The sequence below is a fragment of the Plectropomus leopardus genome, chromosome 17 (assembly GCF_008729295.1).
Source record: "Plectropomus leopardus isolate mb chromosome 17, YSFRI_Pleo_2.0, whole genome shotgun sequence".
NCBI lineage: Eukaryota > Metazoa > Chordata > Actinopteri > Perciformes > Serranidae > Plectropomus > Plectropomus leopardus.
Genome location: NC_056479.1, coordinates 29,745,081 through 29,816,404, shown reverse-complemented (window position 1 = coordinate 29,816,404; position 71,324 = coordinate 29,745,081). Strand labels below are relative to the sequence as shown.

At 39.6% G+C, this 71,324-nt stretch overlaps 4 protein-coding genes across 7 annotated transcripts; all 4 read left to right on the top strand.

Moving 5' to 3' along the window:
• Window positions 1–22,847: 22,847 nt before the first annotated feature.
• Window positions 22,848–25,728, top strand: LOC121956912 (zinc finger protein 526-like). The gene is made up of 3 exons (XM_042505350.1): window positions 22,848–22,923; window positions 24,243–24,484; window positions 25,392–25,728. The coding sequence occupies exons 2-3, from the start codon at window positions 24,272–24,274 to the stop codon at window positions 25,635–25,637; spliced, it is 459 nt and encodes a 152-aa protein (XP_042361284.1). The 5' UTR covers window positions 22,848–22,923; window positions 24,243–24,271; the 3' UTR covers window positions 25,638–25,728.
• Window positions 25,729–36,206: 10,478 nt separating this feature from the next.
• Window positions 36,207–44,602, top strand: si:dkeyp-113d7.1 (uncharacterized protein LOC407709 homolog). The gene is made up of 3 exons (XM_042505313.1): window positions 36,207–36,345; window positions 38,571–39,247; window positions 40,613–44,602. Exons 2-3 carry the CDS (start codon window positions 38,816–38,818, stop codon window positions 41,735–41,737), a joined length of 1,557 nt encoding a protein of 518 aa, XP_042361247.1. The 5' UTR covers window positions 36,207–36,345; window positions 38,571–38,815; the 3' UTR covers window positions 41,738–44,602.
• Window positions 44,603–47,221: 2,619 nt separating this feature from the next.
• Window positions 47,222–65,405, top strand: LOC121956875 (NLR family CARD domain-containing protein 3-like). Of its 4 annotated transcripts, XR_006106720.1 has the most exons (13): window positions 47,222–47,268; window positions 48,926–49,007; window positions 49,252–49,386; window positions 49,870–49,998; window positions 50,947–51,025; window positions 51,208–51,436; window positions 51,626–53,423; window positions 53,513–53,686; window positions 53,784–53,957; window positions 57,237–57,410; window positions 57,712–57,758; window positions 59,414–60,862; window positions 65,319–65,405. XR_006106720.1 is itself a non-coding variant. In XM_042505297.1 (12 exons), the coding sequence occupies exons 2-12, from the start codon at window positions 48,940–48,942 to the stop codon at window positions 59,977–59,979; spliced, it is 3,573 nt and encodes a 1,190-aa protein (XP_042361231.1). In that variant the 5' UTR covers window positions 47,222–47,268; window positions 48,926–48,939; the 3' UTR covers window positions 59,980–60,935. The 4 variants fall into 4 exon arrangements, 1 of the variants encoding a protein (XP_042361231.1); XM_042505297.1 differs by lacking the exon at window positions 65,319–65,405 and having other exon boundaries at window positions 59,414–60,935; XR_006106721.1 differs by lacking the exon at window positions 47,222–47,268 and having other exon boundaries at window positions 48,923–49,007.
• Window positions 61,714–69,962, top strand: LOC121956825 (ornithine decarboxylase-like). Its single transcript, XM_042505222.1, has 10 exons — window positions 61,714–61,944; window positions 62,261–62,460; window positions 65,290–65,437; window positions 65,596–65,769; window positions 65,859–66,031; window positions 66,120–66,336; window positions 66,683–66,766; window positions 67,106–67,268; window positions 68,243–68,364; window positions 68,940–69,962. Exons 1-10 carry the CDS (start codon window positions 61,714–61,716, stop codon window positions 69,189–69,191), a joined length of 1,764 nt encoding a protein of 587 aa, XP_042361156.1. The 3' UTR covers window positions 69,192–69,962.
• The last annotated feature ends 1,362 nt before the right edge of the window (window positions 69,963–71,324 follow it).

Below are 71,324 nucleotides of genomic sequence, written 5' to 3'. Positions count from 1 at the left end.
AAGACACGTCCCCACTGTCCCCCACTCTGTGTCGGGGGTCGGTGAGGAGCGATCGCCTTTTACAGGTTGCCTCAGCGGGTCAGCGGTTTGTGCTGTTACTTTGAAGTGTCTTTGTCTTTAGTAGAGGACATCAGAAGTCTCTGTGTAGTTTGTGTCTTCTCTGTGTCTCCTCTCTGTCTGTCCTCTGTTCTGTCAGTTGCTCTGTTGTCCTCCCTGTGCTCCTCGCGGCTCGTCTGTCTGCGTCAGGTCCGGTTCTGGACAGTTTTGAGGGGGGTCAGCGAGACGCGTTGGTGGGTGACATGAGTTCATCTTTAACCCTTTATGCTCTGACGAAGGCGTTTCATGTTTTTGATTTCAAACCAATGGGTTTTGTTTTTAAGGGTTTGAGGATATTTAAGGCTTCCACCTAACTTTTTTCTGATTAACAAACCCCATTTTGGTGCTTTTTTATGCACCCCGGCACCTTATATATATATATTGAAAGTACACATCATAATTTTAGGAAAGTTGAAATTTGCTCCTGAAAAACTGTTAAAACTGGGGGCACTTCAAACCTGCTTTCACTAAACATGTATTAACTAGAGTTGTATTCATGTTAAGTGTTGAAATGTAACTAAGTAATCTACTCAAGTACTCTGTACCTGAGTACAATTAGTAACATCAAAGGTTCACACATTTAAGTATTTACATTTTATGCTAGTTTGTGGGTACTTGTACTCCTCTACATTCCAGAGGTAAATCCTGTACTTTTTACTTCACTGTATGTTACTGCTTAAGTTACTTTACAGATTCAAGTAATTAATACAAAATATAACTCAACTCATAATTTATGATGTATTATTATAGATTAATCGACCCAGTGTAGGCCCATATTTAAAGTGAGCTCCACCTTTAGCTGCTCTGAACACATTAATGCAACAATTATTATTATACGCCTAATGTATTTAGTATCTGAAATGGGAGTTCTGCATAATTAACACTTTTACGTCTAGTGGGCTATTTCAGGTATACTTTAATTCTAATACTTTTGTGCTTTTAATTGAATGAAATTTCAATGCAGAACTGAGAACAGAGTATTTCGGCACTGCTGCTTCTTTTACTTAACTTCTCCGCTGACGTATTTTTGTAGTTTTTGTACTCTGTAAAGCTGTACAGGCGGACATGTGGATTTAATGAGTTTCTGTGTCCGCTGTGATGACGTCTAACGTCCCCAACAAACACTGTCGTCCCATTTAGCCATTTGTTAGCAACCACCTTTTTTAAGAGGAGTAAAACCTAAAAGTTCAAAAAATGTTTAAGCGGACGTATTTTATGTTGCAGAACAACACGTCTAAATATATTTAACCTGTGTTAACTGGTACATGTTATACTATTACTTTTTTCTGCATTAAAAACATGCGATAGCCAACTATGACTTTTTGGGCATCAAAACAGTGACTTCTGTTTTTTTTTTTTTAACATGCTATACTTTGACGGTTTTTGACATAAAAATGGTGACTATTTTGACTGGGTTTTTTTTTTGGGTTTTTTTTTGTTTTTTATATGCAATAGGCTACTATTACTTTTTTTAACATCAAAACTTAGGACAACTTTTCGACATGCTACAGCTACTATGAATATTTTCGATATTAAAAACTGCGACTATTTCAGCCGCTCTTTTTTCCTCTGACATGCTGTACTATGACTTTTTTTGAACATTTGAAACAGCGACTTTCAGCCGTTTTTCAACATGATAAAGTCTTTTTTTAAATGAAGTAGGCTACTGTGAACTTGTCCCAAAGTCATTTCCTGGCAATAAATCTGTACTTTACCTCCAGTGTGGCTCTCAGGTGCTTCACTGGTTCCCAGTTACCTGCAGTGGTTGTTTGGTTTCCTGACTCATCGCCCTTTAATTCAGCATTACATCACTGAAAACATCACAGCGTGTCAGCAGCAGCAGCAGCGGGGGGAGGGGCAGCTCTCCGCTTTGTGTCCGCAGAGGCGGCCTCCCTCCCCGGCTCTCTCTCTCGGAGCATGCCGCAGCACAGCGACACTCCCCCTAAAAACTCCTGCGCCTTTACTGCGGGCATTACGGTAACGGTGACGAGCGCGAGCCTTTCCGTGAAGGGGGGCGGGGTCCGCGTCATGGTCGATCCGCTTCGCTTTTTTATTGTGAGGCTCTTGGAGCCGCACCTGGCCCAGGTTACACGCCCCTTCCCCCCGGCTTCTGCTGCCTCCGTGGCCGCCTGTGTGGAGCCGTGAGGCGGCTGCAGCTCCGGCTGCGGCCCGCTGACTGGCTGCACGGAGCCCGCTGCCTGTCCCTCTTTTTTTTAGTTTCCGCTCGCAGGCCTGTGGTGTGAATATAACATGTGAATGCAAAGCTGTTATGTCATCGGTGTGTTTTGGGTACATGCTCATGCAGACAGACGCAGAGCAGAGGGGAAGTGGTTTAGATCATTTCCTTCTTATTTCTTTTGGTTTGCACGAATCAAAGAAACCTTCAGATGTCTGAATCATCACTTTAATGCACACAGTCTTTAACATGAGCTGATGCTGCAGCACAGAGTGGAGCCTGAGCATGTTCCTTATGAGCTGTGAGAGCGCCTTTATTTATTAATTATTACCACAACAGCAGACTGAAGGGCAGAGGACACATTATCACAGATTTCTCAGTGTTGGGGAGGTACAGAAGTGCAGAACTGCCGGGCAGAAAAAACTCAAACTGATCAGTAGCTTATCAGGGAAAGAACATGAAAAGTTTCTAGTTATAAGAAGATATTTTTTTCTGTTTTTACAAAATACTTAAGCAAGAAAAAATTCTTATAAAAACACAAAAAAAGCCAAATAAACTTCTTTAGCATGTGTTATTAGCCTACATGTATTGATAAATATCTTAAAATCATGAAAAATATTTTGTTACTTTATTGCTCTAACATGAACATATTTTTTATAACATCACAGCATCAAAAACATTAAAAAACAATAACAAAAACATCTTGTAAAAACATGAAAAATATCAAATTATAACATTAGAATATCTTGTAGAAACATTGAAAAATTATTTCTTGTTCTAACATGAAAATACTTTTTATAACATGTAAATATCTTTTTATCATGAAAACATAAAAAATGTGAAAAATATATTGTTATTGTGTAAAAATATCTTGTAAAATGTGAAAACTACTCTGTTATAACTTTAAAACATCTTGTTATAATATGAAAACCAAATAAAAATGTGAAAAATCTCATGTTAACAAGAAACTCCTTGTTAAAACCACAAAAACCTTTTGTTGTTGAAACATGAAAACATCATGTAAAAGTGTATAAAATATGTTATAACATGACAATATTTATTCTAAAATGTAAATCTGTGAAAAATATTATATAGGATGAAAATATCTTGTAAGAGCATGCAATATATCTTGTTAAGGAACTTTTCTTGTTTTAAGTAATTAAATGTGACTTTGTGAAGTAAACATTTTCAATTTCTTGAGTCAAAATTATAACTTTTTTACAGTTGAAATCATAACATGATAACTCAAAATTATGATCTCAAGCCTAATAAGATTTTTAAATAACGATTTGAGAGAAATCGCAATTATGGAATAATATGTTTAAATTACATGTCTGAATTTTAACTCAAAAAGTCACAAATTGACCATCATAAAACATAGAAATTACACTTTTGACTTATATCTCATCAGTTTTACTGTTATCATTATTTTTTATTCATGTATAAAAGCACATTGGCAGTGAGGGGCTTCCATAGGTAAAGGCAGTTCTTTGTTGTTCAACATTTTCTGTCTTTATGTCTCTGATGCTCCCGCCATGTTTCTTCCATAAAAAAAAAAAATCATCCATATGTCCTGTTTCCTCCACGTGTCTCCTCGGGGAGCGCTGGGGTTTCCTTGCAGACACTAAACGGTGGATCAGATCTGGGGAGGCGACCCTGAGCTTTTCAGACTGGAGGTTTTTGGCTGACGTGGAGTAGAGAGGCCCAGCCGGTTTTATGAGCCGTGTGCCTGTATAGGCCTGTATATATGTGGCTAATCCTATAGGCTGCTCCTACAGAGATTTTATTGTCTCCGCCTTGGAGACCAGCCCTTCCTTAGGAACACTTGTTTTTAGGAGGCTGGGCTCCTGCAGGGGGAGTTATGAAGCTGTGGGATGAGTTCAGAGAGCTGCCTGAAGGTTTCATTCATTAATCTGATGAAGTCATTAATCCTGGAGGCTCAGGTTACCAATCGCCTTACTGTCAACAACCTGCACACTAATCCGTGTAAACTACATTTACTCAAGTGACAATGCTGACAATCCTGAGGCGTGCGATTCACCGAAAAAAGCTTTATTTTAGCTGTAAACTCGATTACACACGGTTCCCATTTCAATCTCAGTAATAGAGTACACGGTCTTCTGTTTGTTGTTCTGCTGTTTTCATGTAAAATGTAGAAAAACAATGTGTTGACTCAAAAAAGGAACCAAAACATCCTCAGCATGCTGCAGCAAAATGTGCCTTTAACACATCACATTACAGGAACGTTTTATAAAAAATAAAGTTCTGTAATCTCAGCCTGAACATCCTGAAAACATGCTCTGAGTGTTCTAAAAATGTTCTTCCTTTGTTCTCATGTAACATTGTGAGAATGTTTTGTAAAGAACATTCTCTGATGCGTTACCTTGACAACGTCACCAAAACATCCTCAGAATGTTGCAGTTAATAGTTCCTTTGTTAACATATCACATTACAGGAACGTTTCATAGAAAGAATTTCTTAAATCTCAGATCTCAATAACATCCTGAAAACATCTTCTGAATGTTGTTTTGAAAATGTTCTTCCTTTGTCTCATGTAACATTGTGGTAATGTTTTATAAAAGAAAATGCCATGATGTGTCACCTCTCATCACTAAAACATCCTCAGAGTGTTGCAGGTAATAGTTCCTTTGTTAACATATCACATCACGAGAACGTTCACTTTTTTTTAAGTTCTGTAATCTCAGTCTTAACATCCTGAAAACATTTTCCAAATGACGCTTTGAACATGTTATTCCTTAGTTCTCATGTGACATACTGGGAACATTTTATAAAAAACAACATTCTATGATGTGTTACCTTAACAACGTCACCACAACATCCTCAGAATGATTAATGAAATGTTCACATTACATGAACTTTTATTTTAAAAAAGTTCTGTAATGTCAGTCTTGACATCCTGGGAATGTGTGCTCCTCATTCGACTCTAAAAGATGTAGCAGGATCAAGGACAATTTTTAATTTAATTTTTTAAACTACATTTAAAAAATGACTAGTAGGTCTACCCTGTACCTTGTTGTCTAATTAATTCTAAATTAAAGCGTCACAGTTAAGCAGATATAAGAGTCACATGACTCAATATGTCACAATTTTTACTATTGTAATTTAAACTATTTCAGCAAGACATTAGCATTAAAGGGCTTCCATACTGAGGCCTATTTGTTGTTAAAACAGAGAAAATCCGATTTTAGGTGTTGATGTGATGTAGTTAATAAATCACACGGTTTCACAAAAGTGCTTCATGTAAAAACATAAAGGGGCAGAAAGACAAAATAAAAAAGCTAAGCTAACACTTTTAGCATCAGTATTCTGATATTTTGACTGATGATGATGTTATTTTTGATGTAATATAAACTGCAGTGATGGGTGTGAGTTCAGGTTTAGTAGCAGTACTATTATCGCAGTACTGTGCAGCTGCAGTGTGTTATTTTATCACAATTGTGAGATAAATTGACAAGTATGTAATATATTATTAATTATGTGTCCATATTTTCACTTAAAAACTAACAAATTGGCTAACATAAAACTGAAAAGTCATAGTACCTCAGACTCACTTTTTTTTTTTTTTTTTTAATCATTTCAACTCCTTATGAGGATTTTTATTTTATTTGATTATTTCTAGCTAACAGGACATTGGCAGTAAAGGGCTTCCATACAGAGGCCTATTACAATAACTTGTTGTTAACAGAGAAAATCTGATTGTGGTGCTGATGTGATGTAGCCTAGTTAATGAATCAAAATGCTTCATGTACTTCTTAAAAACACAAAGGGACAGAAAAACAAAATAAAAACACTGCTAAGCTAACACGTTTAGCACCAGTAGCCTAATATTGTGGTATTTTTCTAATGACTGATGTTATTTTCGGTGTAATATAAGGTGCAGTGGTCGGTGTGAGTTCAGCAGGTTTAGCAGCAGTACTATTATCGCAGTACTGTGAGGCCACAGTGTGTAATTTTGGGTATTTTGGAGTAATCACACGGTGCGGCGGCTCGCTGACATTTGGGATGACTGATGTTATTTTCTGAAAGCCAAAATGGCGTGGCTGCCTGCAAGGGCGCGAGCGTGCACGGAGCGCGCGGGCCAACACATGTGGGCGGGAAAATGCTGCTGCGCCTCTACTCGGGTCTTTCCGGCAGCTTTCCGAAGGGGCCGAACACACGCGGCGGCGACGGAGCGAGCCGAGCAGCCGGAGGAGCGGAGCCGAGCAACCGGAGGAAGCAGCGAGAGTCCCGGGGACGTTTTACCCAGTTTACCGCCGGGGAGACCGGGCAGGGGGGAGGGCTGGGGCCGGGCGCAGGAGAATGAGAGAGCCCTCTGAGCGGAGGGGGCGTAAACATGAACGGGGCCGTGTACATTTCGTTTTTCCAGGGCCAGCTGGAGTCGGTGCTGGAGCAGGTCGTTCAGCTCGCCGTCCAGGAAATCAGTAAGACAGTGGGCTCGAGCCTCAACACGCTGCTGCTGGAGACCGCCGTCAAGGAGCAGGAGAACCACCGGCTCCGGCTGCAGCTGCAGGCGCGGGAGAGCCGGGGCCGAGAGGAGGGCGGCGGGTCCCCGGCGGCCTCTAGGAGCAAGGCGGCGGGCGAGGAGCGGGCGGACAGCGGCAGGACAAAGCCCGAGCAGCCGCAGCAGCAGCTCCACGCCCCCGGAGGGCAGGGCACCGAGCCCGGCGTGCCCACCGACACACGCCGCCTGGAGCAGCGAGGACGAGTCGTGGGTAGGCACCCGTTACACAACACACAGAAACACACACACACACACACATACACAGAAACATACACACACACACACACACACACAGAGACACGCAAACAAACAGCGTGCGGGGCTGTCCTCCCTCTGTCTCCCGTTGCGTAACTCTGCAGGCCGATTTAAGGGTTTCTGAGTAAACTGAGCTGCAGAGAAAGTGAGGCCTGCAGGTGATGAAACTGGGACTCCTGCTGACATGTGGAGCGGGACAAAGAGGCCTCAGTGTGGACACACAGCTGGGGACACCGGGCACAGGAAATGGGTCAGGACAACTTTTTTAATTGGGGTTTAATTGGAGCAGAATGGAGGTGAAACTGAGAGTGAGGCCTCCTCCTCCTAAAATAACACGTGTGGGTGTCCTGTCTTATTTACCTCCAGGTCTCTGCCTCCACAGGATCATGAGCGAGAGACGCAGCCTGTGAGACAAAGACAAAGTTATAAATAAAAGGAAAGGAGGCTTCCCCCCACAGAAGCCTTTAGAGATCATAAAATCAGATTTACAGTCTTCCTTGACATGTCCCCTTCAGGAATGGAGGGGCGGCGTTGGTGGTGGGTTGTGGGGGGGCCGGGACAAAGAAGCAACAGACTGCAGGAGACGGCCTTGACAGGACTGTCCTCCCACGTTGAGCTTTAATCGGCGTTTCATTGGGGAAGAAAAGAGCCGAGGCGCGAAAAACAGGGCGAACAAAGATGTGGTGGTGGGCGGGTAAACCGCCACAGATTCAGAAAGGTGTCTGGCGGCGTCTTTACGGGTGTCAGGTCAGATTTATCATCGGGAGAAGCACTGGAATCTGTTGACGACCCAACTACCAGAGGCAGGAACGTGTCTCCGGGACGGTTTTACGGGAAGTCAGCTCAGTTTGAAGTGAATCGACAGGGTTCAAAGGTCAAGGTCGGCCTGAGTCTTATTCGACTCGAGTACCGACATCGAGACCAATAAACACAAGCAGCCGTACGAGAAGTTTGTTCAGGATTATTTCAGCCTAAAACTGGAAAAACTAAATGAAATCAGGAACAAACGCGTGAAATCTGATTAGACACCAAACATTTTTCAATATTTGGCATTTTGGATGTGTTTCAGTCATTACCCGAAAAATATTTACCCTTTGAACCCAAAGCAAAGCGGCTTTTTTTCTTTCAATAATGTGGGAAGAAAGAAATGGGCAACAAAAGGAGAAATGATCAAAAAATCAATAAGTAAAAAGTAAAAGAAAATTACATGTAAGTTAGTTTGAAAAAAAAAAAAAAAAATGACAGAAAAAACCTACAACATAGAAATGACCTGATAAAAGCATTTAAAATATAATAATTTTGTGACGTAAGTTTAAATATGTAATTATGGTCATAATCAGAACGATGTTCACATGACATTTTTCTTAATCTTATTAAACCTACTTTTCTAAATCTTTTAATTTCTTTCAATTTGCCGGACATTTCTTACCAAGTTGCTTGTTGCCTTTTTGTAAAGAAATCTCACCAATTTGCTTCTTCTGTACAAAGAAATATGAAACAATTTTTCTGCACAACGTTGTCTTTGGTTTGCATTAATTTGAAAACATAAAGACTTAAATTAGGGACACAGTCAGCGTTCAGTCATGTGAAGACTTATTAATACTTTTTGATATTTGATTTTAGGGACTAACGCCAACTAACGACTATGTTTGTTAACATTTAATTGGTGAAAATATCATTTTTGGGGCATTTTTGCTTGAAAAATGAGTTAAACCATTACTTGATTGTAAAAAATGGTTGCAGATTAATTTTCTGTCAATTGAATAATCGTTTCGTTGACCTACTGTCGACACATTTTAGTTGACCAGGATTGAAATCGAATAAATGATTTAATCTGTAGATTTATCTTTTGAATAACTGATTATTGAATTGTTTGTTCTGAAAAACATTAAAAAACTCCACCCAACATTTCCAAATCCCAGAATATGAGGTTTACTGTCATTCTAGACCAAGGAAACAAATTTTTACATTTGAGAACTATTAAAAGTTTTCTTAACATTTTTGCTTAAAAAGCATTAATTGATTATCAGCGTAGCTGCTGGTTGATTTTCTGTCAGTAGAATAATCAGTTAATTGACTAATTGTTTCATCTCTAGTTTGGACACATTTTAGCTTTTACACGAGAAGTACTGAGATTTTATCCTCAGCTTTAATGATACCTACTTTTTAAAATCACCATCTTTACGACACAGAAATACAAATTCTGATTCGGAATATAAGTGTCTTAGTCTTACTTTGTCCAACCAACATTTCCAAACCCTAAAATATTTAATTCACCGTGTTAGACCAAAGAAAGCAAATCCACACATTTGAGATCCTGGAACTATATTAACCCTTTTTGCTTGAAAATGATTGATTATTATTATGGTTGCCAGTTTTTTTAAAAGTAACTTTTAGAGTAAAAATAAATTAATAATACAGTAAGTATTCCGTTCGGTTTTTTTTGTACTTTAAAGCTTGTTATAGTCTTTGCAAAAGTGTCCGCACCAAATGGCAAAATGAAAGATTTTCTATGAAATCCTGTTTTTGAATGTAAAAGTTAAATGTAGTGACAACAAAATAAACTTTAAGTTAAAAACTGTTTTTAAAAATGATTTATATCAGAAACTGTCGGATCAAAGAAATATGTCAACAAAGTTGTGAATTAACTGTAATGAAAAACCTGTTTATGTTCAAGTACTAATATTAGAACCAGCTACAAACAGGACAACAAAATTAAAAATTTAATTACTCCATATGGATATAAATATATGTAATAATATATAAATAGTTGTAAGACAAGATCTTTATGACCCTAAAAAAAACAGAATCTGTCTCTGTCCTCTTTTAAAACAAAAATCTGACTTTTGATAAAATAGTTTTTGTTAAAGAAACAAACAAACTTTTAGTTCATAAATGTTTCCGTAATGTTGCTTAAATGTGAGCAGGGTGACGCGTGTGCTCGTCAGTTATTTTTCTGTCCTACAGGAGGGAAATGTTGGTGTTAAAAGTCAAAATAAGGACTTCAGACGGAGGGTGAAATGTGCTGAGCGGGGAATAATCAGCTCCTCCGTCCTCCGCTCGTATATTAGTCAGCCCCGAGAGAGTCTGATTCAATATGGCTTCCTCTTCCATTCAGGATACCAGCTGAGCTGTAAACACACACACGGCTCCAACATGGCCGACAGCCTCACAAAAAACCCAAAAAAGCGTTTATTGAGTGAATCCGCAGAGTTTCTCACAGTGAGCGGATCATGTGACTCAGATTTTTATTATTAATTATTTAGTGTAATTCATTTATTGTTGTATTTATACAGAATCATAAAAAATCGACTTCAACTACTGACTATAAACATTTTATTACGTTTTTTAATATAATGTAAATTTCTTTGTTATTCTGAAATAAAAATGGGAATAAATAAAGAACCACTTTTTGCGCCGTGGTTGATTTTTTTTCCGTAAATCGATGCTTCGTTTTTTTTCCTGAGAGATGGTACCTGGAGGCAGGTGGAGTGAAAGCTTGGCTACTAGCAACCAATTTAATTTTTTTTACAGTGTGCAATCAAACTTTAATTCAGAAAGTTAAACAACAAATTATCTCTGGAGGCTTTAAAATATCAGCAGAGGGTGAAACGTGCCCTAAAGTCCTCAGGGAGAGCAAACGGCCACAATAAAAACACCAGAGAATAAGACACAGAAACACGCAGAAATACTTCAAAAACACCTACGCACAGTCACAAGTGCCGACCGCTTCATTCACCCGCGGACTTCTTTAAAATCGGGCAGAGACGCTTCCTGGAGGCTGCTGTGAAGGAGCAGAGCGGCTCGTTCAGTTGTGAAAGCTGAGTCTGGATAAAATTAAACACATCCTGCAATTTGGCCTCAGCCTCCGCGATGGCTGAAGCGGCACAGTTGTTTGGGCGTGTTTCTGCTGCACGCCTGCAGCAACACACACACACACACACACACACACACACACACACACACACACACAAACAACAGAAGAAGCCATTTATTCTTCTGTGTTGCTATTTGCTTTGATTTGAATGTTAAAGGTGTTGAATGTTAAAATGAAGGTTCACCGTTAATGTGTTTTTCGAGCCTCTAAGTAAAATAAATGATGATAATATATCGCTGAATCATTGGCATACGTTGACACCATCCACATTTTATCTGATCAGCAGTCCAAAACTCAGAGATTTAGTCACTGAAGAGACAGAATCTGCATTTACTTTTATCAGTTAATTATGAAAATATTAACCAATTCAGCTCTGCGTAATATAACGATTGAGTTAAGACGCCACAAAATGAGACTTATCATTAATGTTAACACATTTTTTAAAATATATTTCTAATTTTATTTACCCTTTATTAATACAGGTAATCTAATTGAGACGTGGGGTCTCACTCTCGAGAGACCAACATACAATAAAAAAACTAATAGTTACATTAAGATTTGTCATTCAGAGCAGACAACAGTCAAAGTGTCAAGCGGAAGCAGATTAAAAACGCTAAAAACTGGAACAGGTTTCCAAAGATACTTTCGGAGCAGCAGATAATAAGTTTCATAATAAATCATCAGCACTTGAGTCGTTCTTTTTTATTTGGTGAAAGCAGCGTGCCTCATAAATCGAGCCCCAACAATATATCTGTCAGCAGATTTTATTGGCTGATATCGGCCTCTCACACGTTTATTGGCATCAGTGTGCATGTTGTCCGATTTACACCAACATGATTATTTTTTTCTTTTTTCACAGAATCTACTCCAAAAAAGGAAATGCTTTGAGTACTTTATAGTGATTAAATTCCCAATTAAGTTTACAGTTTCATTGCACTGACATCATTTTTGACAATAAAGTTTACTGTCAGACTGTAAAACATCCTGCTGTTATGACATATCTTTGTCATTGAGGGTTAATTGGCCCTAAAAACTCAGTATCTGTTGGGCTCTACTCATAAATCTGATTTATATTTTTGAATTATTTCATGCAACACTGATTTTTTGGCATTTTCTTTGTTTGTTGACATAATAGTGTTTGTGAATTGATGAATTGACTCGAGAGTTAATGGACTGGATTTAGCTGCAGAAACAACTGCAGGAGGGTGAAAGAGGGAATGAGAGACAAAACAAAGCTGATCAGGGAGAAACTAACTGCTCTGAACAGGACTGACCTCCATCACAAATGATGTCAATCTTGTGTGTGTGTTTGTGTGTGTTTGTTTGGGTGTATTTCAGCTGCACGCCTGCAGCAACTCACACACACAAACATTTCCACATGCTGAGACACGTGAGAAAAAAAACCTGATAGGAGGACGCCGCCGCACTCTCACGCATGCATGAACACATCTGCGCACTCGAACGCAAACACACGGCTGACACGCAAAGCCTTCCCCTCCCCTCCCCCACACTGTTAAACCAGGCCACGGAGATGACACGCCACGACCGCGACCACGACCAGAGCGGATCTCAGCTCAAATAGTGACATGATGGCAGGGACGAATCACACTCTGACATCAGCTGGATTTTGTTTTTACAAACAGACAGAATCAGATTGTAATAATTAAATAACAAGAAGGTGTTCATTGAGCACAAACTGCATCAAAGAAAGACACGAGACAAAACCGCCCCCCAAAAAGCCCGGACATTAACTGAACTGTATTTGTGTCATCATGTCACTTCCTGGTATTTTAAAAAGCAGCTTGAGTCACGGCGCTAAATCCAACTCAAACTGCATTATTGAACAATATGACAGTGTGATTAATATAATATGTTAGCAAAGTTACTAATGGAGCCATTAGTGTCACACAGATTGTGTTTTAATTCACGGCTAAGCCAAAGCGACAAGAAAAGAGATCAAAAGCGAGCAGAGGAGGAGAGCAGCACATGTCGAGTTTCTTTTTTCTTTGGGCTGATGTGATGAGACATGACAGAGTTACTTAATTAAAAAGACTAAAACTGCACCAATGTGACAACATTTTAGATTTGAAGCCAGCTAAAGAGCAGTCTTTACGGGCTGCAGGTGTCTGAGCTCAACTTTTGTGGAACGCTGTGATTTTATTCATATCTGTTGCTCGCTTTGAAAGCGCCACAGTGGCTGAGGACCAGGTGACTCATGAAGCTGAAATGTGGATTTATTGGTTAAAAAAAAATTTGCTTGTTTCACCAAAAAATACCTAAACACAGTGTCACTCAGCTAGAGGGAGATTGCTGAAAAGCTGAAACTTTGTGTTGAAGTAAATGACCATCACTAAAAACGAGCTAAGCTAATGTTACTTGCTGTTGGCTATGTTTTATGTAATTTCCACTAAATATATAATAATATATTTAAAACGTGTTTTCTGATTTTAAAAGTAACAGTACAGGCATAGGAAGATGGCAAGTCGGCTATTCACCATCTTTAAGTGTTTCTGGTCTGATCTCTCTGATAGCTTTGTTATTTGTTGCATATATATTTGTTGCTGTCATCATCTGAAACTCAGGATTGACAGCTGGATCATGTGGGTCACCTGGTAAAATTCAGGAAACCAGTTTGGTGCAGTGTTTGCCTAAATATTAATCTGGTTTAAAAATTGTCACCCCAGACGAACTCTACAGGCTACCGACCGACAACAAAAACAACAGCTTGAAACTAAAAATAGGAAGATAAGTTCCACAAGTTCACTTATTTGCCATATTTCCCTCTGGACATTTTGGCCACTGATATTTTCTTTTGAGGAGGTAATACATATGATACCAACAAACTTAAACACTGCATCACATCATGTGTGTAATTTATGACACAAACTGGCTAAACAATGATTTGTCTCTCTCTGAGATGGCGATCACTTGAGAAAAGTTTTACCTCTTTTTTAAAATCTACTTATTAATGCAGTTTTACACAATAAAATCTCTCTGTCTGTAGTATGTGAAAGACATTTAAACACAGTAATAGGTGCCATTAATTTGCCATATAAGTGTTTTACCCTCAGAGGCATTTACATTGAAGTTTTAAGAAAATGAATATATAGTGATTTATAAACAGAACCTTTAAAAGTCTTAAAAGGCATTAAACCAATTCATCTAAAAATAAAGGCCATAATTGGCATTAAAATGTCTTAAATCAACCTGTGACATGTCTTACAAATGCTCAGACACAGGCATTTTTCTGATGTTGCATAGTGAAATCTCAAAATAACTTGTAATATCTATTTTTTAGAATAATTTACTGAATGGCTCTCGCATTAACGTCATGCAGATCAGGTATGAGAAGTGGAAAGTTTTTATTCTTTTTCTTTACATTTGAAGTAGTCTGACTTTTTAACTTGACATGGTAAGAGAAATATTAGGGTAAAATTCTGAGCGATGAGTATTTGATATACATATATATACTGTATATGGTTCAGTTTTGGTTATTGTAAAATTGGCCTTATATTATCTTATGAATGTCATTGAAAATATCTTTAAAAGTCTTGAATCCACCCTGCCTTAAGCTGTAGGAACCTTGTTAAATCATTACTATTTGTGCTTCAGATTATACTTTGATAAAGACTTTAGGCCGTCCCGCCCAAAAGAAGCCTGCAGTCCAGCAAACATTAATATTCTGCAGTGAACGGTCTGAGGAGATCCAGAGTCCAAACAGTAGCATCTCTCCGGCTCTCAGTTGTCCTCCCATTAACCAGGGAGGTGATTTATTCTGACGATAAGAGAGATTCATGACAGGACACACAGAGCTTCCTGTTTCTTGGCGCTAGTTTTTCAGTTTTGATGCTCGCTGTCTGCAGCTGGATGCTGCTGGCTGCAGCGCGGCGGGCTGAAGAAGTAATGGACGTGTTGATACGAACGTCTAAAGCCTACTTTGTCTTGCACACATTAAAGTGTCTGAGCTGCACTCCTTAAGATAAATAATGTGAGCGGAGGCCTGAAGTGGTTGAGCTTCCTGGAGATAAACACACAGCAGAGGCGTGAAGTGACGGAGCTGCTGTCTGTCAGATAAACACAGCAGAGACAGCAGCAGAGTGTCAGATTAACACAGACAGGGAGATAATGGGGCCGCAGCCCCGACACGCTGAGGTCACAGGTCGTTCCGCTTTGTGATGGTGGGGGGTGACACCCCCAAAACTAGGCTATGCTTTCACTCTGATATCTGCTCACTGAGGAGGAGGAGGAGGAGGAGGAGGAGGTGAAGAAAAGCTCCAGTGGTTTTGTTAGTGAAAGTGATTAAATGATCTCCTGCAGAGATTTGCAGCTGTGACGAGATTCCTCAGAAACTCCTGAAATGTTTTTTTGTGAGGCTGCAGCAGAAGATTACTCTCAGTCTGATTCATCTCATTTCCTCTGAATCTTTTCATCAATTTAACCCCTTGGTGATTGTTTGGTGTATTTCAGGCACTTTTCGTTTTTCATGTTTTGATAATTTGTATTCGTGCATATGTCCTAACTGTAGTCCAGGTTGTGTATTTGAGTGTAATCAGTGAATTTGCAGCTCAGCTCCTACAATAAGTCTAAAATACACTGTGGAAACTAAATAGTTACATTCAGACTGTTCAGGTCCAAAAATGCTCCATTGAAACCCATTCAAACTGACATTTTTGATCCCACAGCCATCAGAGCAGAAAAACAGGACTTGTATTATTTCTGGGTGTCATTCTGGGCTTTTGACTCTGAATTTGTGGCTATTTCCACTGTCAGCAGCTGCAGTCAAATACTGAGCATAAAGGAGACTGAAAATATTTTTTTTTTTCATCAAAAGACATTGTGGCATCATGACAAAAAACTGGCATTAAAAGGGTTAAAATTCTGAAAATGAATGAATATTTGATATTTATGATTAGAACTGATGTTGATTAAAAAGATATGTATAATTTTATTAAATCTTGATTTTGAGATTTGATATTAAAGCGGAGAACTGAGGGTTAAATTTTTCTGATAAACAGACTGGACACAATAACAGAGACATCAGGTTGTGAACGCTGGTGATGAACAGAAAACATCTGAGACTGTTTTACTGTTGAATGTACGCTAATCGATCAGCTCATTGATCACTCAGTCACATGGGTTGTTATATTTCTGCTCCTCTGCCGACAGATTTTAGGTTTTTTGGTGGAATCTAATTATTTTAGATATAAATGTTATTACTGTGACAACACATACGATAATCTGCACATTATTTTCTCAGTTCAGTAATTTTTAAAATTAGTCTTTGTTTGTCAGAGACCAACAGTCTGAAAGCTACAAACATGCTTCATGCACCTTTTTACCTGGACTCTTCCAGGACTCTTCCAGGACTTTTCCAGGATTTTGAGGCAAATTTTAAAGACCAAACATTCTCTGAAATGACCATCGATACTCATCATCAGTTCTTTTTAGTGACTATAAAAGAGCGTTTTCAAATATATGTTATTTAAAAAATAATAAATTAAGAGCAGGATTAGAATTGAATATTTAAACATAATTTAGGGACTGTTAATTTTTTGGGGGGTGGGGGGGGGGGGGGGGGGGGGGGGGGTGCAAAATATTTTTTTAAGCACTGGGAAGGACTTCTGTTTTTTATTTTGGCTTTAGGGGACATAAGACTATAAATGGCTGGATTTTGTTTTATTCTACAGCCGATTTTAAAAAAAAAAGAAAAGAAAAAAGAAAAAAAACATGCCCTCTAAACCTGCAGGCGCTCAGTTTAAACAAAATGCATAACGAGTATTTTATTGTCTAAATTTCAGTTTGTTTTTCAGACTGAACGTAGAGATCAAGCAGAGCTGAGAATCACGTGTCAGCGCTGTTTTAGTGCAGACTGAAACGTGTCTGAAGCTCATATTTTAGAGTGGACTAATAACTAAATGAAAAAAGAGAAAGAAGAAATGATGAAAAACAAAAGGAGTCGGCCTGAGAGCTTGTGGTTGGTTTGGGGGGCTGACCCGACCCGTGACCCCGTGTGATGATTCAGTGTCACGCTATTGGTCCATATGTTCGCATGTATGACCATATGGAGCGTTTGAGGCTGAACCACAGAGGGAAAATATCCAACTTCTGTTTAGGCCAAAATGTGTTATTAAAAGAGCAACTTAACATCCGGTCAGATGTTTCCAGATATTTTTTACATCATTTTTTAACGTCCACGGCGTCCGGTAACACCTCGTGGTTCACTCCCAACACCCGAAACGTTAGGTATTGCTGTAAAAGAGCGGTTAGCGTTAAAATTCACGCTGCAGAAACCCGAAACAACGTGGAAATCATTTGCTTCTGCAGCTCAGTGTCCTTCAGTGTTTTGTATTTAAGTCTCTTCTCTCCGAAACAAACGGACCTGATGATTTAAGCCAGAAAAAGCACCGAATTCAGACATGACATGTAAGTCGTGTTTCCGCTGCGGGAAATCGAGGTGAAACCTCGGAGGCGGGAACATTTACAGGATCGGCCACGTAGTCGTTCTGTTGCACTGTGGTCTGTTATTTACATTACTTACATACATTTGAATTTTTAAATATAAAATATTTAAAAATTCAAATGTATTATATATTTTTATATATTTAATTGCATGGACAGCAGTTAACATTAATACCACATTAACTTTACATGTGATCAAAAAAATAGATATTTAATATGTGAATTAATAAAAAAAGTCTCTTTTCATTGACAAAATGTTGACTTTTTGCCGCCATGTTTATGGGTTTGCGACGTCAAGTCGGCGACTCGTGTTATTAAGTCATCCCGGGTTGTTTCTCCGACATGAGAGGCCGTTCATGTGAATATTTTGATTTGATTTAATTCATTTGGCTCATATTAAAAACAACAGTATTATGCATTTCTAGAAAAGGAGCCATGCAGGAAAACCCAAAAAAACCCTCAAGAGGCTTAAAAAGTGAGGTCGAAACTATCAGCTGGTGCACGCGGTCCCATATCGGAAAACTCGCCATTCTGATTATTCACACATCACCTGAACGCAGCATTAAAAAAGCCGCTTGTTTTGTTGACGTCCCAGCCAGCTGTTTTTTTAGTACCAGCCCCGAGGCAGGGACTTGTTTCGCCCTGTTTAAGTTCTCGAAAATTGTCCTGCAGGGGCAGTCCCTGTGATGGACACACACCAACGGGCGAGACCCCGTAAAACCACCCCGAGTTCCTGCAGTGGAGACGGTCGGTGTATTACTTTACAAATTGGGACAGTTGGAGATTGAAAAAAAAATGCAAATATGAATCTGCACAGACGTTCCTGTTCAGGGTCAAAACACTTAATTTACACGAAACTCTCATTTAAACTAAAAGCAGAGTCACAATAATGTTGCGTTCACGTGGAATCTGTCAGACGCCAGTTAGAGTCCGACTGAGGCGTTTACACGACCGAAGAAATCCACTTCCTGTCCAAATATCTGGGTGTGTTAGTGCGACTTCCAGAAATTCACTTTATTCTGATTTCAGTGGGATGAACATGTTTACAGTCTTAAAAGTCCAGTTTTAGTCGCACTGTCGCAACAGTTCACCTTTTCTGTCTGTCACCATGGAAACGGGCTGAGGGATAAACGAGCGTCAGGATTTTAAACTGAATCCTGTACTGACACACTGCAGATCACAGGCCCGCCTCACAGACCTGTGGTCATCGTGACGCCGCGCTCTGATTGGTCAGGGACTAAAGTGTCGTCTGTCGTGTCTCAACAAGACAGTTTGACTCTGTAACCTGACAGAGCGACCGTCCCTCCTCAGCGCCAACGTGACGGTTTTAACATGTTAAGCAGGAGAACAGTTGATCTGCTGCAGCATGTGAGTCTGAGGATCAGCAAGCTGATCAATAAACACACACACACACACACACACACACACACAGGATCGCAGATACTGCAGGTTCAATACTAACCAGGACGAAGTGTGTGTGAGTGTTTTTTTATGTCTATCGCTCTGGGGACCAGGGTTTTTTTTGTGGAATGCGAGGACGCGATGTGATACAGGCGGCATTTCGATTTTGGACTTTTTGTGCATTGAACGTTTTTTGGTAAAAAGAACAACTTGACAACAAATGCTAAAATTCTTTGGAAAATTGAAAAAAGAAAACAAGGACGTTGTGAAAAGTGACAACACATTTGGGAAAGTGTGGCACTGTTCTGAATTTAGGACATTTTATTAAAATCTTAAGAAAATGAAGACATTCTTAGAAAGCTGTCCATTTTTTTGCTAATAAAGGATATTTGGGGAATGTGAGGACATTTTGAAACATGAGGCCATTTTAGGGAAAGTGAGGGTGTTTATGGATGGCGAGGACAATCTTCTCATAAGGACATTTTTGTTATTAAATTAATTTTGGGAACGTGAGGACATTGCTAAAATGCAGAGACAAATAGTGTGTTTTCTGTGTGTGTGTGTGTGTGTGTGTGTGTGTGTGTGTGTGTGTGTGTGAACGGATTAGTGTCCTCATTATTTATTTATTTCTTTTTGAAGCAGAATGTGGGTCACTGTGTGGCAGCAGGTCACATGTTTTTGGACAGATGGACCTGTGGAGAGTTACTATTATTATTATTTATTATTATTATTATTTAATGTGAACAGATGCTGAGGTGAAGTTTTTACGGTTGTTGGGATGATTTGGGGGATTTATGTCTGTTAGAGGATGTATGGAAATCACAGCTGTACATTAATGGGCCTGGGCTGTGTGTGTGTGTGTGTGTGTGTGTGTGTGTGTGTGTGTGTGTGTGTGTGTGTGTGTGTGTGTGTGTGTGTGTGTGTGTGTAGTAGTTATATTTAAAGGGTCAGTTCACCCCGACGCCAGCACACATATTTTCCCACAGACCTGAGTGGGTTCTGGTCTGACTGTGAATGTTGCCTTTAAACTGTGAGTTTAATTATTTTTGTTTAGGCCTTATTTTTTATGTATTATTCTTCTAATTGTCCTTCAAATTAAGCTGCATGAGTGAAGTTACATCCTTAACCCCTCAGGGACTGTTTAGTGTGTTTTATGTGCTTTTCTTTGTTTTTTTTTTTTGTAATTTTGGCTGTTGTATTTTGGGCGATATTTTTTTTCATATCAGTTGATATCGATATATATCACGATATACGTCAAATCACTATTTCTGTCAAGCTTAAAGGTTCCCTTTGACTCCTAAGTGAGATATGAAGATATCATAAGGTTAATTTTGGTTTAAATATTTGTTTTCTATCAGACATTGAACATGACAAGTATACTGTGAAACAGGAACAGGCATCATTGTGCTGATAATAGGCCAACCTCTCCTGACTGCAGGACTCTGACTTCAGCTTCTGTCAAACTTCTGTGCTATTAATCATTTTACTCAGGAGTTAAAAACTTTTGAGTCGGTCTACTTCTCCTATAGCTGCCGACAGCCTGCCGACATTCACAGTTAGAGAAAGGCTGAAATAAGCTCATGTGCTTGTGGCCCCGGGCCCCCAAAACATTACATCTGCCCCTGGTAATAATAATGAGAGCTCAGCGCGAGCGGCCGGATGAGACACGGAGCGATGTGTCCTGGTGTTTCTAAATAATTCATCCAAAGTCTGATTAAAGCTGAAACTAACACAAAGTCGTCTGTAGAGTCTAAAGAAGTCACTTTCACCTCTGCAGATGTGTCTGTTTCAGCGCTGTGGCTGTCAAACACTCAGCTGTTTATATCGTTATTGTTTTATCGCCCAAGGTGATGATGATGGTGATAATGAAGGTTATGATGATGATGAAGGTGGTGATGATGATGGTGATAATGAAGGTGATGATGATGATGAAGGTGGTGATGATGATGGTGATAATGAAGGGTGATGATGATGATGAAGGTGGTGATGATGATGGTGATAATGAAGGTGATGATGATGATGAAGGTGGTGATGATGATGGTGATAATGAAGGTGATGATGATGATGCTGATCGTTTCTCTCTGTGTCTACAGACCAGCTGAAGGCGGTTATGGAGCAGGTTTTGGACTTTGCGGTCCACGAGCTGACGAAGATCGATCGTGGAGGCTTCGTTTGACGACCTGCTGCTGGGAAATCACAAAGATGGAGCGCGAGCAGAAGGTTCTGGAGGAGCGGCTGGACCGGAGCGCCGACCGGGGGGGAGGAGGGGGGGAGAAGGGGAGAGGAGGAGCCGGGGGGAGGAGGAGGGGCTCCGAGAACGACTCGGTGTCCCCCAGCGGCTCTGAGGACGCCCGGGAGGAGGTCGCTGAGGTCACCATGTCCAAAGAGACGGCCGAGACGGACGGTGAGTCCAGAGTCTGCTGTTGTCCTTTAACCCTCACAGACTGATTGTTATTAACCCCTTGGGGACTGTTTGGAGCATTTTAGGCTCTTTTTCCTCGTCATGTTTTGATAATTTCGGCTGTGTTCATGCATTTGCCAGAAAGTTTGTCCAGATTGTTTTTTTTAGTTTAATCAGTGAATTTCCATCTCAGCTTTACAATAAGTCTGAAATACACTAAAAAAATGTGAAAAATAAATTTGTAATTTTACTATTTTCCACCTGATGAGGTCATTTTGACCATGTGAGAATCAGAATCAGAATCCGGTTTTATTGCCGAGTTCATTTACATGTACGAGACATGTGACTCGATGTTTTGGTGCAAAACAGTTAACATAAAGGACAGAATAAAAGTAGTGAATTTAAATAGAATAGGGCATAAGATAAAAAATGTAGAAGCAATTTAAATGTATAAATTGACAAAACAGAATATAAAGGACACAAAATGTATCAGTGTTTCCTCTAGGATTTTTTTTCAGCAGCGGGGGCAGGCTCTCCGGGGAGCCATGGCGGCGTAAACAAATGACACTTGACTGCAGATTTTAGTTTTTATGCCCAGCATAATGCCCCTTTTTATTGAATGGTTGGCATGAAAATCGCTTTTTAAAGGCTGAATGTAAAAATACATCATGGCGTGTATATCGCTTAATGCTATCAATTAGTTTACTCACGTTAGCGACACTGAGTTGAGTTGGCACCGGGCCCAAATAACTTAAGCTACGTAACCTTAGCTGGCCATCAATATTTTGCGAATGTTTATTTAACTAATAAAATCTATTATACGTTTTCTTAAGCTAATAAGTCTACCTTTTCTCCGGTAAGTTGCACGCTATTTTCCAGCCGACACTCCTCTGACTCTCCGACCTGATGCCTGGATGCGAGCAGCTCATTAACGTCGGCACCAGTTAGTTGTGTTGGGGGGGGGGGGGGGGGGCGGTGCTATCTACCCCAAAGAGTAGATACGGAGCAAGATAGTTATCTGCCTCAGCACTCGCGACACCCAACGCAGTGCAGGACTGTGCTGTGATGCGGCGGTGGTGTATTTGCAATTTAAAAAAAAAAACAACAACCAAAAAAAAAACGACATTTGAAGGAGCGGCGGGGTAGGATTTAGGAGTGGCGGGCCGCCACTCCTAAATGAGTGTAGAGGAAACACTGTGTATGTACAAAAGGTGCAGTGGAGAGATTGTACAGTTTGATATTTTTGAAAAGTGCAACATTTCCAAAGTCTCAGATACAATTAAATGATAATATAAATAATAAGCTATATAAATCTCTCCTGCTCTGTCTCTCTGTCTGTCTCTCTCTCTGTTTCCATGCCTCCTCTCTCTCCTCCGTCCTCCCCCCTTCCCCTCCTCAGACCCAGAGCGTCCCCCCGTCCTCTCGGTCTCTCAGGACTGGGTCCCCATCCTGGACAAGGTCTTCGGTCAAAAGTGGTGCAGTGACGTCTGGCAGATCAAGGAGCTTGGGGGAGGAGGTGTTGGGGGGCGGAGTCTGGGGGAGGGAGGGGGCCGAGCAGGGGTGGCGACGCTCTCCACTCCTCCGTGACCCTGGAGCCGTCCCCCTCCTCCCCCCAGCAGGACCCCCGCTGGACTCCTCTGGAGGACATGGAGGTGTTTTCTCCCGATGGAGACGCTGCAGACAGTCAGGGGGGGACACCGCTGGGCCCCCACCTGGACCCCCCCTCAGCCCCACAGGTGACCCAGAAATCCAGAAAACCTTCAGTCTGTTTACAGTGAGCGACTCCTTTGCCAAAAAATTAAAAGAGATCGAAAATAAAAACACAGCTGAAAATACAAATACAAGTAAATGATTGAAATTAAAAATCTCTATTTTAATAATAAAGTTAAGGGAAATAGTGAAACAGCTGAAAACATTAAAAAAAAAAAAAAATTTTTAACAAAAACGCATTGGTCGAAATATATAAAATTGTGCTGTGGAAATACTGATTTATCAAGCTGAAAATATAAAAATTTTATTTTTTTTTTTACTTAAAAATTACAGAAAATATATACATGACAAAAATAAAAAATGAAAATATTGAAAAAGTGCATAGAAAACATGAATTTGAGAACATCCAAAAGAGTGAAACCAAAAAAAATCAAATAATGCAATATATAATATTAGCTAGAGACAAAGATATAAAAAATTAAATATATAAAAAATAATACAGTTGACAAAAATATTTTAAAAGTTGCAAGAAAAAAACATTAGTAAAAACAAATATAATCCTAAAATTCTGATATAAATGATAGATATAAGAAATAATATTTTAAAAACTTAAAATATATTTAGTATATATGCAGGACAAAAATATAAGAGCTAAACAAATAGAAAAATAACATTTAATTAAAAAAAAAAAAACAGGTTACAGTAAAGATGCAGATAATAGTGCTCAGAAACAGTAAAAAAAAAGTAAAAATATAACAACAAAAAATTTAAATATGTATTAAAGATATTTAGAAATAAAACAACTTAGAAATGATAATACAAAAGTTTTTACAGCCGAGTGTTGTTGTCTTTACTGCCCTCCACTGGACAGTTTTATCACTAAATCACCCAACAGGACAGGAAGGAGTTAAAATGAGCATGTTAACCCTTTAAAACCTGAGAAAATCTTCCTTATTTCTTTAAAAACTAGCGAAGAAGGGAAAAAGAGGGAAAAAAGAAATGACCTAAAAATTAAAAAGTAATTAGTGAAAAGTTCAAGAAAATAACCTGAAAACTAGAAAAGAACAATAAAAAAGAAATAAACAAATAAAGATAAATCAAAAGAAAGAAAGAAACAGGCAAAAGGATTTAAAAAGAGTGTTTTAAAAAATTCTAACAATTATGTAAAATAATTTTTAATGTGTTATTGTGATAAATATAAATACTGTTTTTCATCCGCTTTTTTTCTCCTTTTTTCCCCCCAGAGACAATTTTCCTTTTTTTTTTTAAAAATAAAAATCTAAATCTGCTAATTCCTGTTGCGCCGACTGCAGATCAGTTTCTCACGAGTCTCTCTGGTCTTCAGGTTCTTCGGGTCGTCGCTCGTCCGCCTCGATGCTTCATCGTCTGCTGACTCTGCCGTCGCAGCTGCTGGAGGCCGACGACGAGGACGCCGCCGCCAAGGAAACGCTGGCCGCTCTGGCCCTCGAATGCGACCGCAGAGACGGCATCGAACCTGGCCGGACCTGCCCGTCGCCCCCGGCAACCAAGGAGGAGGAGGGAGACGAGGAGGAGGAAGAGGAGGAGGAGGAGGACAAAGGGAGGAAGGTGAGGAAGAAGAAATGAGTCTAGTTTTATTTCATCATTTTATCATTTTTATTTTTCAATATGAAATCAAAATAAAAGGTCAAAATAAATGTGCTGTGAAAGTACTGATTGTATAAAGAAACATACATAACCAAAATATAAAAAAAGTTGAAAGTAGTTTATATAATATATATATATATATATATATATATATATATATATATAAACTAAAACCTAAATATTTAAACATGTACTAAAAAACATATAAGTAATAATGTATAAAAACTGAGCTGTGAAAATAATAATATAATATATATAAAAATTAAATATATAAGTGGAAATGTACTGCACTACATTTATTTGACAACTTTCATTACTTAACAGTATATAACATTGTTTTAAAAAAACAAACAAACATAAAATAAAACCAAAGAATTAAAGATGCAATGAATAAAAAAACACATTGGTAAAAAATCTAGTTACTGAATGTAAAAATACTTAAAATACATTAAAAATCTACACATAAAAAATAAAGAAACAAAACTGAAAATTAAACTGTAAAAAATAGTTTAAAACTTTTTTTAACATAACATAAAATTAAAGATATAATGAACAACATTGAACAAAATAATGAATTCTATTTTATTATTTATTATTATATAACTTGACATTACATGTATATTTTATTATGTTATGTTATGTTATATGATATGATATTATATTATATTATATTACATTACATTACATGTATATTATATTATGTTATATGATATGATATTATATTATATTATATTACATTACATTACATGTATATTATATATGTTATATGATATGATATGATATATATATATGATATTATATTATATTACATTATATTACATGTATATTATGTCATATGATATTATATGATATTATCCTGTGTGTGCAGAAGAAGAGGCGGAGGGTCTGGTCAGAGTGCGAGGAGTGTGGTCGGAGGTTCAGTCGGATGTCTCTCCTGAAGGCTCACCGTCAGTCTCACGTTGCCGAAAACGCTGCCGCCGAAACCTCGTCCCCCTCGTCGCCGCCCGGCAGCACCGCCTCGGCTTTACGCTGCTCGGACTGCGGGAAGAGGTTCTCCTCGGCGACCCGCCTTCACAGCCACACCCGGACCCAGCACCCTGGGAACCGGTCCTGAGCTGGCCCCGAACCGGTCCTGAGCCGGTCCCGAAATGGTCCACCTGGGTTGAACTGGAAATAAAAAACGGGAACAACGGAGCTTCAGAGCAGAGTCCAACAGAATCTGAACAAAGACGCAGATCAGAACCAGAGACCAGAAACCAGAAACCATCCAACCCATCAAACGCACAGACCCGACCATCAGGGATAGACCGGTTTTAGACTCAAAGATACTTTTACTCTGAAATTGAACAGGAAGTTGACTCCAGACGTTGGCACTTTATTATCAGGGCTGAAACTAAATTATTGATTCAAACACTGATTCATCTGTCAATAACTTTAACAGCTCATTGATCGGTGATTGAAATGACAGAGATCAATGAGAAATGTCCAGAGAATAATTGAAGGTTGAAACTATTAATCAGTTTTCAATTATTTTTTTAGTCATAACTCAGTCAAGACACTATGAACTGAAAAACGTATTTAATCCAAATAATTTTGGAGTAGCAGCACTTAAAAAACAATGAATTTATTGTTTTATTTTTTGAAAAAATTTAAGAAGACATATCATTTTAAAAAATTATTTAAAAAGTACTTTTTTTAAATTACGGAAGCTGAGGAAAATAAACTAAATATGAAGTCGAGCAGAAAAAATGGAACAAAAATGAAAAACGATCGATAAAATGTTTGATAACAGAAACCTAAAAACAATAATGATAAAAGAAAGAAGGAAATTTAAAGTTATGAATATAAAACATAATAAGAAGTTAAATGAACTAAAAAAGCCTTAAAGTCTAAAATCTGTCTATCCATCGCCATCGGCACCTGACAACCAATCAGAGCATCTCTGGAGGAAGGTCACATGATCGACTGTCATCAGGGACCAGCGGAGAGTCCTGATCTGGATCGATGACACGGATTCCTAAAGTTTGAACGCTGATGAATCTCTTATTGAATCTTTTCTGTTTTTCATATCAAAACATTCAGTTTTTTTAATGTTGATATTTTTTAAAAAAAGAAAAAAAACTTCTCAGATGACAAAAATACAAAAAAGATCCCTGAAAACACAAACAAATGTGAGTTACAGCAGATTTGCTTATTTCACCTGAATTAAAACGTGAAGACAGATCAAAGATCAGCCACACAGGGAAACCTTTAAAACAAATCATTTTTAATTAATAATGTTAAGAATTATAAATATTTTTATTTCTGTGGTTTGTAACTTTTCCTCAATTTTTCTGAAAAAAAGGCGTGGGATCTCATAATGATGTGATGGGGATTTGATTAGATTTGATTTTACAAAAAAAAAATTTAATTTGGAATTTCGGCACCTTTGAATTATGAGGAACTGCTGCGTTCGGAGCGGATTTGAGATACTGTACTTCAGTTTTTCAAGTTTTTGCTTTCAAAATGGCAAAAACGACACAAATCTTTTTGTTTCATAAATAAAAAAATAGAACTTGAGGGTTGTAATAACATTACAAAAATGAATCTTATAATTCTGAAAAACACAAAAATAAACAAAACACTGCAAATCAAATCAGGGCTTTAAAACGATTTGAACTTTAATTAATCACAAATGTTGGAACAGATTTAATAAGAGATTCTCAGAGATTTGAATTTGACTTTTAAATCGCGACCAGATGAATCTGATCGAACTGACGAGGACGGAAGCTCCTCCTGTACGTCCGCTTCTTCTTCTTCTACTCCTGTAAAATATCCTGGCGGACAGGAAACGAGCTCCAGCTGCTGCAGGTGAGTTCGGCTCGGGCAGGTGACTTTTTTTAATTTGCAATAAGGTCGTGGCCTCAGCAGCCGGACGGTCGGAGTGTCGTTTCCTGCTTCCTGTTCCCTCTCCGGTGGTGATTTTCGTTTCTCGTGTTGGATCTGTACGACGTGGACTCGCAGGATTTTTCTACCTGTTTGTTTTTAAAGTGCCCTTTTATCGTTTCAACAAACACACGGACGTTTTCTCTTTTTATTGGAAACTATTCTTGGATTATTATGGAAGCAGAGAAACGCTGTTCTTGTAATTATTTTTTTGCGGCGTCATCTCGACATCGGGAGTTCATCCTTTCGTTATCTGGAGGTCTCGAAGAAAAACGGGTGAATTTATGTTGATTCAAGAAAATTTAAATTAAAATTATTATTTTTTTTTTTTTTTTTACCGCAGTCAACTGAGCTGCGTATATTATTTCTTGATATATTTAGTTTGTTAATTATTTTACTATGGAGATAACAAATCTAATTAAATAGTTAATTCTTGAGAAAACAAAAGGCTGATTAATTGTGATAACGAGACGATTTATCACAATAACACGACACATTTTCTCAAGATCGCAGATAATTAAACTGCAGTCAGCTGAGCAGAGTTTATTATTTTGTTATCTCGAGATAATGAAGCTCATTGTCTTATGATAATGGGTTAATTTAAAATTTTAAATTCTTGGCAAAACAAAAGGCAGATTTGTTGAGATAACAAGATAATTTATCACAAGAAAACGACTTTCTTTTTTAAAAATAACTGATCATTTTAACACGGTAAGCCGAGTGAAACGTATTGTTTCTTGAAATAACGAGTATTATTTTATTATCTTGAAATAATGAGTTAATTGTTGTCCCTTTTTGTTGGTATTTTATTGGAGAGCTGTGATCACCGTTAAAGAAAACAAAAGACAGATTTGCAATGAATGAAATTATTTATCATGAGAAAAACAATACTTTTTCCTAAGATCAAGGATAATTATTCAGCTGAGCTGAGTTAATTATCTAGTTATTTAAAAAATAATTTGTCAAGTTTAAGGAGATGATTTATCAAAATGCTGTTTTCTCGTTAACAAAAACCTTGTCATCTCAAGAAGAAAAGTTTCTTTCGTCATCTTGAGAAATTTTCATTTTATTTTCAAAAGAATCAAAATAAATTTACCCGTTTAAAAAAAAACAAAAAACTGCAAGCACGGCCGTCCTTGGCTTCCATACTTTCTTGTCAGGTGCTTTTTTGTCGTCATATTTTACATTTTTTTGGACGATCTTTGAGGATTTCCTCTGGCGTCACTACTCTGTAAAAACACAAAGGAAGTTCATCAGTGGCATCTTTTTTTTTTTTGGACTTGTTGAATGTGAATCTCAGCAGTTTTTATCCTTTCTGTACAGTTTTTACTTTTTGGACAGAACTGATGATGAAACGAGAGAAAAGAGGAAGGTTTTTTAAATCTGTGACCGTTTACTCTTCTGCTCCCTTCCCTCCTCCCTTCCCTCCTTCCCTCCTTCCTTCCTTCCTTCCTTCCTTCCTTCCTTCCTTCATGCCTCGTGTTTCGGTCCAGTTCAGTTCAGTAACCTCATGTCGACACACAGATACCTCCTGAAATCAAACACAACCACACACACATTTACTGCTGGATTTTATTTTCTCTGGCGTCAACTAATTATTATTTTATTTTCTCTACATTAATATATCCGATATGTATGGAAGCCTGTTACTGCCAGACAAATAAAACAATATACAGCAACGTTAAGGACAGAATAAGTAGAAACACTCCGCGACAAAATCTGATTTATACACATTTATTTAAGAAAACGATCTGGAGGAGATTTTGTTTAATTATGAGATGAAGAGCTTGAGAGTTTTCTCAAAATCTTTTAATTTTTTATTTTTTTTAGAACTTAAAAAAAGAGAATTGTGAGATATTAAATCTAAATTTTGACTCGTTTAATCATTTTGATTCAAGGAAGTATTTTCGTTTTATGGCTGTCAAATGATTATTAATTTTTCTAAAATTGCAATTTGTTGCTGAATTTCAGTAGTTGATCACAATTAATTGCATTTTTTAAATAAATTTTATATAGAGTGCGTCAGATGGACAAAATAGCAGCATGCAATTAACATGATTGGAAAAAAAAAGTGTGATGTTCGGACCTTAATTGCATCGCGATTTCTGTGTAAACGCTGAACGCACTTATTTTTATGATACCTAAGTTTTTATCAGCTTCCATCAATGAATCAGACATAAATCTGAAACAAATATCTGTATTTTAGTCTCAAAACTCGAATTCTTTGTTCATTCCGTCAACAAACAGACAAGAAATTCAGTTTATAAAAACACCACCACGCGTTTTCTGCTGGAAAACACATTTGTTGTTTTTTTCTACAACTGACTTTGAATAAAAATATTCATATCCTCACTTAAATTATATCTGATCTGTATGGAAGCCCATTTCTGCCAATAAAAAAATGAAAAGATAAAACGTTACGACAAAAATGCAAACATCCATTGTTAAAAGTAATTATGCAATACTTTATCAAGCTTATGATTCGTTCTGAATATTTTTTCGATGTTTTCTTTTTTAAAAAAATACTGTTATTTAAAAAGATATTTAAAAACTTCTTAGTTTATTAATAATTATTATTATGTAGTACGGATAGAGTTTTAATGACAAAGAGCTTGAGGAAAATTTAAAAACAAGATTTAATAATGAGAAGTAAACAAAAAACAAAGCGAGAAAGAACAGATGAAATGTAAGAAAGTTATTACTATGAGATATAGATGTATGTAATTTTAAACATTTTGCAATATGCTGATTATTGCAAGAACTAATTATTATTAATTAATTATCTTGAGTTTCGCCTGCAGATTTTGTCCTCAAAGGAAAACTTTTCAGCGTCTGTTTTATCAAACAAGATTACGTCTTCAGTTTAGAACAAGCTTTTTTTTGTTGTTTTACTTAGTGACCAGAAATTTAATTTGTATTTGCAATATTAATAATTCAAGTGATACAAATAATAGATAATTGGCAGGTGACTGTGTATCGATAAAATATTCACGTAATGCAGTACGATGCCAATCCCTCCACCCCCAATTATTTAATTGTATTTTTAAAAAAAAATCATTTCTAACTTTTTATGTGGAGGAAATGAGCTTCCATAAAAATGAGACGATTAAATTTACACCAAAAAAAGACAAATATCTATAAATATATTTTGTTCAAACTGATGGCTTTAAAGACATTCTGGACAAAAACGACAAATTATACAAAACCGAGAAAAACAGAAACAACAAAACAAAAATGTCCCGACATCCAGTGGACTCCGTACCTGTTCTGTATACATTTTATTTGAATCATTCCTACGTTTCTGTCTCTGCGCAGCAACAAACTCCAACTTTTGTAGCATTCGTTCGACGGGAGGCGGCGGAGGGACGGACGGTGATCAGAAGGATCAGAAAAACGTGTCGCTGATGAATCGTTTTTATGTATCTGTGTTGTTTCTGCTCTGCGATGCTTCAGCACGAACAATCAGACTGTTTTTACGCTTTGTAAATGTGCATACTGAACTTTTTTTCTGATTCTGTTGTTGTTTTGTTTTGAACAAAAAACAAACAAAAAAAAAGCAATATGAAGCCAAAAACTCTGCGGAGTTTGATTTGCTCAAGATGACGTAACAATAATCAGACCACCGTTTCAAATTTAAAAAGTGGGTTTGATTTTGGTGCATCTTGAACACGATGCTTTTATTTGATGATGATGATTAATTAACTGTTTAATTTCCTGCTGCTGAACGCTGCTTCAGTAACTAAAGCTAATTGTCTGCTTTGCTAACATCTGAATTACCCAACCACTTTTCTGCAACCGCCGAGCGCCTTCGCCGATCCGATGTGTTGCACTTTCAGCCTCCAACCTGTTCACATACCTCATTTTATTTCAAGTGTTTTATTTGTTACTCTTTCCACACAGACCTCATTACCTCAGTACATGTACAGCATTGATATTTGATTACAATAATGTGTGATATTTTTCTTTTTTCATTTCGGATGCGTCTCAGGTTTTTTGTTTTTTTTTCACGTAACCTGAAGCTGTCGTGTTAAAAACCACAAAACTGCAAAAACACACAAACTTCTCAGGTTTAAAGATTAAGTCCACTCATTTTTTTTTTTTTTTTAAATCAACTTTCAGGACTGTTAACAGGTTTATTAGAGCCCAACAGTGAGGTATGGAAGCCCATTTATACCAAGACAGGAAAACAAAAAAATCAAAAGACTCATCATGTTTGGTGAAAATTATGAGACACTGAGTCAAAATATTGACTTTTTTAATAAAAATGTAGTTAGTCAAACAAAGTCAAAACTTTAACTTACATAAATTTTTTCCCTAAATTTTTTGCTGTTTAAACTTTTGAATTAAATTAAAAATATGAGATAAAGTTGGGTGTTTTGGTTGCTGTTTTTAATTTTGTCAAAATTAGTTTTAACAGGTTAAGATGACCCCCATCAGGATGCCCCGATATATGGAAGATAGAATTATTTTTAAAAAAACCCCAAAAAGTCATGTGAGGTAGAAATTGAGAAATACTGCATTAAAAGTGTTAACTTCTTTGTGATAGTAAGCTGGACTGACTTAATCTTTAATTTTCATGGATTTTCTTTTTGAAAGTTTTTTCGCTCTGTTTTACAAAAGTACAACACTGCCAGGCCAAGACAGAAAAAACTGATCAGTGTCAGGTAAAGTTTTTCTGTTTTAACAAGAAACTTTTTTTGTTCTAACAATACACTTATTTATCTTGTTACAACGTGAAACATTTCAAGATAAATAAGAATATTGTTAGAACAATAAAAGCTTCTTGTTCTAACAGAAAATACCATGTTAAAACATGAAAAAGTATGTATGTGTTCATTTTATTAGAAACTTTTCACATCAGGGCACCTGATGGCTCAGTGGACAGAGAGGGTGGCCCATGTGTCCTCGCCACAGCAGCCGCGGGTTCGATTCCAGCCTCGGCCCTTTGCTGCACGTCATCCCCTCTCTCTTTCCCCTTTCCACACTCGTGCTGTCCTATCAGTTTAAGGCAAAAACGCCCCAAAAAATATCTTTATAAAAAAAAAGGAACTTTTCATGTTATGACCTCCGGGGAACTGAGCTTTTTTTGTTTGTTTGTTTGTTTGTTTGTTTGTTTTGGTCTGTCAGTTCTGCATTACCATACCATATTTATAATTTTTAAAAGAATAATCAGCTGATTAAGCTCAGATGTTTATCTTTTAAACGCACAACACGTTTGCAGTTATGTGGTTTTTCCAGGACAGCAGCTTCTTCACCGCACTGTGTTCAGACGCTGGCCGTCAGACGGAAAACTCGTATCTCCGGACATGAACCTGTATCGCTGCCTGACGTGAACGCTGCACTGAACCAGGTGAAACTAACACCTGCAGCTCGCAAAACTCAAAAGTAAAGGTTTACGAGGTTTTTCTCCTGACGGCAGCGTCGTCATCGTCATGTGACCTGTTTAACCAATCAGTGCTCCTCCTGTTCTTGTTTACAAAGCCATAGAAGAAGAGAGAAATGCTTCTGGTTGAAAATACAAAAAAGGGAAAGTTATGAACAAATGAAACAAAAAACAGAATTGGGTGAAAACAGAATTGATCAAAATTGGGGGAAAAAAGGGATGGATTCCCAGAAAAAAGAAATCATAAAAGTGAATAATATTTTGTAATGTATTTAAAAAGGGACGTGATCAATTAAAACAAATGTATTTAACTTTTTGCATACTTAAGTGAACATTAACTTTTGATATCTTGTCATCACAAGAAATGTATTGGTGTTGTCGACATAAACATATGTTTTCTCCTAATTATTGATTTTCATTTTGTAATTACTAAAACATCCCATAATTACAAAGACTACAAAGAGATTTCTGGAAATCTTTACGATTTAATGTTTTCTTGTAATCTAATAAATATGAAAAATGATCATGCAATTTTAAAAAAGATTTCTACTTTAACATGGTAAATAAAATATGAGATTTTCCCGTAATTAAATGTTACAGATTCTGAAAAATTTTCTCAACAAATACTTACCTCATGATAATTTTCCAATTTTTGAGAAATTTTGTCTTCATTGTGAGAAAAAGAAATTCTTATTATGTGATCTTACAATTATTTGTTCTTGTATTTAAGTAATGTTAAAATAATAGTAAGATTCATTTCTTTATTTTAAAGTAGGTGATTTTTATTTCCTAACTAAGACATTGCACTAATAATTTAGATTTATGTCTTCTAGTTGAGGGACACTAAGTGGTATTTATGTGATACAGATATTTTTTAGACATTTATTTCATAAGATTTTTGTAATCATCAGACGTTTTTGGTGATTGCACTTTTTTGAAAAACTCCTCGCAGCAGGATGTAGTTATTGCAAATATTTCCACCGGACGCATTTCTCTCCATATTACTTTTCAAGGAGGTTGCTCAGGAAAACAATAACGGTTGTAAAAGGTCAAACTTTGTATAATTTTCCACACTGAGACGCATTCACGTGTAAATATCATGGAGCACATCTGGACTCCTGTGATTTTTTACATTTTTTTTATTTGATGTGTTGGCAGTTTTCTGAAAAGTGGTTGTGTGGTTCCCATGTGGAGAGAAGATGATGTTTCAGTTCAGCCTCTTGGTTAAAACGGCAGGCTGAGACAAAAAAATGAGTGAAGAAGGGAATAAACTCTGCAGTAAAAGAGCCCAGAGGGACCTGGATCTCTAGAATAAAGGGTTCCTTACAGAAACCCTTCATGGTTTGTTTGTAGAGCTGAAGTTTAGAGAACTTCATGCGGAGTTCCACAGGGAACGATCTGAGATCCTCTTATAGTTTGATGCAAATGTGGGAATGAGTTGATGAAAGGGATATTTTTATGACTTTCAATATTTACTTTAAGCAGATTGTATGTTTGTAACGACACAGGGAAACTACGCCTTTTTATTGTTTTAAATATCGATTTCTTCTCCCTGTGTAATCTCATCGAGCTGAACTGTTCATCTCAGTGTTTGGAGTTAATGCAATACTTTTGATAAATGAAAAAGTGTGCCCTGTTTTTGTAATTAAGCAGTCTAATAAAACCAAATCCAAAAGAGTTTCCTATTTAATAATGAAATTTAAGAAGGAGTTGAGTGACGGACAGTTCAACCTTCAGTCAATGTGAATTAACTCGAAATGACCATTTTGTGAACAATGTCAGTTTTGAGTGAATTATTATTGCCAACGTTTTTCATCTTTAAACCAGTGAAGCTGAATATTCACTGTGTGTTTGGCTGTTTTATGCCCCGTGTTGATCACAGCAGCACCGTGTGAATGTCATTTATGCCAAGTTACAAACTGTCTGCCATGACGATGATGATGTGATGGTGAAGGCGATGGTGATGGTGTGTGTTTTTCTTTTATTTTTATTATGACCTGTTTTAGTCGATGAGACCGGGTACTTTTTAGTGTTAAAATACAAACAAAACCAATAAATGTTCACAACGACCAGCAGCGCCTTACGACTCTGATTTACTGTTTACAGCTCGAGGAAAAAGGAACGGTTGTCATTAAAATTGACTACATGCTAAAATGATCTTGTGATCAGTCATTGTTGTGAAAAAATATGTTCAATTTTATCAGTTAAAGATAGATAGATAGATAGATGTTAAGCAAACACTTGAATTGTTGTTTTATGGTAGTGCAGTCCTGTGCAGATGATAAGATAATAAATTTACATTTTTTTTTAATTAAAAATGGATGAATACTCACTGTAAATATTTAATGTTAATCCATCACATATTTGATGGAAAAATACATATCAATATAGCTTTTTTATAATCTCTGAGATGTTTTCAAAATAGTGTAAATTTAAATTTCTAAAATGAAAACGTGGAAATAACACGGTCTCAAACATATTACAGCCTAATAACTGTATATGGTTTGTGAATTGGATTTTGGAATTTAGGGGGCCCCTTTAACTTTCACCAAGATTTTAAAATCAAAACAGGCTCTATGTGAACCGATGACTCTTCTCTGAACTTTAGAGGATTTGTTTAATGTTTTATTCCTGAAGGCCCTGACACACCAAGCTGATCGTCAGCCATTGTGAATCCGTTGCCCTCATCGTTGTGGTGTGTCCCGCCCCGCTGGCCATCCCAGAAACCTGCTAAAATACTAGAAATGTCCTAAAAATGTTAGAAATGTCCTAAAATCTGTACTTGAAATCCAAGAAATATCCCCAAATCCCAGAATTTTAACAGACATAAAAGCAAAACCGCCAAAAGTTTGGGGAAAACGCCCAAAAATTTAAAATAAAAAATAAAATAAAAAAGGCCTTTTTTTTTCTAAGAAAAAAAAAAACACGAAAAAAAAGTTTAAAGTTAAAAAAAATAAAAATTTGACAGGACAGGGGGAAATAAAATGCTAAAAAGTTTTTTATAAAAATTACCAAAGGTTTTTATACATCACCAAAAAAATGTTTTAAGGGGGGAAAAAAATTGCATAAAAAAGAGAAACTGAGTTTTTAAAAATCACCAAAAAAAAACCTTAAGAAAAACAAGTCAAAAAGCTTTTAAAAACCTCTCCAAAAGTTTCAAGAGACCCCCCCCCAGATGTTGGTCTGGGGTCAGCCCCCATCGTCTTCAAATCCTAGAAACGCCCCTGCCACCTACCCCACCGTTGCCTAGTTACCTACTTACCCGCCTGAACGGGTATGCGCACGAGCGAGCAGTGGGCAGGCAGGAAGGATAGAAGGAAGGAAGGAGGGAAGGAGGGAGAGTAGCGAGAAAAGGAAGGAGGGAGGAGAGGAAGGAGGGAGCGGAATTAGTCAGTGATAGAGGGGAGGAGAGGAGGCGAGGCGGCGGGCTGTTCTGCCGAGGTGGACGTGGCGGGTCCGGCAGAGTTAGCTACAAGTGACCGAGGCGAGGAGCCATGAACCGGACCACCCGCAGGTAACGTACCGCTCTCCCCGCCGTCCGCGTCGGGCCTCCGGGCTCCGGCGCGCCGCATTTCTCCGCCGCCGCTCGGTGCGCTGCTCGTCGCGCCGCTCGGTGACAGATGCGGGTCGCCGCCGCACAGATTTCGGGACACACAGCTGGTTTCTTTGTGTCGGAGCTGTCAGCCGCTCACCGCGCCTGCTGCCCGGGGACGGAGCAGCAGACAGCGGCGCAGCCAGCTGCCGCCCCCCGCTGCCCGCCTCTCTTCCCCGGCTGCGCTCTCACTCTCTGCCCGGTGCTAACGGCGGCTAGTTAGCTTAGCGCGCTGCTAGAGTGATAAACAAGATGGCCACTGTTAGCTCCGCAGCTAGCGAGACATGGCATCCTGCCCTGTCTTTGTATGCCAGGAGAGCGGCTTCAAACCCGTCTCACTCCGCTGTCAGGCGGAGGTTCCCCCCCGAGAGGAGGGGGCACCGGCCCTGAACCCCCCGCTGCTCGGGGAACCGGAGGATGAGCCGTTAACGTCCTCCGGGAGGAAAATCACCCGCCAGATTCTTTCAGGTCTGCGCGGAGGCTGCGTGGCGGCTCGAGCGGGCTACCTGAGGCTCCGAGCACACAGGTGACCCCCGAGCGGCTCACCGGAGGCTGCGGCCGGTACCGGGCACCGACCCAGCGGCCTCCGTTTGTTCAGGGGACCACAGAGTCGTTAACGGTTACCGGAGCTGAATCCAGCTGCAAACTTCACCGCGAGTGTGTGCGTGAGAAGTATCCAGGTACTTCACTGCAGTAAAAGTACTGTGAAAAAATACTCCAGTACAAGTAAACGTCCTGCACAGTGCAGTCATTAAGGGACTGTTCCTTATTTATCAGAGGAGCTGCATGTTTTTCCTGCAGTCTCCCTGAGCGACTCAGGAAAATGCAGCAAGAATTTGACCACCTGATAATATTTCTGTTTTTACAGTTTCCGGCTGTGGTGAGCGGGGTAATTTTGGCTATATATATATATATTATATATATATATATATATATATATATATATATATATATATATATATATACACACACAGTTAACTTAACTTGGCGTGCCTGCAGATTTTCTTGTAAAATCAAAACATTTAAAAGTTAAAAAAAACGCCAAAAAGTATCACAGAATAAAAAATACCAAAAATAATTTAAGAAAGAAAATTGCCAAAAGAAAAAAAATGCTGGCCTGCCTATATAAAGATATCTCAGACATTTAAAATATAAAAAAAAGAAATCACCCAAAAGTGTAAAAGAAAACATGCTCTATAAACCGGGTGGGGCAGGGCTTGGAAGGCATCATCACCAAAACATTTTAGAAGTAGAAAAAAAAAATCGCCAAAAATTTAAAGTAAAAAAATGCCCAAAGTTTTTTTAAAGAAAACATGACTTACAAACGTGGGTCTGCGAAATGCCCATGGTCATACATTAAAAACCTGACTGCTGTGAAAGTACTACTACTACTACTACTACTACTACTACTACTACACAGGCGAGGTCAGTTTATTCATATAAAACATTTAAGCAGCAATGCAAAAGAAACACAGTACTGAAGGACATTTAAATAAAATTACACACTTAATAAAAAAATTAAAGAACAGGAAATAACAAGCTGAAACATTCCTAAGACAAGTTTAAAGTACAAACTTTGAAGGAACTGCAGTGTAAGAAATGAATAAATACTTGATTAAATGAAAAGCAGCTGGGGGGGGGGGGGGGAAATAATTTTGGAACTGCGGAGGGTTTGCGCCCCCCAATTTTTGAAAAAAAAAAAAATGGTAAAAAAAAAATCTTAAAACATTGCCAAAATAATTTATGATAAAAAAATGCCAAAAATGTTTTAACAGAAACATACCTTCATGTTTTCTTTCAAACTTGGAAGTCTAATAAGTAGAAAATATAACCATGTAAAGTTGTACAGTATACCCCTCCCCTAAAGCCAAAATAAAAACTTCAGCACCTCGCCAGAGCTGAAAAAGTTCATCTGACAGAGCCGCCGGGCGCCCCAGTGCCTACGTTTTATTTTTATATTCAGTTCTAATCCTGTTCTGAAATTTTTTAATAATATAGTATGTTTAAAAAAGCGGTTTTATGGTGATGAAAAAGAACCGATAAGGAGTATCGATGGTCCTTTCAGAGAATGTTTGGTCCTTAAAATTTGTCTCAATGTCCTGGAAAGTTATTGTTAAAGTGTGTGAACCCTGCCTCTGTCTCTGCAGGCTGGTCCCCGTCAGGTGTTGGTGGTGACATCAGCAGGACGTCGCCGCGACCGGTTGTTGGTTTCCCAGAGGAGACGCTCTCAGGGACACGCACCCTACCTCCAGGCTCCTCCCCCCTCAGGACAGGTAGATTGGACATCGGAGGGAGGGAGGACGGGCAGCAGCAAAAGGGACGCTAAGGGCCTCAGCGATACTTGAAGTGTTGAACCAGTGCCAGGTGAGGAGGTTTAGCTCCGCCCCTCACCATGACGGACTTAGAGGCTGAGTGTTTGGGCCTCGGCTTGCCCCCCGAGTGCGGCTCCCCTCCGCCTTCTCTGGACGCCGCTCTGCAGGTGGACTGCGGCACGGGGCCCGACTGCCCCACGCCCACGCTGGGCTCACTGGCGGCAGAGATTGCCGAGCCGCTGGTGATGCTGCCGTGTGTGAAGAGCGAGCCGGAAGACGGAGACCTGGAGCCCATCAGGACCGTGGACCTGTCGGAGATCCAGCCGCTGTCCACCGCCGAGCTGGGCCAGGACCAGATCAAGATGGAGATCAGCGGCCTCGACTACATCAAGTCCGAGCACCACGGTCACCATGGCGACCACCACCTGTGCCATTTCCAGCACGGCGACGTCACTGAGCTGGACTACAAGTCGCACTACGAGCCCAGCTCCGTGTTCGACTACATCTCCCAGGTAACCATGGAGACGCTCACACCTGCACACCGGTAGATCTTAAAGACAAAAACAATTCCTGATATCAATCATTTTATTTTTATTGTGAATTAGAAAATGAGTGGGGGGCCTCCTGGGGCCCTATCAGGGGCCAGATTTGGCCCGCGTTGTATTAGACCTCCAGTCTGTGAACACATCCCTCCAAAAAGCAGAGCGTGCGTCCGTCAGCTGATCCATCCTGAACAGTTCACGCACAAACAGATGAACTGGAGTTTTCACCTGCGGAGACTCTCTGGGGCCACAAAGTGTTTTCTGTTGAACTGCATCAAAGAGAGCGAAGCACCCGAAAAATAACCGACTCCAACAGAACCTGAAGGAGAGGCGGTAATAAAGCTTGCAAAAATTCAGGAAGACACCAGTGAACAGAGACACGTGGGTCCACAGAGAGTCTCTACAGCTGGGGACGGCACACAGTTCATCCTGTTTTTGGGTGAATTGTTCCTTTAATCAGCCCCTTCAGGATTTCGTGGGTTAATTTGTGATTGTTGTGGCATGAAATGTCTGATTTCACGGCAGCTTTTATAAACTGTTGTGATGCAAGTTTCAGTGTTTTTAGCAGACATTAGCTCCCAGGTTAGCCTGCAGAGACATGTCCCCCGTCTCTGTTGTCTCTGTTTACAGTTTCAGGACAACGTCTCACATCATCTCTACATCAACACAAATCTGTGTACGATCATGTTGAACCTGATGAAGTGATTTTAGGCCGTCTGGAGTTGATTTTTGATGAGCTGTTTTGTTGAGTTACACCAGGAGGGGGCAGCAGCATCACAACATCTGGAAACGCCAAACAATGTCGGCACTATCACAGAGAACAACGATAATGATTATGATAATCATTAACTTTATGTATGTAGCACCTATAAAAACACTGGCTGAAAAGTTAGAAAGAAATCTTTTTTAAAAAAAGCTACAAGAAAATAATTTGAAACTAAGCTAAAAAAAAAAAGGTTAAAAACAAAAAAAGCTAAAAATGATGTGATTTTAAAATGTGTCAGTGGCAATTTCTATGATTTTAGGACATTAGTGTCTTATCTAGGACCTCTGTCGGGGGTGTGGGGGATCCTCCACTGGCCCTTTTTTGATCAACAAGCTCTATTTTGACACCTTATGGAGGCAAAAGTACAAAAACAGTTCCTGATATCAATCACTTTATTTTTATTGTCAGTTAGAAAATGATTGGGGGGCCAGATTCGGCCCGTGGACGGTAAGTCGAGTATCACTGCTGTTGATGTTTGCAGTGTAGATGTGTTTTTGTGTAGTTCGGTGTGTTTTCGGAGTCTCTCTGAGCGTTCTGTGTGCGTGACGCTGCGTGTTTGTGTGCTGCAGGTGACGGACACTCTGGAGTACATCAAGTCAGACCACCACGTGGATCTGCAGTGTTACTACACCGAGCTGAGCTCCCTGAAGTGCGAGTACCCAGAGTCCAACACCATGTCCAGCCACCTGCAGCACAACGGCCTGGAGTCCATCCACATGGCCGAGCTGCGCACCGAGCTCAACAAGCTGCGGCCCGACGCCCTGCTCATGGACGGCATGGGCAAACTGGACCCTGAGTTCGGAGGGGGGGCGCTGTACGAGCTGCAGCCGGCCGAGCAGGGGAAGACGGCGGAGGTGGCGGCGGCCGGGCAGGGTGGAGGAGGAGCAAGTCTGGTCACGACCAAAACCCAGAGCCCGACGGTGAGGAAACCTCGCAACATGCAGGGGGAGAAGCCTTTCTCCTGCACGCAGTGCGGCAAGAACTTCAGCACGCTGGGAAACCTGAAGACGCACCAGCGCATCCACACCGGCGAGCGGCCCTACACCTGCTCGCAGTGCGGCAAGAGCTTCGGCCAGGCGGGCAACCTCAAGCGTCACCAGCTGATCCACACAGGCCAGAAGCCGTACGTGTGCGCTCACTGCCCCAAAGGCTTCACCAAGGCCGACGACCTGCGCTCGCACCAGCGGCTGCACACCGGCGAGCGCCCGTTCATCTGCGTCACCTGCGGCAAGAGCTTCGGCCAGTCGAAGGAGCTGAAGGCGCATCAGCTGAGCCACACGGGCGAGAGGCCGTACTGCTGCCAGCACTGCGGCAAGAGCTTCACCAAGGAGACCAGCTACCGCAACCACGTGCAGATCCACACGGGCGAGAAGCCCTTCACCTGCTCGCAGTGCGGCAAGACTTTCAGCAACTCGGGCGTGCTAAAAACCCACGAGAAGATCCACTCGGGCGAGCGACCGTTCGGCTGCACGCAGTGCGGGAAGAGCTTCGGCCGCCTCGGCCACCTGAAGGCTCACCAGCAGATCCACACGGGGGAGCGTCCGTACGCCTGCCCGCACTGCGGGAAGACTTTCAGCCAGTCGGGTCACCTCAAAGCACACGAGCAGATCCACAAACGGGAGCGCGTGGACACGGCGAGCAGCAGCAGCAGCAGCAGCAGCAGCAGCAGCACGGTGGGCAGCGACAGTAGCTAAAAGAACCTCCACACCCTTTAACCTCTCGGAAAAACAAAGTATTATTCCTCTTTTTTATAAATACTATATATAAATTTTTTTCCTTATGAATTTTCTTACATTTTCATACCTTTTGTGCTCTTTTGCATTTTATCTGTGGGCAGGGCGACTCTGACTCATTTGCTCTTATGCAAGTGTCCGTGTGTGTGTGTGTGTGTGTGTGTGTGGTGTGTGTGTGTGTGTGTGTGTGTGTGTGTGTGTGTGTGTGTGTGTGTGTGTGTCTGTCTCTGTCTGTCTCTTTGGACAGTGTGACAGCGAGGGCTTGTAGATAATCTTTGAACCGCCGTGAGGACCAAGTCCCAGGACTTATTGTGGAGTACTTACTGAAACACAAGCACAAATCCTTCAGTGACCAAGTTTGAGTACTTCGTTTAGTTTTTTCTTACTGAACCAGACCAGCAGCTACTGGACCAGGACCCCGTTCACCCACCAGTATCACCAGTTCACAGGCTAAAGCACATACTGCTAAAACAGTACTTCAGATTAAGTACTGCAGAGCGAGTACTTCAGAGCCAATATGTCAAAGGGAGTACTTCAAAGAAAATACTTCCCACTGAGTACATCAAAGTGAGTACTGCAGAGCTAGTACTTCAGAGCGAGTACGTCAAAGTGAGTACTTAAGAGCAAATACTGCAGAGCAAGTACTTCAAAGAAAGCACTGTAGAAAGAGTACTGCAGAGCGAGTACTTAAAAGTGAGTGCTTAAGAGCAAGTACTTCAGAGGGAGTACAGAATAACAGGACTGTTGTGTACCTGAAGTCGTTCAGTAATCAGTTGAAGTTAACGTTTTCTGTCTGGGTAAAACTCTGACGTGTTTTCATGATTTCGGGCTCGTCGGTTTCCGTCGGTCGCAGCTCTGATCTTCAGGCTGTTTCCGGCTCCAACACGTGACTCATCGTCTTCAGACTGATGTGAAAACTGTTTATCAAATCAATCTGAATACAAATACCCTTTTTTCCCAAAAGTTTGACCCAGATATCATCCGAGACGTTTCACGATATCAGAATGAACTCGTCACTTCCCGACGTCTGTTTATCAGCTGATATCACAGTTTATTGATCCAAATCTGACAGAAATACACCTCGAGCTGTGAACAAGAACTTCTGCACTTTAACAGTTTTAGTTCGACGGCACCACGAGCCGACGACAAATAATCAAAATAAATTCAAAAACAGAAAGAATAGGCCGTCTTATAGAGGTGTGTGAGAGGGGATAACTTGAATATCATTTTTAAATGCTTCACAAACATCTGCATTTGTGTAAATAACATTTTCAAACATAATCAAATGGTTTTAAAAAATATTCAGAACATCAGTATTTGTGGTCACGTTCTCAAACATTAATCAATCTTTAAAGTACACTTTAAAAAACAAATATTACTGAGAGCAACACAAGCGATGATTAATACAGTTTTATCATCTGGGGTTCAGAAACACCGCTGATTGTCCAGGGAACAGTTTCTCCAAAATAAATCCATAATTTTCATTTTTTAAATCCTGTAATGATTAGAGCTCCTAAAATGCGTCGCCTGTCTCTGTGCTCAGGACGAACCACCTCCGCCTCATTTTAATCAAGAAAAACCCTCAAACTGTGATGATCGTATCATTTTATTTTACAAAATTAATATTTTCAAAACTACCTTCCATTATTTTCTATTTTTCTAATTTTTTTGTAAAATATCTAACAATTAAATATTACTCCTCCATATATTTAGTCTTTTAAGGGACGGTTCACCCCAAAATCAAATCGTATATTATCATAAATTTCCTCTCTCCTGCTCTTCTTCAGAATAGATCCATTTCTATAAAAAGCGGCAGCCCAAAACTGTCCACACCGAGGAGCGGCACCACAGGGACCAAAAAGCTGCTTTAAAACTTGGAAAAATACAAAATCCCTTGTATTATTTTACTGTTTATTTATTACCTCGAGTAGACAAATTTAAAGTGACTGAGTCTTTAAAAAAACACATTCAGCCTTAAAAAACGTTCCTGTGATCTTTGTGTTCATGACTGAAAACATCAGTTCATTTGTTTTTGCCAAAAGAGATTCACGGACGCAATCCAGAGTAACGCTTGTTTACTTTGACACAACAAATCAAGAGAAGCACAGCCGCCTCCGGCTCACCGCAGTCCAATCAATTATTGATCTGTGTGTTTAGTTTTATTTTCCAATTTTAGACGTCATCACTTGTTTTGCGTCATGTGACAGAAACACCAGCGCTCATAATAAAAGGTCTGATTTGAAGGTACCGTTCGTCAGACTACCTAAAGATTATTTCTGATACTTTTGGTAAACGGGGTTCTGGTTCGGAGTCCTCAGTACGTGTTGACAGCAGTAAAAGTACTTACAGTACATTTCAATCTTTTGCCAACCGTGTGCGAGTACTCACTTTTCGAGTACTCGCTGCCAGTTTACTAGTATTTTACTTACAGGTGTGGGTACTTGCAGGTACACAGTACACTCTGTTACTGTATCATTTTGATATTTTTTTATTGGACCAGTATTGATTGATCAGGACGTGCCGCAGTGACGGCGATGATCTGCTGATTTTAACATTCCTTTGGGTTTTTGTAGCAGAATGAAAATGGTTCCAGTTTAAACTCAGTTTTCAGTATCGTTGGGATCCAAACGGACCAAAAACATCAGCACAAAGGAACCCAGCACCCCCCCCCAGTCCAGATCGCTCACTGTGTACAAATCTTTATTGATTATGTCATTCCTAATAAAATTTATTAAAACTCAAAAAAAAAAAAAAAAAAAGGCGAAAAAAGAGAAAGTGATGCAGCATCTTGTACTGGAAAAAGAATTATTAAAGAAACTAATGACACGTCAGCCTCTGGTTCTCTTTTTTTTGTATTTTTTCTCTTTTTGTTCTTTTCTTCACATTCTTTGCCAGATTTACACTTTACGGATTTATGCTCGAATCAGCGCTCCACGCCGCAGTGTAGACCCGGGCCAGACGCAGCAGCCCCACGCATGTTCCCGAGACTGCAGTTTCAGGGACTGTAGGACATTTTTAGGATTTTAGAAAATGTTTACAATTTAAGGATGTTTCTCTAATTTAAGACGTTTATTTAATGTTTACGTTAATTTTAGGATGTTTCTAGGAATTCAGGACATTTCTACAATTTTAGGACATTTCTAGGATTTTAGGACATAAGGGTCTTAGCGAGGACCCTTTTATGTATTCTGGCACCTTATGGATACTAAAAGAACAAAAACAATTTACAGTGTCAATCACTTGATTGTAAATTAGAAAATGGTTGGAGGGTCACCCGGGGCCCTGTCAGGGGCCAGATTTGGCCTGTGAGCCGTCAGTTGAGTATCAGTGGTGTAGACTTGTCCTGTACGCTGCAGGGTGACGGTCACGTTTCCAGAAATGTTCACTTCTTGGTGACACAGACCTCTGTTTATTTTTGTAAATTTAAAGAGAAATTTCCAGGTTCATATATATATATATAAAGAGAAAGAGAGCTCTGTAGAGGGACCACTCTACAAACTTGTTATAATAATACTTTTTGGAGACATTTATCCCCAAATTTACAAAAAAACAGGGTCAAAAGAAATCCTTTACATCCAGTAAATCTGTTACAGAAAGTTGTGAGAGAGCAGGTTTTGGTATAAATAAGATCTCATTATTTATTGTATTTACCTGATTCTTCCACATGGTGGAGCTCTGGGGACAGAAATTATGAAAGACATTATGAGAAAACATTTTAGTAAAAGTAATGAACAGTAATTTATCAATTTCTTTTTGAATTAAGCAGTTAATTCAACACAGTCTCGTGGGTGCAGAAATGTACAGTATGGGACTAAAAATAAATAAACATATATATTTTTAACACTACAGTGACATTTGTTTTTGTTTTTAACAGTGACCCCTGACCTCTGACCTTTGAAACAGGCAGCAGAACCTCGGTGCCACGTAAACTCTGGTATTATATCTGTATACCGGTAAGTAACGGTGATATTTTCTGACGTTAACGGGTTTTTCATTGAGCTAAATGTCTCAGTGTTGCTTGAGCTGCCGGTACCGTGATGTCGTGATATTAAAAACAAAACAAAACATATGGTGTCGACGCTAATTTAGCTTTTTTAGCCAGGCCTGTTCTTTGCTAGTCCGATTACGTAATTATTACTTTTCCCGCTTCTGCCGTGATTTCTGCCCAGCAACAACAAGTGTTGCCTAGCGACCCGCCGTCCTCTCATCTCGCGCGCCCACACGCACGCGCTCAATGGGAAAGTTCGAGAGCCGCTGGGAGCTACTGTGGAGTTACTGTGGTTCGACGCTCGGTAAGCAACAAATATCATCAATATTAACGTTTTTATTCGACTGAACAAGGTTACATGTTGTGTTTTCTGTGCGAACTTTATTTGAGTTTCCAGGTTTGTGTGAATAAAGCGAGTAGACGGCGAGTTTCAGCGGTAACGTTAGCTAACGGTAAGTTAATATCAAATTCATCTAACGTTAGCACTGATAATGTTAAGGGCGGTGATCGTCGTGTTTTAGAGAAACATTTTCCGATGAACGTTAGCTCGTTAACGCTCTTTATGAAGGGTTGTAAATAAGACGTTTAGATAATGAGGTGGCCTCGTCACTATAGCAACAGACAGCGGCAGCAGGAAGAGACGTCAAATCAATCAGCTGATTGATTCAGATTCGCTCCGATAAACAAATTCATCAGATTAGGAGACAAACTGCTGTTTTCCAAACGACTGCAGCTGCTGACTCGTTGCGGTGGTTATCAGGGCTCCATCTGACGGTTACTTTTTAATCGAGTAATCACACTTTTTGTTTATTGATTACTCTTTAGTTTTTTTCCCCATTCGTCAGCTAATTTAAAGGCTGATTTATTATTTCTTAAATAATAAAATCTCAGTAAATATTTAAATAGTTTACTCAGCAATTTTCTCTTAAAAACGATGACAATAGTGACATCTTTTCAGGTCAGTCTAATTTTCATGTCAGGGCTGTGTAACATTGTAACAATTATAACAATAATAATACAAATAACGATAATGGTAATAACAATAACACCTCTAAAAATAACAACAAGAAGAATGATAATGGTTATGATAATAATAATAATAGTAATGGACTTGAATCAGATGCCTCATATTAAAACTTCTGAACCTCAAACTCAAAAGCATCACTGTAACATGTCCCATTGAGCTAGATTTTGGTGAGACATGAGGACTCCACACCGCACTACCATCCAGGAGAACTGGTGTGATTTGGAATTTATATATAACTTTATTGTTCAAAGAAGAAAGTCCTGAGTGCTCTCAGAGAGTAAAACTTCACTTCAGCTTCTTTTTGCTCTCTGTGTGTCTGTCTGTCCGTCTGTATTTCTGTCTTTCTGTCCCTGTCTGTCCGTCTGTATTTCTGTCTTTCTGTCCCTGTCTCTGATAACTTCCTGTGTCAGCAGTCTTTCACTTTCACTTTGTCCTGTCAAGTCGTGTCGCAGGTGTTTCCTCCGTGTTAAAGTTTTGGTGAGTGAGTTTTCAGTGTTGGTGACTCTAAGCTGATCTCTGGTCTAATGTTAGTTTGATCAAACTGTAAAAAGCTGTTAGTGCTCACAGGTTTAGCTCAGTGCTAACAGTTAGCCTCTGTGTTCAGGATCACCAAAAACAGCAGCTAACCATGCTAACTATGCTAACCAGCAGGGAGCTGATTCCTGATCAATATTTAAGAAATCAGACGTCCGATGGAGGTCTTCAGAGGAAACATTCACCGACAGAATCAGCTAAAACAGTCTAAGGTTCATTTTTTACTGCAAAGAACCTAAACCACCATGTAGAGACTCTTTCTTAAAAGGCCTAAAAATTAAAGTTCTGCTTTGAAAACATTACTAAAGTAAAAGTACACATTATCAACTAAATGTACTTCAAGAAATAGTACAGCGCACAGTATAATGTCCCCTGTAAGTGTTGTACTGTATTTTATAATATGATATCATCTAATTACTATGATGATTGAACTGTTCATTTAAAGCTGCAATAATTATTTTCATTATTGATCAACCCCCTGATTGTCTTCCTGGGTGATCAATACATTGATTGATCTGATAAAATCAGTCAAAGTGAGAGATGGCCGTCACAGAGAGTCGTCTTCAGTCAGATTATTTGGTCTGTTCAGAAGTTGGGAGCTGAATGATTTCCTGTCATTTAAACAAGGTAAATCTACAGACGATCACCCTGAAGGAGCTGAAACATCAAATGTTTGAAAATGCTATTTTTATTATTCCTCTATTTTAATTGTAAAAGTCACATTCCTTATTTGTGTAAATGTACTTGACAATAAAATCTGATTCTGATTCCTCAGAGCAGGTTATCAGCTAGTTGTGCTAAGTGTAAAATATTTGAGCTAGTTGTAAATTCTTTAATCTGTAAACTGTAAAATAGCTGTAAGACAGTTAAGGTAAACTATTTCAGGTAGTTGTTAATTGGCTGAGCTAGTTAGCATCTGAGCTAGTCATAAACTGTTGTAGTAGCTGTAACCCAGCTGTCAGCTAATTGAGCTAGGTGTTAGCAGGTTGAGCCAGTTCTTATTAGTTGTGCTTGTTTTAAACCACTTAAGCTAGCAGTAAGCTACTTGAGTTAAATGTAAACTACTTGAACTAGTTATATACTAGTCTTAACTATTTATTTTATTTGTTAGTTCTAAAATTGTTGCACTAGTTTAAAGCTAGCTGAGTTAGTAAAGTTAGTAACTATTTCAGCTAGTTGCAGACTAGTTGAGCTAATTATAAGCACATGTAAACTGTTTAACTGTTAGTTAGTTCTAAGATTGTTTAGCCAGTTTAAAGCTAGCCTAGTTCGGTGTTAAATATTTGAGCCAGGTGTAGGTTATTGAAAGCTAATTGAGCTAGTTCTTTTTTAGTTGTGCTTGTTTTAAACCACTTAAGCTAGCAGTAAGCTAGCTGAGTTAAATGTAAACTAGTTGAGCTCATTATAACCTAGTTTTAACTATTTATTTGTTGGTTAGTTCTAAGATTGTTTAGCTAGTTTAAAGCTAGCTTAGTTAGGTGCTAAATATTTGAGCCAGGTGTCAGGTGTTCTGTTCTTGTTGACGTCGTTGTTGTTGATTTTGTTGTTGTTGTTGTTGTTGTTGTTGTGGTGGTGGTGACAGAGACTGTCTCTCCGGCAGGTGTGGACTCTGCTATGGATCAGAGTGAGGACACAGAGGAGGGAGTCGGTCCCTCTGAAACCATCCAGACCAAAGCTCAGAGGTGAGACGATGATCTCTAACTGTCCAGGACTCAAATCAGTCCTCTGTCATTATTCACTGTCACTGTCACATCAGCCTCTGAACCACTGAACATAAACAGTTTATAACGCTGACTGCTAACTTTATTAGTGAGCAAAGAGCCAACGACTGATTAATCACCTCATCAGCTGAGCTGAGACGGCTTCTACCATCAGATTACATTTGGAGAGACAGGAGAACTTATCCACCATCTGTGTTTGTATCAGGATGCTGCAGCAGGGACCAGACTCTCCTGGACCTGGACCTGGACCTGGACCTCAATCCAGCTGTGTGTCTATGAAGAGTGACCAGTCTAAAGGTCTTCCTCTTTCCTTTAAAGTCAGACAACCTGCTGATGGAGGGTAAGAATTCAGAACTGAACTTTGTTATTATCTGTCTCTCAGAGCTTCATCATAGAAATGGCTGATACCACAAAATGTGGTTTTGATCTGATGTCTAGGGACTTTGGGACCAGAACCACCAGTCGATCCTTTTTTTTTTAACAGCTAATTCAATATCGTAAAGGTGACCTATGAGGTAAATACATAATTTATTGATTTCTAAAATCTCACCACCAAGTTATTGATTAAATATGGTTCATTTTTATTCCATGCACCATCTAACACAGGACACTTTTTAAAGTTGAACAACAAAATGTTGATTGTCAGATTTCTCCGAACTAACAAAGTAACACACAGTCACTGTTTTATAAGTCAAAAGTAAAGGCCTTTCACGAGTCTAAAACTCTACTAAACAGTGGAAAAGCTAAAAGTGAAAAACTCATGAGTTCCCACATGTCCTGAAACAATTTTAAACTTCTTTTTATGATTTGCTTGTTTTATCAGGGTGCAGCAGCAGAGACCAGACTCTCTTGGACCTGGATCAGAATCTGGACCCAGCTGTGTGTCCATAAAGAGTGATCGGTCTAAAGGTCTTCCTGTGTCCTTTAAAGCTGGAGAACCTGTTGATGGAGAGTAAGAATTTAAATCTGAAGTTTGTTATCTGACTCCCCTGAGAAGTAGAATCTGGTCTCGGTCCAGAGCTTCAGTCTGATGTTGGACTCAACGATATTTTGTTTCAGCAGTAACATCACTGTCTTCACTTGTGCAGTCACTCATCAAATACAATTTTGTAAGGCAACTTAATCTTCATGTAGTAAACTGAAACGAACAGTAATCAGCAGCAGCTAACTTTAAGGTGTCTGTTTTGAGTTAACTTCAAAGATGGAAGCATAGACTGTATATAAATACTGGACAGAGCTACGTGACGCCCCCCATTGGTTTGTGGACTCCAGTTTTGAAGCCTCGAGCCTCGATGTTATGGATGGACCAGCGATAAATACCTGTAACTACCGCAGAGTAATTTGTCAAGGAATCACTGGGTGAACTAGACTTGGTGGTTTAAGGTAAATCTTATGGTACCCCTCAATACATCACCAGTGATGTGTCCTGGTGTCCTTGAGTGTTTCCGTTCTGTCAACAGAAGACACGTTCTCCCAGATGACCCAGTCCACCTTGATCAGACCTCATAGATCCCTCTGATCCGTCAACATTTGGATCTTTCGGTAGCCTCTGATATTAATCTGATGGCTCTGTGTTACCCAGCAGTTTGACTATTTTGCAGAGCGATCAGCCAGAAAAGCATCTACATTTGATGTTCACAGTTATACGGGGAGTTTTTCACCCTTGCGTCTGATGCCACTCTAATATCTCGTGAAACATGATCCTGTATTTTTTGTAGGACTCATTGAACTGTTCCTCCAAGAGTACAGTCAGCTCAAACATGATCACATGCTTTTAGGCCTTATTATGTTTAGTGTAAAGATGCTTTTATATTGCCTACTCTCATATCAGAACTCTTTCAGTAGTCTGTGTGTAGATTTGAGTCATGAAATGTCCTTAAACTTAATGTTTTTTCCACAGAGTTCAGCAGGAGAGGTCAGAGGGTCTCTGTGTTCAGTCTACCCAGCAGCCTCAAACAGACATGGACTCCATATTTATGGTGTGTACATGTACAAACAAACAATTCACTATAAACTACAGATTAAATGCTAAACTACCATTTAGCTCCTAACAATCTCCATTCTGCACTGTTGAGACCAGCAGGCCTTCAGACTGACACATCAATCACATGTTGTGTTTTACCAGTTAAAATTGAATGATCAGTTTATCGTTCTGTTCCAGCTGCTGGAGGAGAACGTCATCACCTTTGTGAAGAACGAGCTGAGAAAAATCCACAAGGTTCTGAGTCCAGATTATCCAGAATCTTTAGAGAGTCAGAGGGAGGAGGAGGAGGTGTTGGACAGTGAGGATGAAGAGCTGAGGAGGAGCAGCAGAGAGGCATTTCTGAAGATCACACTGAGTTTCCTGAGGAGAATGAAGCAGGAGGAGCTGGCTGACCGTCTGCAGAGCAGTAAGAGGATTTTAACAAATTTAACAGGATGGAAACAGGAAATGGAGGCAACGAGAGAAGTTTGAATTTAAAATTCTGCATCAGGTCAGATGCTGTTTGTCCTGAAGTAGGAGTCATACTTAAATGTTTAGATTCTCTGATTTCCTGAAGGATCCACTTACTGATTTCATTTGTTCTTTGTTGTTTCAGGAACTGATGCTCCACTGTGCAGACATAAATTCAAGTCTAGCCTGCAGAAGAAGTTCCAGTGTGTGTTTGAGGGGATCGCTAAAGCAGGAAACCCGACTCTCCTGAATGAGATCTACACAGAGCTCTACATCACAGAGGGAGGGACTGCAGAGGTCAATAATGAACATGAGGTCAGACAGATAGAAACAGCATCCAGGAAACCAGACAGACCAGAAACAACCATCAGACAAGAGGACATCTTTAAAGGCTCACCTGGACGAGGCGAACCAATCAGAACAGTGATGACAAAGGGAGTGGCTGGCATCGGGAAAACAGTCCTAACACAGAAGTTTACTCTGGACTGGGCTGAAGACAAAGCCAACCAGGACATCCAGTTCACGTTTCCATTCACGTTCAGAGAGCTGAATGTGCTGAAAGAGAAAAAGTACAGCTTGGTGGAGCTTGTTCATCACTTCTTTACTGAAGCCAAAGAAGCAGGAATCTGCAGGTTTGAAGACTTCCGGGTCGTCTTCATCTTTGACGGTCTGGATGAGTGTCGACTTCCTCTGGACTTCCACAACAACGAGATCCTGACTGACGTCACAGAGTCCACCTCAGTGGATGTGCTGCTGACAAACCTCATCAGGGGGAAACTGCTTCCCTCCGCTCGCCTCTGGATAACCACACGACCTGCAGCAGCCAATCAGATCCCTCCTGAGTGTGTTGACATGGTGACAGAGGTCAGAGGGTTCACCGACCCACAGAAGGAGGAGTACTTCATGAGGAGATTTAGAGATGAGGAGCAGGTCGGCAGGATCATCTCCCACATCAAGACTTCCCGAAGCCTCCACATCATGTGCCACATCCCAGTCTTCTGCTGGATCACTGCTACAGTCCTGGAGGACGTGTTGGAGACCAGAGAGGGAGGACAGCTGCCCAAGACCCTGACTGAGATGTACATCCACTTCCTGGTGGTTCAGACCAAACTGAAGAACGTCAAGTATGACGGAGGAGCTGAGACAGATCCACACTGGAGTCCAGAGAGCAGGAAGATGATGGAGTCTCTGGGAAAACTGGCTTTTGAGCAGCTGCAGAAAGGAAACCTGATCTTCTACAAGTCCGACCTGAAGGAGTGTGGCATCGATATCAGAGCAGCCTCAGTGTACTCAGGAGTGTTCACACAGGTCTTTAAAGAGGAGAGAGGACTGTACCAGGACAAGGTCTTCTGCTTCGTCCATCTGAGTGTTCAGGAGTTTCTGGCTGCTCTTCATGTCCATCTGACCTTCATCAACTCTGGAGTCAATCTGCTGGGTGAAGAACAGACAGCATCTCGATGGTCTGAAGTACTCAGAGGCAAATCAACATGTTTCTACCAGAGTGCTGTGGACAAGACCTTACAGAGTCCAAATGGACACTTTGATTTGTTCCTGCGCTTCCTCCTGGGTCTGTCACTGCAGACCAATCAGAAACACCTACAAGGTCTTCTGACACAGACAGGAAGCAGCGTACAGACGAATCAGAAAACAGTCGAGTACATCAAGAAGAAGATCAATGAGAATCTGTCTCCAGAGAGAAGCATCAACCTGTTCCACTGTCTGAATGAACTGAATCATAGTTCTCTGGTGGAGGAGATCCAGCAGTCCCTGAGATCAGGACGTCTGTCCACAGATAAACTGTCTCCTGCTCAGTGGTCAGCTCTGGGCTTCATCTTACTGTCATCAGAGACAGATCTGGACGTGTTTGACCTGAAGAAATACTCTGCTTCAGAGGAGGCTCTTCTGAGGCTGCTGCCAGTGGTCAAAGCCTCCAACAAAGCTCTGTAGGTGGACACATAACAGATGAAATAGAATTTCTCTTTATTCAGAAAAAAATATAAAACAATGTTTGTAATTGTTTTCAATCCTTCAGATTGAGTGGCTGTAAGCTCTCAGAGAGAAGCTGTGAAGCTCTGTCCTCAGTTCTCAGCTCCCAGTCCTCTAGTCTGAGAGACCTGGACCTGAGTAACAATGACCTGCAGGACCCAGGAGTGAAGCGTCTTTCTGATGGACTGAAGAGTCCAGACTGTTTAATAGAAAGTCTCAGGTGAGTTTACTGCTGTTCATGTTTTTAAAATGATGACTCTGTGAACTCTTATTTTCTTCTTATCATAATTAAGTGAACATTTTATTGAATCTCTCAGATTAAGTGGCTGTAAGCTCTCAGAGAGAAGCTGTGAAGCTCTGTCCTCAGTTCTCAGCTCCCAGTCCTCGAGTCTGAGACACTTGGACCTGAGTAACAACAACCTGCAGGACTCAGGAGTGAGGATGCTGTGTGATGGACTGAAGAATCCAAACTGCAAACTGGAAACTCTCAGGTTAGTAAACTGCCCTTTGTTTTAGTAAAATGATGACTGTCTGAGCTGTTATTTTTTTCATGAATAAATTATTGAATGGACATGTTTTAGGGGCTGAGCTGGTGGTCCTTCTTTTATTTCCTAATACTCTTCCCTCTCCAAGGAAATCTAACATCCCAAGCATGAAAATAAACCAAAATTGGCACATAGGTCCAAACTTACTCACTAGGATAAGAGGCCAGTCGTCCTGATGATGGTGCTGTAGTGACTGTTAAGAGTTCAAAACTTTTAAATCCATATCAAGTTATCAGAACAGTCTACGGCTATGACTTTCACTGAACTGTAAACCCAGCTGTGGAGACACTTTATTAATTTCCAACCAAGTGCAAATTATAAAGTCCATCACTGTTTTTATTAAAAACTGTAAAACTAATGAAACCTATCTCCTCTCATATTTTATTTGCTTAATTCACACCAAAATGAATCATCACACCATCCTACAAAACTCATGACAGATTTTGAATGATCAGAAAATTAAGACCACAGTGCATCAAAATGCATAGCTGTAAACAGCTACCTCAGATTCTAGTTAAATAAAGCTCCAAAGTCATGATAAAAATATACAATATTTTGCTGTCGGGAGATGAAGTGTGCTTGATGTCAAAAACTGAATTTTTGAAGCATGTGAATTCCATCATGTAGCCTATAGAAGTCAGTGGAAAAGAGCATCTTTAAGTATCAGTTTTTTCATTCATGGATGAATCAATATTTGTAAAAAGACATTCCAGATTTTTTTCTATGTTGTCTAGATGAAGTCTTCAAATCCTCAGATTTTTGTCTTTATATCTGAATTTTTGACACTAGTTTAAGATCTGCCCGTAAACATGTACAGCTGTTATGCTGCCCCCTGGTGGTCGTCTGAGTCACAGTCTGAAGTCACCTCTAAATTCATCACTGGTGAGGTAGCTCAGTTTGATAAAAACTTACCTCGAGGCCTTTGGCCCCCTCAGGGCTGTGAGTTCAGGTCCCAGCTGGTGCAGATTAAACATGTTTTTGCCTAATCAGACTTTGTGCTGTGTGAGTTAGAAACGTGATTTCAAAGATATTTCAAGGATATACAATGTTTTTGCCTTGAAAAGTCTTCTGATGGATCCTTATGGGTTTGTTATTTGTCTTTCTCTTCTTCTGTTCCCTCTTCCTCCCCTTCTTGTTCTTCTTTCCTGTTTTTTCTCAGCCATTGGTGTCAGAGTTTGTCATCTTATGCTCTTAATGATGCAGAATCGCAGTTCATGCCTCCTCAGACTCTGTGCTGTTTGGGTGAGACATATTTCAGGGTTTAATATTTTTGGTTTCCGTGGGATCTGCTGATGGACCGTCATGGATCTGTCATTTATCCTCCTCCTCTCCTTCTTCCTGTACCTCCCCTTCTTCTTCTTCTTCTTCTTCTTCCATAGGTATATCTTAGTGATTTTTAAACACATTTTATCCTTTTGGGGTTCCACGGTCTTGTAGTTCTACTTCCTCATTTTGCTCCTCATGATGCCGAGCACCGACTCATTACTGTGCTGCAGCTTTAACTGAATCCTTTGAGGTTGAGTGGCTGCACGTTTTCAGGAGGATGCTGTGAAAATCTGCTCTTATTTCTCAGCCCTCAGTTCTCTTGAGAGAGTTGGACCTAAGTAACAATGTAAATAAAACATTTTCAGGATCCTGTATTCCAAGAATGTCTTTGCATTTAATGAACTTGTTGAGGCATAGATGTAAACTGATGTTGCATATCCTTAAAAACACAGAGTGACAGACTTCTGAACTGACCATAGGTTGCAGTGAGACAAACTTTCGGGACGATTCAGAGGACTTCTTTGTCATTTATTATGATTTTTTGAAGTTCAGAACGTTAAATATCTACAAATGTAGATTTGTTGCAATAACTCACGCCCACTTCAAGCAATTATTGTCAAATTATATGCATCAACTGAGTCATGATGGTGCAAACCAAGTTACATTTGATCTTTTTGCATTTGTGGTGCCCTCTAACAGCAGAACATCCCAAGACAGCTCAGTGACGCTCAAAGCAGCCGCACATGTGATTACAACTGCCTGCACTACTTTTGAGTATTTATGTAATATTGAATTTAAATGTTTGAAAATACACAACTTCAAAATGGATTGACAGATCAAAATGTCTTTGATAAGTTTAGATCAGTGATGTCTGTATATAATCCATATACGTTTCAGGACGATTGGCCCAATGGCCTGGGACTAGTTAATATTAAAATACAATTTAGAGAAAAATTAGGAAAAAGTCTAAAAATTTGACATCTTTAAAGCAGAAGACCAAACAAGCAATGGTACAGATGAATTAAGAGATTAATATGGTGAAAGAATTCTGACTCTAAGCCAAGCTGTTTTTTGAGATGATTGCTGAAATGAAAGTTGATTGTCCCAGCGCCACCCTCAGGTCATTGAGTGTTATCTTTTGTGAGTCACTGGTGAGCTGAGTTTGCAACCAGCCTGCCAATTTTGGTGAGTGTTTGTCTTGTGATTTTTGTCGCTCAAACACTTTTAGTGGATATAAATAAGAAGAAGAAAGAAAGAATAAACTGAGCAAAACCATTAAAGCTCCAGCAGCGTGTTGCATCTTGGACCCACAATTACACGATCAGCAAAATTGGCAAACAACCTAAACAGACATTGTTTTACTCTCAGATTACATCTCATGAAAGGCCTTTTCACACTGAGTCTGTTTTTTTTTTAAAGCATTTTTTAATCTGTCAAACTAAGAGAATAGTTGTGCACGTTATGCACAGAACCCAAACACTCAGAGTCTGATGTGTTTCATTGTTGTAATCTACAAAAGTTTCACTGTGTCACTGTGCAAACATGACTGATACAACATGATGTTGCATATATTTTTAAAAGTGCAACAGTTCTGAGAAACAATGGAAGTCTGAAATATTTGTGAGATGCACATTCTCACTGCACAGTCTTCTGTTATAAACACCAGTTTAAAGAAAAAGGCGTTTCCGTGTTTCTGGATGTATCTTTTATGCTCCTGGACCTTGGTCCACAGTTCAGAAACCACAACTGAATCTGTAAAAAATGGATGGACATCAGTCTGTTGTTTATCAGCCAAAACAGCAACTTCAGTAATCTGATGAACCAACACTGAGCTCCGTTAGTGTCGAGGAGGTCATTAATAAACAGCACACTATATGAATGTCTGACATGGACCAGATTTTAACTCTGTGTGTGTGTGTGTGTGTGTGTGTGTGTGTGTGTGTGTGCGTGTGTTTTCAGTCTCTCATCCTGTCAGGTCTCAGAGACAGGCTGTTCGTCTCTGGCCTCAGCTCTGAGCTCCAACCCGTCCCATCTGAGAGAGCTGGACCTGAGCTACAACCATCCAAGAATCTTGGGAGACAAACTGCTGTCTGCTGGACTGAAGGGTACACACTGGAGACTGGACACTCTCAGGTATGGAGAGACAGACTGGACACTCTCAGGTATGGACAGACAGAGTGGACACTCTCAGGTATGGACAGACAGACTGGACACTCTTAGGTATGGACAGACAGACTGGACACTCTCAGGTATGGACAGACAGACTGGACACTCTCAGGTATGGACAGACAGACTGGACACTCAGGTATGGACAGACAGAGTGGACACTCTCAGGTATGGGCAGACAGACTGTCTCTGTGTCTCTGGTGTCCTGTGGTTGGCGTTTAATGGAGGATCTGAGTGGAGGTGTTTGAGTCTTTGTCTCGTCCTGCAGGTTGGACCATCGTGGACCGCACAGACGGAGACCTGATCTGATGAAGCGTGAGTGTGTTTTAATTTGATTCCTGAGATCTGAGCTGCATGTGATTCACTTGATCTTTACTTTTTTTCTCATCTGAAGTGATGATAAATTTCTCCAGAGTTTCAGGCCATGTCCACATGGAGGCGGAATCGATCTATTTCTTTTTCATTCTAAAAAACTTTTCCATAAACACGCTATCGTCTCAAGAAAAGTGTGTGTCCACACAAAACCTCTGAAAACGCTGTACTATATATGGCAGGCCTGTAAGTGGTGCTGTAACACTGCCACAGAAATACACCAAAAACAAAAAATAACACATGGAGCATCCGCATAAAACTCGTGTGACATAGACAAACAAAGAAGAAGATGGTGGAGAATACGAATCGAGCTAAGAGGGGACATTTGTGTGGACTAACGATGAGGTAGAACTTCTGCTCAGTAGTTTCTGCAGCACAAACGCAACAAAGTAATCCGCCGTTGTTGTTGTTGTTGGTGGTGGTGGTGGTGGTGGTGGTGGGGTTAGCGCATGCAGGTTAAGGGAGAGGTGGTGTGATGGCGTCATCGGTTCAGGAAAGATGTGTATGGGTTGTAAATACAGAAACGCAAGGGTGGCATCTTCAGATTTGATCTCTCTGGGACCCGGTTTAAAAATTTGCGTATTTGGGCTCCCAAAATGCTGGTTCCATGTGGACGAAATGTCCATATGATCAAAAACTTTTGCGGATACACCTAAACTCGTCTCTGTGTGGACATGGCCTCAGTAAAGATTTAACTTCTGATTTTTCTCTGTGTCTGTAAAGAAGTTAGTATTCAGTCACTTTAAAATACACAAACAACGAATTGAACACAGTGATCCAAAACTGTTTCTTTGGACTCCAGGTGAAACGCTTCAAAAACTTCAAGGCTCAGTTTGATTCAGTACAGCGGTGTCACTGATTTGTACATTTTTACTGCAATTTTTAAAAAAAAATAAAAAGCCACAGAAATGTTCTTGATTTTTTAATTTGTTAAATTTTGTTATTTATTTATTTATTTATCGAAACTTGCATCATAAAATATGATCTGACTTTGAACAATGACGGAGCTATACCGGAGTTACTGATACTCTGAGGTTTATTCTGAGCTGCAGATAAAAAAGCTCCTCATAAAATCTTAAATTTAGTATTGTAGTTATAAACATACAAACAAAAGAAACATTTCTGTTTTTGTAATTCCAGAAAATTTTCCTTTTTTATAAATTTTTTAAAAGTATGAAAACAACAGTGATTTGGGCTTTTATTTTATAATTAGGGTCTTGCTGAAATGGGCTCGATAAAGTACTGTAAAGTTACCTCAGTGACTTCTTTCTGCACACGTTAAACATGCTAAAAAAATACACTTGTTGAAAACATGAAAATATGCCACCACCATCAGATCCATCAGCTGTCCTCCCACAAACCCTGAACACTGCTGACATGTTGACTCTCAGCTAAAGCTGTTGAGTTTCAAGTGAAAGTTTGTTAAATTTCATTCAGAGATAAATTTAAAAAGTCATTTTTTTCAGTTAGTCAGGTACATTTTATTGATAAAGCTGGTTATCACAAACAGACGGTAACTGACGGTGACGTCTTTAAAGTTGTCAATAAATGAACTGATGATAACCTGCAGCTGTTTGGTGTCTCTTTGTCTCCATCAGACGTCTCTGAACTGGAACTGGACACAAACACAGTGAATGGGTTACTGAAACTGTCCAACAACAACAGGACGGTGACACATGTGGAGGAGAGTCACTCGTATCCTGATCATCCAGACAGATTTGAGCAATGGCCTCAGCTGCTGTGTAGAACTGGTCTGACTGGTGGCTGTTACTGGGAGGTGGAGTGGAGAGGAGACGTTTATATATCAGTGAGTTACAGACGGATCAGGAGGAGAGGACGCAGTAATGACTGTGTGTTTGGAGGGAATAATCTGTCCTGGAGTCTGAGCTGCTCTGATGATGAAGGTTTCTCCGTCTGGCACAATAACAGACAAACACACCTCTCCTCCTCTTTCTCGTCCTCGTCCTCGTCCTCGTCCTCTGTCTCTCACAGAGTAGCAGTGTATGTGGACTGTCCTGCTGGCTCTCTGTCCTTCTACAGAGTCTCCTTTGACAAACTGATCCACCTCCACACCTTCAACACCACGTTCACTGAACCTCTTTATCCTGGGTTTATGGTTTGCTTACCTGGTTCCTCAGTGTCTCTGTGTCCTCTGCAGGTCTAAGAGTGTCTCCTGTGGACAGAGCAATGGCGGTTCTGGGGAGGGGCCAACAGGGGCCAGAGCCCCTCTAACACTGAACCTGGAGCCCCTGTGCCCCCCCTTCCCCCACACTCCGAACAAAAATTATACAATAATAAAAATCACAGTATTGCGCCAACATGAAAGGCGGAACAAATGTGTGAGGCATTTGTTTTCAGTCGGAGCGCTGACTGAAGCGTGGATGACTCGAAAAATAGGCCACAACACGGATCACGTGACAAGAGGCAGAAGCAAGAATCAATCAATCAAAACATACCTCAGATCCTTGATTATTGTTTTACCCAGAAACACTGAATGATGCAGTGAGTGTCGTCTGAACGTCATCAATTTACAATTTATAGACAAACTTTCTTTGAACAGTCACTATATTTTCTAATGTTTGTAAATGCTTTTAATAAAATCTTGATGTTTTATGTTGTGGGCCAGCTGCAGTTCATCTGATCTCTTTAAAGGAAGCAGCGAGCCACATTTAGAGAAATTTAGTGAAATCTGTGGATGAGGACTGCAGATTGTAACCAGCTGAAACTTCTCCTGGTTAGAAATCCTTCAGTGTTCAGGAGTTTTTACTGGGAGCTAAATTATCCACAGACGTGTCTTCCTCCCCAAAACAAGCAGATCAGCTCATTTAAACCGAGAAAAACACTTGGTGTTTAATCAGTGTTTCCGATGCTGCTCGTTTTGGAGGAGCTGCTGTCTCCAGCGGCCGATTTAAAACGTGAATGTCTCTGTCTGTTGGCAGTGTTTGGTTTGTCCTCTCTGGGCTCCTGTAGAAACATGGCGGTGCAACATGGCGATCTGTGTTGACAAGGACCTGCTCCCTCTGCAGATTTAAATGGCTCATTATGAGGTAACAAAAACACAATCATTCTGATTTTCAGATGATTAGACACTGAAGAAAACACTGATTATATTATATTCACTTTCTGATAATATATCCCCAATATTATATTATAATATTAAACAAATTATTAAATTTAAGAAATCTAATATAAATTCTCTATCTTTCATTCTTGCATAGAAAATTAATGGTGAGGTCCCCTCTGATTTGGACAACAAGAGCTTCATTACAGAAACTTCCTAAAACTGAAATCCTCTTAACTTAGTTTAGGATGACATGTAGGATTTTTGGTGTAACAGAAACATGTTTTCTAACTGCGTTTGGGAATAAGTCCTATCTCATCTTTGACAATGAGTTTAGCCGTCTTTTGGTGTTACTCAACCCTTATTTAGTTTTATGATGTTTCTGTCTGGTGTTCGTTGGGGATTTATCTGATTTATCTATTTTATCTGATGTGATTTTGTGTTCATGAAAAACGTTAATTGAATTTGAACTTTTACGTTACAAAAAAAGAGAAAATAAATTTAGCCATAAGAACCATCCTAACTTTTCCAAGTTGGGAATCATAAATTAGGATGGCTCAGACCCTAGCTTAAAAAAAAAAATCATTCCATAACTTTCTTTTGTTGCCGCAGTACCAAATTTTTTCACGTGTTGCAGACATCAAATTCAGAGTTAGTGAATATTAACAAAAAAAAAGTTTGTACATAAAATATCTTGTCTCTCTAAAGTGATCATTGTGACATGAGCCCAGGTCCTGATGTGGACCCAGAGGAACCTGAAGCTGTAGACTCTCTCCACTGCAGTCCTGTTGATGGACATTCCCACCATCAGCTCCTTATAGTTTTGTGAACGTTGAGATGGACATTGTCGTCCTGTCACCAGGATGTCAGGGTTCTGACCTCCTCTCTGTAGGCCGCGTCGTCTCTGCTGTGATCGGGCCGGTGATGGTTTTTGTCATGTCTGAACAGAGGAGCACCAAGCACAGAACCCTGAGGGGCTCCGGTGCTGAGAGTCAGGGTGAAGGATGTGGTGGTGCATATCCACACAGCCCGTCGGCCATCAGGGAGCTCGGGATACATTCACAGAGGGTCGGGATGAGTCTCGGGTCTCTGAGCTTCTAGACGAGCTTTGAGGGCACGATTGTGTTTGTTGCTGCGCTGGAGCAACACTTTCTCACCCGAACTCGTCACGTGTTGCTGTTTTATCAGGACCTTCTGTATCAACGTCTGACGTTTTCCTGTGCATCAGCTGTTCACACTCCAGGATGCCGTTACCGTGATGCCAACAAATAAATGTGTGGTGGGATGAAGCAGACAGAGCAGCACTATTTGACAAGTTCAGAAAGAGAACGGGTTGGATGCAGTCAGTGATCAGCGTCCTGACATTAGTGTTCCTCTGGTCCAGGAGGGAGAGGGCAGTGTGGAGGTTAGGGTGTCAGGGAGTGAGGAGGTGATGTGGGACGAGTCTAACCCCTCAAAACACTTCATGAAGGTGGAGATGAGAGCCGCTGAGCGGCAGAGGGCTGTGGCTCTTTTTGGGGACTGGGACAATGGAGGTCTTCGTCAAATGAGAGAGAGACTGAGCAGGGACAAGAGTTTCACTAAGTATCTCCTCAGGTCCAGGAGTCTTTGTATGGATTGATCCTTTTAAAGGATCTGAACTCATCTGCCCTGGATGTGAGTAGTGGGCAGGCGTCTTGGGCCTTTTTAACTTCCTCAGTCAGGAATTGGTCTCAAAGGTCTTCTCCAGGTCTGCATCATGAAATCTGTGATCAACATGTGGTCTAGTCATGAAAGCCGTGAACTCACATTTATCCAGAATACTCCCACCTGGCTTGACATAGTCTCACTTCTCACCCTGGCTCGGCAAACAAGCATCAGGAGGTGCTGATGAGACGGGGTCACGCCTCACGCTTTCTGTGATCCTGGATTTCTGAATTCTGCTTTTGTGCAGTAGCTCTCAGGAGGAGCCTGAGGATAACCCATGATGTGTTTTGCATTAATTCACGTTATCTGGCAGAGTTTTGCTGAACAGGGAGGAAGGACATCCAGACTCTGGTTAGATGGAGCGAAGCTGACCACAGTTCATGTACACACGCTACCCAAATTGATACAAAGCTGGTTGACAATTGGCAAAGTGTACCTCAATGAAATACCACAATGCATCTGTTCTGATGTTTCCCATAAAGTCAGTGTGGATATTGCAGGTGTTCAGTTCAAGTCTGAAACATGTTGATTCATTTTGATTCACAGTAGAAATGCAGCAGCAACACGATACAGAACGTGTTTGCAGTCTTTTGGCAACCGTGTGCCCCAGCTGGATATTTTTGGTACTAAAAACGTCCTTAGAATGATATAATGTAACCACTGCAGTGTTTTAGTAAAGTTTTCTGCGGCAAGTTTTCTTGTAGTTCTCAGAACGTTCTTGTTTAAGTTAAGTAACATTCTCTGTAATCAACCTGAAGCACATCGAGTCAGCCACTTCCTCTCAGCAAATACAGGTTAATGACAGCAGCTGTGCCACATGACGGGCTGTATCAACACTTTAAGGAAGAGAGTGACTGTGTTTTCTTCTACAGTTGTATGACAATATAGAATTTAAAACAAACACTTCACTACTTTTGAACCATGCCATTCAATAACTAGTGATTGATCGCAATATTTATAAGGCGATTTAGGCTTATTTCTGCACCCTAGTTCTGTCCTCTAAGACCACAAGATCTATTTAAAGAGCTCATTAGCCTTCACGTCTTACAGAAGTACATCAACACAAGATCTGTTTCAGTTTTTGTAAGTTTGCAGTCCAGTCCTTTGGACTTTTCGTTTGAGTATTCTTGACTTAATTCACTGAGCTTGTTTGCAGTCTCTGTGCACGTGGCGCTGCAGTCTCATGTCCTTTATGGGGAGTGGCGGAGCGTTTACTCATGTTAATCAGGATCAACTGGCACTGCTCTCATTTATGAGGACAACAGGAGTTGTTATAAGGACAGGTGCAATAAGAAAAATCTGACTCGCACTTCCCTTATGACTTTTTTAGGAGCAAAAACAGCTGTTTAAAAACAGGATTTAAAAACAGATATTGCTGAATGAGGACTGTCATCTGTTGTTCATTTGTATTTTATAATAAACCACAATGATTTATTCAGTCAGTCACTCAATACTTTGAGTGATGAATCCATTTGTTCTTACAAAGAATGGATCACAAATGTATAACGACGTCCTTAATCTTAAACCTCATGTGTTGTACCTGGTGAAAAAAAACTGAGACTAAAACTAGGTTTCTATTTTCCTCACAAGTGTTTTTTTTAATGTAAAAAAAGCACCTAATTGCTGCAACTTTCTTACCTGTGCTGGACTATGGCGATGTTTTGTACATGCACGCCTCTGCATGTGACTCACCACTGTGAGCTGTATCTCGTGTAGGATGGCGAGCTCTGGCGACCCGTAGGCTCTTACACTGGTGCACTTTTGTATATAAAGCAATTTCTGCTCTGCTCCCACAGTATCTTTGTGTTTTCATCACGCAGAAAAGTACCGGACCGTACTCACCGCAGCCTCAAGACCTCTTTATGCTCTTGGTTCCAAACACTCGGACAGAAACTGGGAAAAGGGCTTTTGGGTATTCTGCGCCCTCAGCCTGGAATTTGTTGCAGAATGACTTGCAACTCAAGGAGCTGGTGTCCTTAAATGTCTTTAAATCTAAAATAAAAGAGTTGTCTTAAAGCTGCCTGGATGTACAAATGTCCCCCTGAGAATTCTCTTTTCGATAAACCAAAAGAGCCTTACAGTGTTTTAAAATAAAGAGCACAGAGTCTGCAAATTACTGACCTAAGAGGGACTGCATGTTCACAGAGTGGAGAATGTGAACAAATATGCAATTAAGATTTGCTTTATTGAAATGCATCCTTTACTTCAAACATACCGCCAAACTAATGGAACAAGCTTATGTCCTCGCTTAACCTGTGATTATGAAATGCTGAAGCAAACAGGGTTAATTTCTTTGGCAAATAACTTCAGACCTGATCTCAATAAAATATTCTAACTAAAGCAGATTCCTCCCAATATGTAAATTTCTGTTAAAAATTCTAGGTTTGTTCTCATGAGCGTTCGGTGGACGTGTGTCGGCACTTGCTGTCAAACTCATTTCCACTTCTGTTTCATAAAAATGCTGCAGTAGCACTAATACTAATTTAAGATTTTAGATTTTCAAGTTTCCAAAACATGGAGGACCATGCGGGCTGTGGTAAGATTAAACAAAAGAAAGAAAAAACCTAACTTATGTTTAATGTTGAGTGACGAGTGAGGTTTGTGTGCTTATGTTTTGGGTATTTGCCTGCTAGCGTGGCATTATGTGGAGAAATAACTATGAACAAAGATGCGTACAAAGATGATATTGTAATCCAGCCTTTTCTGAACAATACGTGTTCATTAAAATTATGCTTTTGTCTTTTACTGCATTGCAGGACCTGAAGTACCTTCAAATGGATCAGCTGGTTTGTCTCCTGAGAATTGGGACATTTTAGACAATGGAAGGACCATCAGTGATTTCATAGACGGTAAAATAAAAGAGCGCAGTTTATTGGTGAGTATCAGAGTTTAACTTGAGTTTTCTGAGCTATGACTGTTGATGTAGAGCGCTGCAGGAATGACTCCTACACCTGGAGATGAACATTTTAGCACTCCTGTTTCATTCAAGTCAGTATCATTACTATGGTTAATAATAAGTGATATTTTGTTCAGAACATCGAGGAGCCGTTCCATGTGGCAGATCTAGACAGCATACTGAGGAGGCACCACAGGTGGGTGACTAACCTGCCTCGAGTCAAGCCTTTCTATGCAGTCAAGTGCAACAACACAGCAGCAGTTCTGAAGATGATGACTGTTTTGGACACTGGTTTCGACTGTGCCAGCAAGGTATTTCAAAGATGATCCGGCTGTGTTTGCTCTGTTCCAGAGAAATGTTGTTTCCTCCTCAGTCTGAAACATGTTTCGGTCTCACTCAGGGTGAGATCCAGAAGATACTGTCCCTGGGAGTGTCGCCTAATAAAATCATTTACGCACATACAACCAAACCGATGTCTCACCTCAGATATGCCTGTGCTCATGGAGTAGATGTGATGACTTTTGATAATGAGGATGAACTCCTAAAAGTTTCTCTCTGTCACCCCAAAGCCAAGTAAGAGACCAGCTACTAATAGTTTTTGCTTCTTTATTGAGCGCAGGTTCTTGTTAGCGTGTTGATTAATACTTTTGCATCTTTCCAGACTGGTACTCCGCATCGCAGTGGATGACTCCAAATCGCTGGTTAGACTGAATTCAAAGTTTGGAGCCAGACTGGTGTCAGTCGGTAAGCTGCTGGAACGTGCTGGAGAGCTCGGCGTGGAGGTCATTGGGGTCAGCTTTCATGTCGGCAGCGGCTGCACTAATGGTTCGGCGTTCAGGCAGGCCATAGTAGATGCACGCCATGTCTTTGACGTTGGGGTAAGTCATTATCAAAGCAACACAACACATGAAGTAAACTGATTAGTTAAGATTGGGTAAGAATGTCAAGGCAAGCCAATCAGAGGCAGAATAAAAGAGACTTTTCCGGGGCGCCTGGTGGCTCAGTGGATAGAGCGGCGCCCCATATACAGAGGTTGTATCCTTGCTAGAGCAGCCGCGGGTTTGATTCCGGCGTCGGCCCTTAGCTGCATTTTCTCTCTCTCTCCCCTTTCATACTCACAGTATCCTGTCGAATAAAGGCAATAAAAGCAAAACTATAGACTATTCCTTTGCTATCCTATAAAACGCAAAGTTGCTAAAACATGTTGATTAATATCTTTTTCAGAATTTGCTGGGGTTTCAGATGAGACTCGTGGATATTGGTGGAGGATTCTCTGGAATCGGAGACTTTCATGAGAAATTTGAAGAGGTAAACTTTTAAGAAATATAAAGTAATATATATATATATATATATATATATATATATATATTTATAGTGCTGCACTTCCATATCCAGATCAAAAGACAAAATGAGCCAGAAAATGAAGACATACAGAACAACACAGAAGTAATTAATACATGTAAAACAACCTTTTACACCTTTTTCCTGAAGGACTGTGTGGATTAACTAGAAACCTCTAAATGTCTACTAGAAAAGGTAAATTCTGTAAATAAGTTCAAGGTGTGTTTAAACCTTGACACCCCTGAAGGCAGTTCGATGTCCACAGATTTTACAGCCACACAGTTACTTTATGTTTTTCCTTTTCAGTTTTCAGACGTCATTAATGGAGCACTGGATGAGTTATTCCCACCTGACAGCGGGGTGCAAATCATCGCAGAACCAGGACGATTCTACGTGGAATCAGCCTTCACTCTGGCGGTGAACGTCATCGCCAAAAGAGTAATCTTAGATGATATGGATGAACATGACGGTAATGTATAGATATCTCTTGAAGCAACATGAATGTTAAGTATACATGAAGCACAATCTGAACTTGCAGGGTTGTAGTTACTCACTTTGTGCCAAAGACCTGGTTAAGTGGTGGAGGGACAGAGGGACCAACGATAAAAAAATCTGTAGCACCGACCAGTGCAAGAACCTTGGAATTATTATAATTTATGCAAATAATCACATTATTAAGGGCCTAAAGATGCTCAAAACTTGCCCAAGCAGAACTGGTAAAAAGTTTCATGTCCGCCATGCTAGGGTGTGAAATTTGCTTGGCACATTTACCTTCCCAAGACTTAAAAAAGCTTCTTGGAGCAACATGTTAAACCCAACACAAAATTAGCTATTTATTTTAACCGTACAATTTTTTGGACATTTCCAGTTGCTCACCCTGCAGCTGCCAAAAATTCTCACCAAGCTTGAGCCTTTTTTCTACTTTTCCCCACAAACTTGGAATAGGCTGTGCTCATCGATTATGCAAATAGATTCTAGGTTTTCATCTGTGATCTCATTGATTTTGACCGTCATTGGATTTAGATGCTATTGGGTTTTTTTCTGAGGCTTTAAACAAATAAATGATGATGATGAATGATGCTGGACTTTAATAAACTCCTCATTTAAAAGTAATCACATTGACTTCAAATTTAATTCAAATTGTTTCACCATTAAACTGTAAGCTGTAGTAACTTGTGCTGATATTGTCCAGTGTGTCCCAGAGTTTTCGTGCTTGATAAGAGTCCTGATTTAAAGGCGTCTGCATGCCAATACTGAGTCAACAGGAAGTAGCCCATGTGACAAACGTCACTCGATTTACTTGAATTTTAGGTTTTGTGGTCTACACTTGACATGAAGCAACTGACTGTATAGAGCAGTTGTGCTTTTACATTCAACATATTTGCAGAATTATGAAATAGTTTCCTAGTGACCTTCATTATTTTGCATGTATTTTACTTTCAGGTGGAGAGGAAAACAGCCGTGACAGGATGATGATTTACTACATTAACGAAGGAGTGTATGGTTCCCTGAGCTGCATTATCTTTGACCCTGCAAACAACAACATTAAACCATATCCTCACAGGGTAAATACAACACGTCCTCATATCTAAACAACAGTATAGCTTGTTTGCCAACAGAGTCCCTCAGGAATCCTAAAACCTGGAAATGAGTTAGCATTTTTGCACACCCAGTTTCCTTGTCTCCAGATCAGTGGATTTTTTTGGGGGTGGGGGCTCTTTTGCCTTTTTTTTGACTGGATAGAGTTCGCATGAAAGGATAAGAGTTGTTGGTTGGATGTTTATATTCAGTTTTTCAGAGTTTATTTCCTTCAATAATCCAAAAGCTCATGGAAAAATCCCAAAGGCTTTCCGATGAGGGAACCAGGGAGACACCTACGTCAGGGTCGGACTAAAAAATCATCATCCCTGCAGCTCAGCAGGTGACAGAGCACAGTCAGACCTCCACAAACGTACTGTCCACCTGAAGAGGACACTACTTCTCTCTTTGACACTTGACGTTGGCATTGGACCATCTTGAGATGTGGAATTGTTCCATTTCGATGGGCTTGTTTGGGATATCGGGCTCTGGATGAATGACCCAAACCGATTGTGGGAAAACATGATAACCAGTGTGATTTTATTTTTCCGTGTCTGTGCAGGCTGTCGAGAGCAGCGAGCAGAGATACCGCGCCGTCATCTGGGGTCCAACCTGCGACAGCATCGACAAAATAACCGAAAAATACTGGATGCCTGAGTGTCACGTGGGGGACTGGCTCCTTATCGAAAACATGGGTGCTTACTCTGTTAGCGTGGTCACTGACTTCAACAGCTTTGAGAGAGCTCACATTTACCCCGTTGTGACCGCTGAGACGTGGCGCCACATTCACATTACATCCTCCATTTGTTTTTGATAACTAAATGAAATGAATGAAACTGAATGAGAATAAGTAAATGAAAGGAAATGGGAAATAAATGTAGTTTTGTGTACCTGTGTCTTATTACAGGTATGTAACTATTTTATAATTATGTTATTATTAACATACATTCCCAATAACAATTGAAATTATATTAATTTAACTATTAAACTAACTATCAATATTGGGTTATACGTTCCACTAAACATGAGATGGATTTGTCTAGTCTTGTTTTTAAAAAAATCATCATGTTTTTGTGAAAATTTTGATTTTATGGTACTTCCCTCGATTGCGCATTGTTGCCATATGGCAACAATTTATTAACTACCCCTTTTTAAAAAATCTTTTTTTTAATTTAATATTTGCATTAAACAAGTCATTTTAAGAAATAAAAACACATCAAAACATTTTTAGCATGTTTAAATAATAATTCATGCAGTAGAGGGTTAAGTGTATGCTACATAATGTGTTTGTTGGTTGTTTCAAAGACATGATAGTTTTTATTTTCTACATTTTTTGTTGTTTTGTATTATTTTGTTATGTATCCTTCACTAATGGCAGATTTGTTTGTTATTCACCATTTTCTTTTGTTATTGTTTTTTTACTAATATCGGTATTTATAACTCCTGACAGACATTGCTGCTAGTTTGTCGTATTTTTACGATTGCTGTCATATACTGAAAGTGACTTCAGGGCATTAAAACAATGGTTTGATGCTGATGATAAATAACATCGTGTTTTTGTCAGCAAATAAAATAATTAAATGTTCTTTCTTGTTAGATGTGAAGTAAATACAATGCTGAACTGTTAAATATAGGTTGACTTTTCATAATGTGCAGACGACGTCAGCCTGTTGGAGAATCTAACATTTTTCGTTATGGTCGTATGTCGTCTGGGATCAAACTGAATTCATAAACCTATAGCGTGTCAGAGTTTGATTTCACTGATTTTTCTGTCCCCACATCGTAAAAATGGCAACTCATTAAATGTTGAATTTAATGACATTTATAACTGAATTAGCTGTGACAGCATGTTACATGCTCTAAAAGAAATATTGGAAGATGCAAACTAAATGAACACATAGTTTCGAGTTGAGCCAACTATTAACCTATGTACACAGTATAATTCATGGTAAGCATGTTGACATACCTTTCCATACAGAAAAATAATATTTAGAACCAACAAAATGAGCAAACAAGGAATGTGCCGCTGGTCTCTGCAAGTAAATACTATCTTCTGTGTGTTTTTAACATGTGTTGGAAGCAGTAACGTAGATTCACTGCACACCGCAGACATGGCTGCGTTAAATTCTTTGCTACTTTAAAATGTGAACACACGCTTGATTGCGTGCCCTGTGTCAGGGGATTACGAGTCTAAACAAGTTTGATAAATGTCTTTTGGATTAATCACTCAAGAAGAATCATGAAAAAACTACCAAAAGACACCGTGTCCAGACTGCATTAAAAAAAACCTCACTGTGTGCTAATTTCAGCTCACCGTGTCCAAATGCCCAAAAAACATTATATCTATATATTTTTTTAATTATATGTCATTGACTAGAATATAATTGTTATTTCAAAACACTTACATGCAATTATTCTCCTTTTTTTTACGGCAGTCTGTCATGTCTAGCAGAGACACATATATAAACATACTTATAAACTTTGAAATTTAATATATGGTGGAATTACTTCATAAAAGGCGAGACCCAAAACATTAAGATTGTTTTTATATTTAGTGAGCTTATGGTGATTAAAATCACCCTAAATAGACAGACTTTCTCTTCACCAGAGCTTCATGTTCACCCTCAACATACGTGGCCATACATTGAAAAAGTGCTTTTATTTGTCTTTTTTTTCTCTTCAGCATCTTACATCTAGTGACTGTATTTATGCTTCAAAAATCCTGAAAGGTGGTGGTCAAGTGTAGATTATCTTTTTGAACAACATGTAAGTATCATAAATGTTAGTTTGCCACTTATTTTCTGCAATAATCCAAAATCCAATGGAAAAAAATCCTGTAGGCTGTTTGACAGGAGAACCAGGGTGACGCTGACTTCAGGGTCGGACAACAAAAAAACTAAAAATGGGTAACTCTATAGTGATTCTAGGTTAGTTATTTTCAGAGTAT

Excerpts from the sequence above, each read along its gene's own strand:
- LOC121956875 (XM_042505297.1), top strand. The coding sequence starts at position 48,940 with ATGGATCAGAGTGAGGACACAGAGGAGGGAGTCGGTCCCTCTGAAACC. Across the intron at positions 49,999-50,946 it reads GGAGAACCTGTTGATGGAGA|AGTTCAGCAGGAGAGGTCAG; the intron begins GTAAGAATTTAA and ends TTTTTTCCACAG. Across the intron at positions 53,687-53,783 it reads TGTTTAATAGAAAGTCTCAG|ATTAAGTGGCTGTAAGCTCT; the intron begins GTGAGTTTACTG and ends TGAATCTCTCAG.
- LOC121956912 (XM_042505350.1), top strand. The coding sequence starts at position 24,272 with ATGCTTCATCGTCTGCTGACTCTGCCGTCGCAGCTGCTGGAGGCCGAC. Across the intron at positions 24,485-25,391 it reads AGGAGGACAAAGGGAGGAAG|AAGAAGAGGCGGAGGGTCTG; the intron begins GTGAGGAAGAAG and ends CTGTGTGTGCAG.
- si:dkeyp-113d7.1 (XM_042505313.1), top strand. The coding sequence starts at position 38,816 with ATGACGGACTTAGAGGCTGAGTGTTTGGGCCTCGGCTTGCCCCCCGAG. Across the intron at positions 39,248-40,612 it reads TGTTCGACTACATCTCCCAG|GTGACGGACACTCTGGAGTA; the intron begins GTAACCATGGAG and ends TGTGTGCTGCAG.
- LOC121956825 (XM_042505222.1), top strand. The coding sequence starts at position 61,714 with ATGGACATTGTCGTCCTGTCACCAGGATGTCAGGGTTCTGACCTCCTC. Across the intron at positions 66,337-66,682 it reads GCCATGTCTTTGACGTTGGG|AATTTGCTGGGGTTTCAGAT; the intron begins GTAAGTCATTAT and ends TATCTTTTTCAG. Across the intron at positions 66,767-67,105 it reads TTCATGAGAAATTTGAAGAG|TTTTCAGACGTCATTAATGG; the intron begins GTAAACTTTTAA and ends TTTCCTTTTCAG.